At 40.8% G+C, this 60,948-nt stretch overlaps 1 protein-coding gene and 1 long non-coding RNA gene across 25 annotated transcripts; both read left to right on the forward strand.

Moving 5' to 3' along the window:
* Positions 1-11,133: 11,133 nt before the first annotated feature.
* On the forward strand, positions 11,134-12,677 carry LOC308388319. Its single transcript, XR_013970081.1, has 3 exons — positions 11,134-11,244; positions 12,118-12,214; positions 12,422-12,677. It is a non-coding gene; the product is annotated as an uncharacterized lncRNA (long non-coding RNA).
* A 15,332-nt stretch (positions 12,678-28,009) lies between these two features.
* pax2a (paired box 2a) lies at positions 28,010-60,274 on the forward strand. Of its 24 annotated transcripts, none has more exons than XM_080868519.1 (13): positions 28,010-28,140; positions 32,059-32,161; positions 33,606-33,786; positions 34,950-35,147; positions 38,619-38,704; positions 38,879-38,998; positions 39,955-39,999; positions 46,704-46,879; positions 48,795-48,915; positions 55,104-55,319; positions 56,483-56,584; positions 57,887-57,973; positions 58,175-60,274. In XM_080868519.1, exons 2-13 carry the CDS (start codon positions 32,119-32,121, stop codon positions 58,294-58,296), a joined length of 1,497 nt encoding a protein of 498 aa, XP_080724645.1. In that variant the 5' UTR covers positions 28,010-28,140; positions 32,059-32,118; the 3' UTR covers positions 58,297-60,274. The 24 variants fall into 24 exon arrangements, with proteins under 24 accessions (XP_080724645.1, XP_080724646.1, XP_080724624.1 ...); XM_080868520.1 differs by having other exon boundaries at positions 33,609-33,786; XM_080868498.1 differs by having other exon boundaries at positions 33,621-33,786.
* The last annotated feature ends 674 nt before the right edge of the window (positions 60,275-60,948 follow it).

Raw genomic sequence — 60,948 nt, forward strand, 5'->3', positions numbered from 1 at the left:
ATCATGACTGACTTTAGAACTGAAGTGAAAGCTTCTTTTATTAATCACAAAGAGCTCAAGTCAAGGCTTTGCACTCCGTCGCTTGCATCCAATTTACAGCAGCGATAATTCATGCTATGCTAAACATTTCTTGTAAAATGTCACTTTGTGTTTGTAATTAATTTCTAAATTAATAAGCAAAATTCTGAGTTATGGCATCAAACCCTTTAAAAACCTTGGTCACTAAATAATGCATCAAGGCGCCACCTGGATTGATCGAGACGATAACAAGAATGTGACTTTGGGAAGATGTGAACCCTTCAAGGACTTGGCAGGTTGTTTTGAGTAATGCAACAAAGCTGTGGGCAAATTAAAGATGATCTTTTATTCTTTGAAGAAATCTTTGACAGTAACAAATAGAAAAAAGTGTCTTCACTCCCCTCTCTTGATTATTAGTACTGTCATTCACTCCTTCTGTTCCTAATCTCATCCCTGACCAGGGTGGCCTGTACCATAGGACTGCAATCCATGCTTCCATGGAGGGAGCAATGTTTTAGGTTACCTCCTATATGGAGTATCAAGTGTCCCTCATCTAAAGCAAGCTATGGGCTCTTGATCAAAAGGAGACTAAAGAGTGGGGAGGACACATGGAGTTTTCCTGCAGCACCGAGCTTCAGCCATGAGGGCACATACACCTGTCACATACCAAACAAGTGCATGAATCTCAGCTGATAAATCACATCCGCTCCGTTACCTTAAAACTTTACTAGAAAAGTTGTGCTAGTTCTGCTTTAGGTGGGAAGCATGAGGGATGATAATTAAAGTAACTATTACAATGTAAACTTTAAAAACGTTTCATTAGGAATTTTTCCTTCGGTGCAAGTGACCCATCTCCGTTTCTTTAGTGCCACTGATGGCAACATCCATAACCTGTCCTCTGATATTTCATTCCCATACGGGAGCCATGAACCTAAGATGTAATCGATACACAGACATACAGGCCTCCTGTGTTATTACAAGGGGGACAATGTCTGCTCAGCTTCCCGTGCCGTTACACAGTTCAGGCTTCCAATTAACCTGAGCTGATCCCCATGCCAATCATACAGGGCTTCTATCGACAAGCTGCATGAAAAGAATAATGTTGTTAGGATGATGTAGCTCACGGTAGGAGGGCTGCTTCTCCCCCCTCCCGCTACTGACAGGGATAAGTGTTGTAGTCATTTATCACCTCCTCTGTGGTCACTGAGGGGCCAAACAGGGCTGCATGTCCCTTACACTCTTTTTTCGGTGGACCGCGGTACAAATGTGCCTGATTACAATCGTAAAGCATGGAAATGGGACTGAATTTCAGTGTCAGTACCAAAGGCTTTGCACATTCAGCATTCACATGAATCACTTCATACCGAATAACAGATGAAATAGTCTGATTTTGTAAGCTAGTGAATTTGGCAGATTAAGTAGGATTTTACTGAATCAGTAGCAAAAACTGAGCAAATAAGAAGTTGATTTAAGGGATAATTTTTCAGCTTTTTTAGCCTCCATTTTCTCTTCATGTTTGAACCCTTCGCCAGTCTTTTACCTGACATGTTGATGTAATATATACATTTGTATAAAATGTGCATGTATTGTTTTAAAAAAAAAAGTTCGGATATTATCCAGAACATCTGGAGTTTGGCAGTTTGTTCCAAAGAGAGAACAGCATCCAAACTGTATTACACTATCAAAACCATATAGTCCATAAGTAGTGAACATACCTGCTTATTTGTCAGCAGGAACAATTTTTATAAATCTTGTCTGAAAACAGATGTGCCGTAACTGTTGAAGTGGGACGAGAGATCAATCCATTTATTTTTTCCCCCCGTCTACTGAGAGACAACATACAAATTGAGACTGTATCTAAGTTACAACAGCAGCCAAGTGTGGCCTACTAGGATTTCAGGAGTGATTGAGAGTGTGTTTCGATGCTCAGGGCCAAACTCTAAAAGCATTGTTACATTGACAAGGCCGACGCAAAGGAAGAATGTCTCTCTACATTTACTCCCCTTTTCTTGGACCACGCTGCCACTGGCGACTCTGATATTGATTATTGTGAAACTAAAATCAGCTCAAGGAGCACAATCATTAAGACAAATGCAGTTCCACTCAATGCCAAATGCACAAGGACCTGAAACTCTTACTACAGGACTTCAGAAGGTACACAAAAATCCTCTGTGCACACAAGTACACACAGTGTATTGTGGCATCTAAAAGGACCGGAAAACCCAATTTCCATGGATTTTTTTCTATTAGTTTAAGTTAAACACTAAAAATTAAAAACACACAAGCAAATGAACTGATGTGAATACAAGTATCACAGTGAAGTGAAAATATATAAGAATTAATTTTTATTGTCCTTGTTATAAAATGGATTAAATTTATTTTTCACCTCAAGATTCTACACACAATACCCCATAATGACAAAGTGAAATAAAGTGTGCTTGAAATCTTGAAAATGTATTATGAAAATCTACTAAAACACCTTCACCACAATCAATAAGGGAGCAGCTGAAAGTAACTTTATTGGTGCCATAATACTCTTATTTCATGCAAGTATGACTTGGATCAGAAATAAAGATAATGATATGATCTGCAGGAATTTATCAAGTGGTTCCAGTAATCAGCTACCTTTTCTTTCTTTCTTTTTTTTTCTAAAGTTGACATAAAACACAAACTGGAATTTTTTTAAGCAGTCTAACACAGTTGACCTCAATCTGAAGATGACTAGAACACAGAAATCTGCATCATCCAGTGTGCTCCCATGTAGTTCCACATTATTGTGTGCCACGGTTTCATCACAGCTCCAGAAAATGTAAAAAGATGCACTATGTAGGATGTACAGTATATTATGCACATTAGTGTGAACAATGATATTCCAAAAGTTTCCTCATAACCACGATCAATTTTTCTTGCTTAGCGCAGACACAGCTCTGAGTTGAGGATGTCAGCGCAGACTTAATGTGGCCCCCGTACCTTTAAAACTTTCCATTTGTTATGTTTGGTCATCCCATTAGTTGCCATTTATTATCATTAGTGTGATAGAAGCCTCTTCCTTGCAGAAGCAGGAAAAAAACTACATTTTCACATTAGACAGAGCTCCACTGGTGCATCAGATTAATGTTCCTTTTCACAAAAACAGAAAAAGCAGGTGTAACATGAACTAGCCATATGACTATTTCATTATGCTGTCTGTTTATTTGCTTCTTCCCTTGATTGTCAGTTAGTTAGTTCCTCTTTGGTGGAAGTGCATTTTAACAATATGTAACTGATGCTTTGATGTTCAAAAGTAGCCTCTATGTTGACTAGTGGGCCAACAACAGGTTAAATTACTTAATGCCTCATATTTGATCTGAACTTATCACTGTGCATGCAACAAAATGATTATTTAAAAGACACCTGACTGATTTGATCAGTACAATAATATGCAATTTGCATAAGAAAACATTGTTCTAAAACTTAGAGAAGTTAAAAAAGCTGGAACATCTGCGAAAGAGAAATAAATGAATGATTGTCCCCATAGATTTTAACTACATTTTAAAACAGTGAAGACTATACTGAATCCATCTTGCTGGAGTGGGCAGGTCTGGATGTGTCGGCCTTAGGTTCATGTCCCTGTCCTGCCCAGTGTGAGTGATCAGCAGCGTGGCCCCTAGCAAGCAGGACAGGTGTGTCGCTGATTCACTCTGTATTACATGGAACGTGATTAATGGTTTTCTTAATGTCTTCACGGCAGTAATAGAAGTCCCTCACGACTAACCTTGCATAAAAATGCAAATGAATAGAGACAAACTGCCGAAAAAACACAACGGGCAGGGCTAAGCCCGGAAGCCTTGGGAAGTGGGTGTGCATATTTCTTTATTTCATGGAGAACAACTTAAAATTGTAGATTAACCCTTGTCATGTTGGCATAATTAAAGATCCCAAGGAGCCATAAGAAAAATCCAGGAACAGGCTATTGAAAATACTTTTTATTTTGTTTAACTAACTTAAGGACTTAAGTTAACTTTAATTAACTTAAGGACTTAAGGACTTTGTTATTGTGAGACAGTACAGGATCCTTAATGTGCTTGTTATCTATATATTTGTAAAATGATATGATTACTAATCGTAAAAAGCATCTGTAACAAAAGAATTGTTGTAATCACTTCAGGTGTATAACATGAGTTATGTGCTCTGTTTGTATCCATAGTATGTTTAGTCTTTATGACAATAAGCCACCAAAAAAGGCCATAAAGCATGTCTAATAACTCAACTTAAGTTGATTTCTTGGTAAAGATGAACTTCACAGACTTCAAAAAGTTTATAACTAAGTTCCTTCCTGTCTTTAACTATATCAATATGTATTTAAATATGATCGGAGAAACTTGTATTAATATTCATGATTTCTTAACGCCAACTGCAGGTGCTAACGAGTTAGAAGTGAATGAAAACACGTATAAAATGTCCATACAGTTAACATAGACAAAAACAGGGATGTTGTTAAAGCATTACTCATTATGGAAGGCTTAAATGCTAAAAGTTTTGCACATTAGACATATTTTAGTCTCATAGGGAAAATAAATAAATAAATAAATTAGTCATGTGATCATGAATCCACAGGAGTCCAGTGACAATAACAGTCTTAGTCTGATGGCAACAGCTACACTGGAACGCTAACATTGAATAATAAATATTTCTGAAGTTTTCTTGACAGAGTACATCATGATTGCTGAGGCAGTCTGTTCATCAGTAAGTCCCCCCCCCCCCCCCCCCCCTCTTTTATCATCATAAATAATGTTGATTAATTAGCAAGTCAAAATCACTGAGGATAATCCATGTAGAATACATCACTGTCAGGAGAACTGTTGAATATTGCATTTAGACCAGGAGCATTTTAATTACAGAAGTCTTAACATATTAATTAGGACTCGGAAGGAGCATAACATTTAGAAAACCTGAAAAATTACTTTTGTACTGAGAGTTTGAAGTATGCCTGTTTTAGTTTGTTTTTTTGTTTTTTTTTCCAATTGTCAGTTCGCTTCTTTGCTATCTCAGTAACGTCTCGAGGGAATTTCCTTAAAATAGGCACCAAGATTCACTTCTGCTTAAAGATAAACTGATTAGATTGGTTGTAAGAGATCATGGTTACTGTAACTCCCAAAACTCTTTTCCCCGTAACTGAAGAATTTAAATGAACACAAATGATGTTAATAAAAAAATATAAGTATCTCAAGTATTTCCAAAAGCCACATTCACTGTGACATCTTAATGTTCTTGTGACAAAACAACACAGTTTACAACACCGTAAAGCCTATTTTATAGTCACTGCAGTGGTTGTGATTGTGATTGTGATGTTTGGGGAAATGCCTGACTTGTATTTCCTGAATGATAGATGTCGCCGGTCAGAAAAAAACATCAGTGTCAACACAGAAGTCGAAGAGTATAAATAGCAGGCAAAGAACTTTTTTTCAGGTTTTCTCCAGAAAGTCTAATCTTTCCAGCTGTGTAGTCCGGGAATTTTTGAGCTCCTGTGCTGACAACATTATTGAAATGTGGCACCATTATAAAAAAGGATTAAAAAAATGAAGAGGTACACAACAAACTGAAGCAAACACAGCAGCATTTGTGACGTCGATTTTGGTGCACAATTTTGGATGACATTGGCAAACAAAAACTAGGCGGAGATTCTAATCATTTTTATCCTTTGTTTTTTTTTCCCGGCTGCCCACCTTAAAACTGATGTCATTGTCCTGATATGTGTTTGAATCATCTGTAGCTTTACAGTTTATAGCTTCTTTAAAGAAATCATCCATATGTGGAGAAGTTTCTACGTCCATGTATAAACTCTGCAGTATTTTTGTTGTTTTTTTCATGCCCAGCTCATGAGCCATGACCAGCAATGGGAGAGATGCAGATTTAACCAGAACTTTCAAAAAACAAGCTATTAATGAACAGCTGGATGAGTGTTTGTATATCCAAAGTCAAGCAAACTGATAAAATGGTGATCGGTGGACAGACAGAGAGGAATGGCTGAGGCAGCCATTTCTTAAATGCTCCAGGGAGACCAGGTGCTCTCAGTCATTAACTCCTCCTACTAGTAACCTGCAAGACAACACGGAGGGTCAAACACAGGAAACCCTTACAGCAGGTCCTGGGCAAGACAGAGAGCAGTCACAACACGCTGATACAGGAGACATGTAACAGGACAAGAACAGCAAAGCTCAATAAAGCCACGTTCAATTAAAGAGAACATGAATGATGAGGTAATACAGTAAAGTATTGTCTTATGTTTCCATTTCTGCCAATTACTGCTTAAAAGAAAACAATGTGCGTAAAATTATATCTTATTTAAGCTAAAATATTGACAGTGTTATTGTTTCAATTACAAATTTGGTTTTGCAAAGTGCATTCATGCCCCATGCTTAGCAAAATATATTGTACTGTAGTTAAGCACTTTTAGCCCCTCGCTGCCTGAGTAATTTTCAATTATGCTCTGCATTTTCTGTCAGTATTTAAATATTTCATTTATCTGTATTCTGATGAAGCCCTGTTAACGGCACATTTTTTGGCCAGCTCCAACCTTCTGCTACTTCTACAAACAGTACATGTCTTACAGGCACTTATCTACAGCCAGTGAATTGAATAAATCATTTGAATTCGCCTTTATATGCAGCAGGCTTTCTGCTTGAATGAAAAAAAATAGTTGCGCCCTTCCCAGTCTGTTTCACTCACAATGTTTGAAGGCTGACACATGTCTACACAGAAGGCCAACATGAGAAGTACTTTAACAAATCAACAGCAAAAGGTCATTTGCATTTATTTAAATACTCCAAGCTAAATTAACAATCACTGTAGCGTTGTGCAAAATGCTGGAAATTGTAGGCTGGAAAAGGCTTTTCTTTGTTTTACAGGCACACGAGCCTGAGTGAGACATAAGATGATGCACTGCCTGTGGAGGTAGCTGGATTGATTTAGGTAGGAGCATATCTCCTTTGTCAGATTCACGCGAGGCAGATGACTTTAAACCACAGCTGAAACACCCTCTCTGTAGGCACAGCCTTAAAAAGTAGGAATCGCTTTGTAATAGGTCTGAATTTATTAATCTTTCCAAGCATGTCTCACTGTTTTACGACGCCATGACACATTCATATCAGCATTCATGAATCCAGGAGCCAGCATTTTAACAGTGGAGCCCATCAGAACCAATCTCATCAGATGATGTGGGGCTGAGATGAATATGGCATCATATGGTACTCTGTGTTCCGTAACGTGTTAATGCAGAACAGTACCTCTCTCGTTGGCTGCTAATGTGGAATATACTGGAGGTCCAACAGAAGGGCTGTGACAGCAATAATTGTGATATACATTGAAGAGAAGAGAAGTTTCAGGTGTGATGCCATTGAGAAACATCCTAAAGTTGAAAATAAAGATTGATGTCTTCCACTGCTATTATTAATATATTGATGGTCCTGTCAAAACATTACAAATCAAATTTTTTCCTCCTTATTGATACATTAGCTCAGCTAATTGATGAAAATCCTGCAAAACCCCTTCATTTTCCCCCTACATGCTATTTGTCTACCATCTGCTCCACATCCCTTGGGGATGGTCATGATAGGTTAAAATCACTGCTGACGAGAATCTCGAATGCTCACAAGTTAAGTTTAGTACCACTAAACTTTTGTACCACCAATATCAGTATCTGGTGCAAAGCAATAACGCAACTTCAAAATAAAAGAAATAGAATAGAACTTTTTGCTGTAAGTACATTTCAAAACATGTAATAGACACTTTATTAGGTACACCTTGCTAGTACTGGATGGAGAACTATCTCAGTTCTTTCTGGCATAGAGTCAACTAGGTGCTCTAAACCCTGCTCAGAGAATTCCGTCCAAGCTGACACAATAGTATCACATTTGTCAGCTACACATTCACCACATTCCAAAGGCGCTCCATCAGATTGAGATCTGAGATCATTTGAGTATAGTGAACTAGATTTCATGTTGAAGGAACCAGTTTGAAGTGATCTGAAATGACATTAAGCATCATCCTGCTGGAAGCGTCCATTAGATGATGGGTACAATGTGGTCAAAATGGTCTAGAACAACACTCAGGTAGGCTGTGGTATTTGAAAGATGCTCAGGTGGTACTAAGGGGATGTAAAAGAAATACCAAAGATGGATCCATGCATTTATATTATGTACATCAAATTTTCACCCTACTGTCTGAATGTTGCAGCAGAAGTGACAGCAGAAAGGCAACATTTTTCCAGCCTTCTTTTGTCCCATTTTGGTGAACCTGTGTGAATTTTAGCATCAGTTTCCTGTTCTTAGCCAGTAGAAGTGGGCCTCAGTGTGGTGTTCAGCTGCTGCAGCCCATCTGCTTCACAGTTTGATGTGTTCTGCATTTGACTTTGGATGTAACGAGTGGTGATTTGAGTTTCTGCTGCCTTCCTATCAGCTCAAAGCACTCTGACCTATTTTACTTTTTTTTTTTTATCATTCTCTGTAAATTCTAGGGATGGTTGTGTGGGAAAATCTCAGCAGATCAACAGTTTCAGAAATATTCAGCCCAGTCTGTCTGGCACCAACAACCATGACACATTCAAAGACACGTAAATCACCTTACTTCCTCATTCTGATGCCGGTTTGAACTTCAGCAGGTCGTCTTGATCATGTCTACACGCTTCATTGCACTGAATTTCAACCATGCGACTGGCTGATTAAATATTTCTGTTAACGAGAAGTTGAACAGGTATACCTATTAAGTGTATTTGTTGCCACATGCTGACATTCAAATTCTGCAATGGCTTTTAATTTGAGTAAATTAACATTGTCAGAAAAAGTCTTTACATAATTGATTGAAGTATTTGTGTAACACTTGGTAAAAAGAGTTGACTTTCTGATAAAATTAATTTTAGGAAATTATGACTCGAAGGTCAACAAGAGACAATATCATATGACTGAAGATATATTATTAATGCCCACATTTAATCTCTCTGTAATCATGACAGGAGCCGATGTGAAATGAACTGTAGCCATTCTCCTTGACCACTTCGTAGTGGTCAGCGGTCCACATCCAGGAGACTAGATTGGATTTATTGCTAGTGGGCCAAAGGTAACAAATACATGCAATATAAAGGTGTAGATGGATGCCATTATCACTGAATGGATTTTGTGCCCATCATGAGGTTCAATCACATGGAATAGATTGATACTGCAAGCAATACTTTCATATTAGGCTTATGTACTCTATTTTAACTGGACAGCTCAGTGACTAGAAGGCAAAACAGGAAGTGTTTGAGCCAATCATCATGTTAGCTAAAGGGAGATTTTAGGCCAAAAAAACCCTCTTCAATTAATAATTTCTCTCAATGTTTACATTAAAGCAAAGAATTAAACAGGCCAAACTCAAAGTGTTTTGATTACTCAAAAACCATTATAACCACCAGAGGTTTCACTTGGCTGGGGAGGAAATATCTTCATCTCATCAGCAGGGTCGGCTGGAGGTTCTGGGAGTCCTCGGAGAGATGGGATGAGGTTATGAGAGGTCATGTAGAACAGCTCAGTGTGACAACAAATCAGAGGCCACCCCTCTGGTCTTGGTCACATGAAACAAAAAATGAAACAAGAAGATGAAACTCACACACAAACCTCAATGGGAAAACTCCATTACCACGGATGTTTCTGCTGCATAAGTGACTTGTGGCCTCATTCTGACATCATAAAAAGAGAAAGAATCTGACACAATTGCTCATTTTGTTTCAGCTCTATAATGTCTTACTTGCTCGATTGTTTTTAAAAATTCTCCTGCAGAAGCTCATTTTACTCTAATCTTTTATTGGGAAAGTAAAGAAAACCTACATATATATTTTAAAGTGTTTGGTAATAGATTTTTAATGTTCATTTGTCTACGCCCTGAAGGCCTGGATCTTTGACATTTGAAATAATTGTTGTTCGAAGGATCATCACCAGGGGAGGGTTGTGAATAGTGTAGGGACGATTTGAGTAAATGACTGTGTCAGACTGTTTATTTGTAACATGATTGCCTCGGGTGCTGCCGGAGGACAGCTATTAGAGGGTCTGGCCATAAAGAGATAGAAAGAAAAGCCCAGCGATCACCCAAAAGTTAGCACTTAATGTGACAACTTATCAGACAAAAGCTCCCCACAGAGAACGGGGAAATGAGAGAGAGAGGGAAGGCGGGAGGAAGACATCATTGCCCACGGACAGAACAATATAATATGATGATGAAGAGGAAACTGTATCATAATCATAATTATCTGAAGCGGCTGCAGTGTCAAATATCACATGAGACCCAAGCGTTCCCCATATGTTTTAACATATTGCACAAAGCTGCCCAATGCATGTTGGCCTGAGGGGAGGCAGAGAGCAGGGGACGTCCAGCCCTGTATTTAATTAAATGACTTCAATACCCCGTGCCTGCGGCAGGGCCTCAAGTGTAAGTATAAGGGTCTGTAAGAGCTGCTAAATAAACACTGCCTTTCCCAGTGGGCCTGAGATCATGAGAGGATGCATGTCATTCTCAAGATGTAAACACATCAGGAGGATACTGAATGCAATAGGAGCCAAAATAAGAGGGGGCAGACAAAGAAAGGGTGGCTGTGTGGGTGTGTGTTCCTATTGTTTTCAATATCAAGTTGCTATAATAATTGAAATACAATGATCAAACGAAGCAATATAGACAAAGAAAGCGATAAAATTGATGCCTTTTTTTGTTGTTGCAGGGAATAAACAGCTAACCTTGGGTGACAAATATTAAAAAATTCAAGACTTACTTCAATATTTTCTTCTTTTTTTCATTCTATGGCAATCTACCAGTTTTTCAGTCTCTTCTAGCCAAGTGCTTAGTGTTCATATATTATTGTAATGTGCTACAGCGAGATTTGACGGCATGACACATGATTTACTACATGATCAAAACCAGAGGGAAATACTAAAAAGCACAAACATGTTGGAAAAGGCATCCTCGGGAATCTTCCGACATCTCAAGTCTCCTTGACAACTTTGGCATGGCGAAAGAATGCTTGTAATCTCCTCTGGCGGGGACGGATCCTGGGGCTCAGGCCGGCTGTGGAGTGGACAGTCCTATTGTTGCTTAAAACCTCAAAGGGGAGAAGGAAGATAGGACAGCAAGCAGGAGGCCAAAAGAAAAGACTTGAAAGGAGAGGACCGTGGAAGCAGTTAAATATAGAGCAGGGATCGATGGATTAATGGTGGGGCACTGACGGTAAGGAGCATGTAGCAAATTCCTTTAATCCTCATCATAAAACCTGGTATCTGTCAACTTGTACCTGCGGTAGCGTTTCTGTAATATTATAATAGTTTTAGTTTGATTAGGTTTCAATGGCTTTCTGACAATGAAATTAGCAGAGATTTTTATTTGTAAAAAAAATCTCCTTCTTGCTGGATGTTAATGGGGTTTTTAGGCATGACGTTTACTTTCTACTATTTCATAGGAGATGAAATGAAAGTAGTGTGTGTAAGCACAGAGTTAACAAACAGAACTAAAAAGTAAAGAGCAAAAAAAGCATTTTAGTTATCTATAATTAAGAAATAAAAATGGAAAAGATATTGTATGCTTGCAAAACTAACAAAAATAAATAGACCAGATGTGTTTGGTGGATATCTTTAAGGCAACAGCAGTGTCTACATTACTATAAGTCTTTTTATTTTACTTATTCAGAAAGCCTTACATTTTACCACAAACAAACACATCCATGCAATAATATAAAACCAAAAATTAAACTGAAAGGACACAGCCTGAACTGGAAAATTAATTAATTAAGTAGATGTAATTAAAAAAAAAACAATTGTAATCAAAAATATGAAAAATACATGCAATATAAAACAGTAAAAAACTGGTTTGAACAGAGCTGAGTGGGAGGGACCGAGTATTTTGGAGATTATGTTAAATCAAGGCCAGTTAGGAGAGGGGGTGGAGCCCAAGGCCAGACAAAGACTGAAAAGGATGTGCCAGTGGCATTTAAATGGGCAAAAGAGTGAGGAATAAAACAAAACGTTTAAAAAAAAAAAGGCAGGCGAGAGGAAAAAACAGAGTTTCTCCTCCATGGCTGACACTTTTTTCTGGGTCCTCAAGCAGATGCTGAGGCAGATGGTGGTGAATTAACAGAAGATGGGAGAAGAAGAAATGGAAAAGCCTAAAATGGGCCCACGGAGGGCACACATTAAAATATTGTGTGAGTTTGTGCATTTGTGTGTACACGCATTAGTGTATGCATTTGTGTGTTTGTGTGCAGAGTACGCTGGTCCAGAGGAGAGGCTGTTAAACAGTATCTCAGCTGGGAGGACTAAAGAGGATGGGTGGAGGATTCCCAGTCAGAGATAGAGCTCGCGATAATAATCACAGGCGTGAAATTACAATGCTGATATTTGTTGCACCCCAGGGTGCGGTACGGTGAGGCTATCGGAGCTTGGAGAGCCCACATATCACCAGAGGCCTGGGCTGGCTGACGGTCATCAATGATCAGAAGAGCGGTCCCTCGCCCACACCTCTGCCCGCACGAAGAATAATTTCAGCAGAGTCACAATGCAAAACAGCCTCATCTGTGGTGTTTATGTTAAAATGCCTGTGCTTTCATTTTTTCTGAATTTGTGTTCACAGCAGTAGTCATGAAATCAGGCTTTCAGTGAAGAAATTAATAAAATAGGCTATACAAAATCAGATGCTGTGATTTTACTGGGCTGTAAAGCTGTGATTATCACGGCTAATCCGAGCACTTTCCAGCACTCTCTTTTAAAATTATTGCAGTAAAATTAAACTAATGCAGAAATAATACCGTGTTTAAAAGCCTAAATGGTTACTTTATCAGGTGCGCCGGATTACATCTGTTACTGCCTTGCAGATGTTTACTGTTCTTTTGACTTGAATCAGCCCCCTGCAGGAGATAGGACTGATTCTATGGCACACAGTCGAGTCTGATTTGTACATCTGTGGCTGAAAAAGGCAATTTGACAGTTTAACAGAATCACATTTTTAAATAAATCAGTGGGTTCTAAGTAGATCCAGACTCATTTAAAAAACATTCACTTTTAACTATGACTGCTCTTAGATTAGACTGACTTTTTAGGAACCTAAAACAGAGAGCCTGTATGCAGAAATCTCCAAGATTTTCTTTCACTGATCCTTTTAGAAAACTATGATACAGCCACCCATGTTTGCTTCTTGGCTTATCAGTCTTACTAGTCATAATAGGTCAGAAAATTACACCTAAGGTAAAGTAATCGCTGTGATTTTTTTCTTCTTGGCTTTGTACAGTAAATGCCACATTGCTATAGTTGCTTCTACTTTATTCTTCCCATCGTATCTCTGCCATATACCAACATTTCTGCTTTGCAACAACTCCTAAAGTAGATGCATGATGCACATGATGATTTCCCCTCTATGGTGTAAAGGAATAATATTTCAAAATATGTATGTTAAACTCTTTACCCTTATAGGAAAGTAGACACAGCGCTCTGCCTATTTGACAGATCTTTCAAAAATGCATACATTTATTTCAGGGTAAAAATGAATATAAATAAAATATAAAATATTTTTTCAGGGTTTGACGAATGAAAACTGAGTGTCATCGTTGCAGTTTTCAGCATATGTTACCATGGAGACATCTGCATCTGTGTAAGTTTTTGCTGACTTCTGATAGTTGCTGCAACTTTCGGCATGTTGCCGTGTAGGGTAACGCTCCCTGCCTGTTCAACTCGTTCAGCTCTCAAATCAGAAGCAGAAAAGTGGGTGGACGTATTTCAGCCAGAATATTCTCCTGGCCAAGAGCCAAGCTCTGACAAGATATGACACCACATTTTCTCCCATTCACTCAGTGAAGGGGGGAAAGAAGCTCATTTTCATGTCCATCATCTCCTGCTCTTGCCACTGCCTCTGTGAAAAGCCCAGCCTGCCTCCCCCATTTCTGGGGTGAAAGTGAAAAGTAGATGTGTTGTCAGGGCAAAACTGATAATGGTTGTGGGACACAGACTGATCCCAATTGCCCTGCTTTCAGCCCCTGCCACCCCCATGGTCCTTGCCACTAAAGGGTTCACTGACAGATGGGACGGGGCACTGTGGGACAGAGTGCTGATCTGGCATAAAAACACAGCAGAACAGGCTTTTTTCTTGGCACCACAGGCCTGCGCAAATAGTTTACCATTTAGACCATTACAGGCTGTGTTCGGCCTTGCCGTGTAGATACTTTGAACTTAATCAAAAGTTCACATTTTTAGAAAGACAAGATGTTTCATTTACAACATTATGTAATTGAACTTTAAAAGATCACTCCAAACTGATTACACAATTTGATAAAGGTGCTGGAAAACCACTCACTGTTGAATTAAGTTCAACGTTTGCCTATTCCCTAATTAATTTATGTTGAACTGGGGAGTCATGCCCTTTGAAGTGACTCCTTTAGTTTAAGGAGTCATTCAATGTGACATTCAATACTATATTCCAAACTTAAGGACCAAAGCCTGCTGAGCACAGTACGTTTACCCCACTGCGTTTAATTTCACCCATTTGTAAAGTAGCCGAGTGGCTACAATGCATGGTGGTTATTACTTCGCAGGCACTATTCATTCAGATAAGTATCACCTCTCAGCAGAGGGAGAGATAACTCGAGGGGTCTCTCACCAGAAGGAGCAAAAAGTGAAGGTCATTATAATGTCATCACAAGTTATCCTGCTGACCCCGAAGTCACAGAGACTGAATAATGTCCTCTGGAGCACAAGAATAGGACATGAGGGCAAGAGGAACAAAGAAAGGGACAGTTACAGAGAGGAAAAGAGACATGTTGACAGACAGGAATTGAGCAGAGGGAAAAAAATGGAAATAATAACATATTACAATAACATATTATTCTGTTTATAATGAACGATCCTGCTTTGGATCAGGTAATATATAAGCTGCCTGTTAGATTTATACCAGAGAGAATAGGTTGGTAAAGATGCACTTTATCTTCAGACATGAAAACAACCCTACCGCTCTGGCACAATCCCAGCAGGAGCTGGGGGGGAAATTGCCGTTTTTACATTTCTGTATCATTTTCCCATAAGGAATACGGATAACAAATGAAATATTCAACCCGATTGTCTGGTTTATTCCTTTTATTATCCACAAATATCAGGCTGGCAGTCAAAGAATGGCTCGCCTCGTCTAGGGGTCCCTTCCCACTTGGGGCCTGACAGCCTATCAAGTCTCCACGCATAAATAGGTCAGGATTGTGTGAGCACTTCAGTACGTTATATTTTAAGGTTTTCACCTTGCAGAATCACTAAACAGAAATTGAAAATTACAGAGAAGATGAATTGCTGTGAACAAGAAACCAAATAAGCAAGATCAAATCCACACAAGAGCCTGTAGATCCATAAATAACAGGATGTTGCTCCTCATCGCTAACATATCTCTCCAGCATGCGTTTTCTAAGCAGAAGTGTGCGATCCTGCTGTGGCAGAAGCCCGCGTGTCATCTGGTCGCAAACCAGGAGAGACAGATGCCCACTTACAGCACCGTCGTAACACAATGAGTCTCATCAGATATTAGTAATTGACCATTAATGAACTCCTCGTGATAGCCCACTGAGGAATACACACAAAGGCCCTGGGGACCATGTGGCAGCGGGAGAAAGGGCCTCATGGTATTAACATACTCCCAAGGCTACAAGAGGCTTTTAAATGGCCAATCAATACAGAGCATTCGTTCATCATGCCCTCTGAGGGACCCTAGAGGTGTTTGCCGTGTGTTGAGAGAAGAAAAGGGAGAAGTGTGCTGTCAAAAGCCCTATTCTTTGTGAGTGATGAATGTGAGAAACCAAACATGAGCTTAATTTGTCGTTTGCGGGGGTAATTTCTTATAATCTATCAAAGAACAAGCTCACACCGGTACTCAAGCTCTTCTCATGTCTAAGAAGCCTGTCTTTTCAAAGGGAACATCAACATTTTAACCGATACTGTAAAACCAGGACAAGGACATCACAAATATCATGTGACATTTACTGTACATATCCCATTAGATAGCTATGAATAAAGCCAGACTTCCTCTGCGCCACATAGTTTTACTCTTAATTTTCTCATTTGTGTTATATGGCACAATGAAATGGATATCATTATATAGAATAGCACTATCATACAAATACCATGCTGTGTCCTTGAAGGCAGCATAATAAATGGTTCATCACTGGCAACCAAATGGCAAGACAAATTTATGGCTACTGATCTCTTCTCATCATCAGAGCAAAGTACTCAGTAAAATTTCATTGTAACTTCCAGGGAAATAAATAAATTTGGCCCTTGACCTTGAAGAAAAATCACCTCCCACACATCCAGCTTGACTTGATGGACCCCTCTGCCTCTTTCACACCCCCCTTCTCTCTCTTTCAGTCGCCTCCATACATCTTACCTTCTTTGTCACTGTGTCCATAGGCTAAAGATGGGTATCGCACCTTCACTAGCTCTATACTTCGACCCCCTGAGATTTGTGCAAGCGAGTGTTTCTGTCTCCTCTGTCTCTGCTGAGACCCCAACCCACCCCCGCAAGGAGCAATGATAGAAAGATAGGGGGAGTGCGAATACAGAAGATCTTCAGGGAGGGACTGACAGAAGAGGGAGAATATGTGGAGTGGGGTTGGAGGAAGAAGATGGCGAGAAATGACAGGAGATTAATATGCAGAGGGTCTCAGTTTAAGTCAAGAAAAAAGGACAAAAGTAGAAAACAATAAAGGGAGCAAAGCCCTGGATGCTGGGCATCTCTGAATTAAACACATAGCTGTGGGCTAAGGTGCTGTCAGCCTGGGTGCAGTGACATTCCTGCCTGATAATCTGCCCTGCCATAAAATTAGAATAGCAAATACCCCACTGACAGAGATGCATGTCCTCCCTCTCTTGCGCCACCATAAAAAACTCCTGCCAGTGTCTTGGAATGCCACAAACTTCAATTTAAATTTACTGCGCCGCAAAAGGAGAAGTGATATGCATTCGAAAATTTTAATAACCTATTAAGTTATGACTTCAATTTCATTTTATGAATATTTTCCTTGGGGAGCGCTGCCGTCGCAAGAGAAAGACAGAAATTTAAAAAAGATAAATAGTGCCATTAATCTATAACATTGCGCTCCCATTATTCTTGAAAATGAGAAGTTATTTTTGCTCAGATCGTCACATAATTATCTCCTTATACTTGACTTACAAGCCAGAAAATGACCATGTTTGAAAAATTTGAGGACTGTCTTTTGTTTCAGGGGGAAAAAAAATCATAATTTGTCTTAATATATTGTCTATCTGACAAGGAATATTTGAAGTTGATTAGGCTTCAATGGCTTTATTATTAACAACTACTGGTTCAGTAGGAGATAAGTACTCCACGTCTGACATGCTGTGAGATACAATTGCTCCAAAGGTCAGTAAGCCTGCTCTATTTTGAAAGATCACTAAACTATAAATTCTCCAACATCATTTATAGTCCAACATCGTGCTTTACCATTTAAACTGCTTTTAAGCTGCAAAACTATTAAACAACTCATCTCAACTCCACTTTGTGGAGGGTGAATGTGGGAGTGCAGCAGGGTATAATAGCTTTAATCTGTCTGTTGTTTGTCTCATGGGCATTAAACACCATCTTGATATGAGTGAGACTACAGTGCACACAGGAGGGGGTCCTCATAATATTTAATAGGTCATCAAAGGGAATGGGGGGTAGACTGCTGACATTTGCCTGGATAGTTAGGAGAAACCCCAGGAGTTGTCATATGACTCATTACCAGAGCACAGTCGACTTGGTTGCATCATCGTTCAAAGAGGCTGTCTGGCAGAAAAATCATAATCCAACACATATAACTATTCAAGTCACAATGGCTCCATTAAGTAGCATGAGATTTTGATTCTTGTTTCCACCCTGAAAATAGAGACTAATCAGTTAATAAAATTCTATTACTGCCACCATGAATGAGATAGTTGCTGTCATTAGTGTGGAAAAACCCTGTGAGTAAAGCGGCCTGAGCTGGTGCCATGCTGCAGCTCAAACGAGGGCTTTCCACAGACAGATGCGGGCAGGCTGTCTCGCGGCTGTGTCTCTGTTGGCGTACCACTTCCCCTGCCAGCTACCTCTGGTCAAAGTTTAAAAACTGAAGCCTACCAAGATGATGAAAGGACATCATTTGGAGCTTCAAGATTTTCCACAAGAGGGAAAAAATGAAATGTGGTGAGCGGGACAGCTGCTGACCTCCTCGGGCCTCCTGGACAGCAGGTGTCAGAGAAGCATGGTGAGAGTCAAACTTAATGAGTACCCCGCAGTCTATTTTATACTTAAATAGCCTTTGGATGTATTTAGATTGACACAAGAGAGGCCCATTTGTCAAATAATGAATCTAAACATTGCTGTTGTGAGATGAAGCTCTTGATTTTAAAAATTTTGGGAAAAATCTGCCTTTTTTTCCTCTTTACATTCAAACACTGCATAAGCACAACAGGTCATACTTAAGAAAATTGTTGTTTTTCTTGGGCTGTCATTCAATTAAGCTTAAGCTTAACAACCTATATTTTAAAAATAAAACTTTTTTATGTTAGCTTCCAGCAAATTTGAAGTCGTATCAAGCTTATCCTACCTTTGGATTGAGCTAAAATATTTAGATTAGGGGATGGCAAAATGGGGGAATTTGCAAGTCCAGAAATACATATAGAGAGAAACACAAAACATGTCATTTTAATTCCCAGAGTTCTAAATACTTTCAACAGGATGGAGTTTACTATTGATGAAAACAAGAGCCCAGTGTTGGAGGATGGTTCAGCATCCACCAGCTTTTTAGACCCAAGTGTAGACTGAGCTCTGACCCCGGTTCACAAAATCCTCGCCATACAGAAGCAAACAGAACACGGACATTTCAAAAGAAAATTTAGCTGTCACTTCCAAGACCCCTCAAACTTTAGACAACCCCCACAGCCCTGCAAAAAAACAGCAGCAGGGCACTTAAATGCCCCTCACACATTGATTCCTTTTCCCAAGGGCCCAAACCAATTTCTCTTGTTTTCAGACACTCTCCCTCCCTGAACCTGCAGTGGCCATCAAAGACATTCATCCATCCACCCAGGATGACTATGACTGATCTTGCCACCAAACGATCAATTTGTATTTGCTCTGTCTTTCTCCATTTTTTTCTTTTCTACGTGTGCGTTGCGTTGTTCTTTCCCTCCTTCTCATCTCTTTCCTTCTGTTTCCCTCACTTCATCCTCTTGCTATTTTGTTGATGTGCAGAATATGATGAAAAAGTGAGAGTGCAGATGGCTCTGACACCGTGGCACGTGAAAGCAACAAACCAATCACTATTTGACCTTGGAGAACAACTAATTCATATGTTCATCCATCCATTTGACACACCTAACTTTCCTTTTCATTTCAGCAAAATTCACGTGAACATTAATGTAAAATATCCAGTAATAGGTCTTAGTGCAGTTTGAATTTGCGAATTGCACACTAAGTTATTTCAAACAAGCTTCAGCATGCCTGATTTGTTCAGTAGTATATGTCTCTCCTTCATTCATTAAGTTGTAATTGGACATGATTCTCATCCAGGAATGCGGCATCCTCGGATTCCTCCAAGGCACGCAAGGTGATGATGACAGTGCTAGAAAGAGCTGTTAATCCATCTTGTAATTGCGCCGAGCAGATTGCAGGGTTGGACGTGTCTGTGAAAAGGCTGCAGAGAAGCATTTGTCACCAGACGTGAACAATAGGAGGCATTGTGTATTTGAGTGTATCTGCATGTGCAGTGAAAGCTTTTGTATGTATTTGGGAGGGTGTGGTGTGTGTGTGTGTGTGTGTGTGTGTGTGTGTGTGTGTGTGTGTGTGTGTGTGTGTGTGTGTGTGTGTGTGTGTGTGTGTGTGTGTGTGTGTGTGTGTGTCTGGAGGTGGTAAATGAAGGTAAATGTGTTGTTTATACGTGTGATTCTGGTATATGTTATAGTAAATGGCCTTATGTGTGTGTGTGTCCTGCATCTTGATGTGCATAGTGGTGTGTGTGTGTGTGTGTGCGTGTGTGTGTGTGTGTGTGTCGGGGGTCCCTTTTCCTTACTATTCACAGACAATTTGTAAGGCCGGCTGTTGAAGTCAGGCTGAAGCTCGTGGAACAGCTGGAGCCTCTCAATGATTGATAAACGTGGCGGCAAGAACTTCATCTCCCCCTGAATGAAGACAAAGGCCCCACAATGCTCAGCCAGTGTGTTACGCCTGCCTATCGTTAAGTGCGGGCTGCGGACCTGCCCCGGTCCTCAGCTGGGGGAGTCGAGGTGCCAAGAGAGAGGTCAGGACCCAAACTAATTACCATTTTATGACAAAATGGTTCTTTCTTTGTGGTTATATAATTGATTTACCTTTCAGGGGGAGATCATTATTAAGTGGCCTTGGGAGGGTGGGATTAAAAGGAGGCAAAAGGAGATTAGCTTCACTTTTACATGTCCTCAGTGTCATAAAAGTGCAAACCAAATATGTCTACAAATATGAATAAAGTAATTACACAGCCTGAAATAAAGCTATATCATATACCATTTGCATGTGATTGAATATCCTTTACAAAGAACTACCATGAAAGCAACAAATGGACTATTTAATATTGAATTGTAGAAATCACTGACCCCATGAGTGGGTATGTGTCATGAATTACGTACTTCCACCATGAAAACAGTAAGCAAATAATCAGTTATGAATGATTAAAAGTGTTTTTCAGAGTTGTATCGATTCTGGCAAATACCGCCACATTTTCCAGGGAGAGATTTTAACAGAGACGTGTTCAGAGGTCCGCTGCCTCGGTGTCGTAAACTTTTGCCTGTTTGTGACCCATGCAGGAGCAGGTCAGTGACTCAGAGCAGGGCCAGCTCTGTCAAAGTCACCATGGGGGCTGATAATTGTTACATTTGGCTGTGATGATTCCCACCCAAGAATCTGCTTCATGTGACTACACAGTGAACAGCCAATATGTGTGCCGGCATCTGGATTTTGCATTTTTGTCATCTTATGTCATCTTTCCAGTCAAAGATTTGAAAATTTGAAAATTTGAAAAATCTGCTGCTATTGCACAATGTTTGTTTTTGAAAGGTCTGACTTATGTCTTCAATACATCGTTTGCTTATGCGCATTACCTCTTATAGTTGCAAGCATTTCCTTCTGTGAAACAAATGATGTTTTGTACTCCCAACTTTCTCTCTTGGACTCAGAGAGCATTGTAGCCTGCGTACATCCATCCTTGACCTATTTAATGGCTGGGTTCTGTCGAAGACCCGCTGCACAAATTGAAAAGTTTTCAGTCACTAAGTGAAATGCATGGCTCTGCCTCCGCTCCAGAAAAATTGGGGATTGTTCTATTTTAATTCCAGACTCAATTTCAGACGTCCTCCACGCTGCAACAAAAGTGGATTTCAGACCCACGGTTGTTGACATTTCAGCTGCCAGGACACACGATGAATGAGTGAATATTGATGAACACAAAAGATGTACCCAGGCCATTTTTCCTCCGCTCTCTGTTATTGTTGGTGTGGAGGTGGGGAGAAGAGGAGAGATGAAGCGCCCTTTGGCTCCCCTGGGAGCGAGGAACCCCTCTCCATATTCAGAATATTCCCTGTGAAGTTCAGAAAGAGATATCAATCTCACTTTGAGGCTCTGGGCCTTCATTTGTTTGTGAGAGATGCGGAGCGCTGCTCAGATGACTGTGCCAATTCTTCAAATCCCACTTACAGTAGGAGTTCGCACAAACACGCACACCGTACACTGCAGAGCATCTGCCACTTCCCTCAGCCTCTTAGTCTCAGGCATCAGGGTCTGTGGCAGTGGAGAGTGCACGGTGGCACTCTTAGGTCTTGATTGAGGAAGCAGTTGCAGCTTTGTCAGCATACTCTGGTTGTTTGGGCAGAAGCAACACAAGTTGTTGTTTTTTGTTGTTGAAGAAAAATGAGAGAGAACAAAAAAGACCTGACATATTGCAGGTGAATTTAAAGTTATTTTGTTGGTTTGCTGATTGATCAGCGAAGCCACTAAACTTTTAGCACTTTGATTTTTATTGCAGGCATCAGGAAAGTGGAGGATGGGGTAAATATGGAGAAGACACTCGTCTATGTCACGTACTTCCTAATTAATGGACACCTGAGCTCCCAGCTTCACTATATTTGAATGCTGCAATTTATTTATTGATTATAAAATGCAACTTCTCCCATCACTAACTGGTTCAAGATCATTTTGCACATCGCCTCTCGTTCTGCCTTAATTTTTTGTCAGCTCCTTAATGCTTGCTCTCCAACTAAATAAATCTAAGAGAAACTGATTAAGAAGAAATATCCCAAGCTGAATATGATGGATAAATACAGAATGAAGCATGGTGTAAAATCATTAGGTGTAAATAAACACACCTAATATTTCACATGGAGAATTATTTTCTGTTGCTATATAATTTATCTCACAGCTTTTTGTTTGTATGTTTGTTTTTGAGCACATGCTGTCTCGTGACAGGCAAATCTCTTTAAAATATTATAGAAGACATTTACTCCTATTCCCTCTCTCCCTCTAGCTCTGTCTCTCTTCACACCACCTTTGCACATCTCTCCTAAAGACACCATTGTGTCAGGTGCACAGCCTGGCTATGGTTTGGTTTTAGGAAGGCAATGGGCCATGCAGGCCTTTTTTCCACAGTGGAATTCTGAGTGGAGTCTTTGCCCTCACATGCATTCAGTTAGGCCTGCTTTACCAACACTATTGATTGCAGGTGATGTTCTGGACTCAGTCCAGCTGACCTCGAGGGGGCATTAGATACATCATTGTCCGTAGAGGAGCCTCTAGAGACCAGAGAGAAGCAGCACGTGTGTTAAGGATTCTGACTGACCAGAAACTGCATCTGTCGGTTTTTAGGACATAAAGCATCTGGGCTGAGTGGTGTATGTTTGAAGAGTGAAGTTCGATGATCTCAGTAGTGAAGCAGGAAATAGATACTCCACAGACAAAAACGTTTTCAGCTGACCATTCATGCACCACATAGAGTATTCCTCAACTTCTTCACCTTTTCCTTTTGCCCGCTAATTAGAAATCTTAATATGCAATCATGTTAACATTGGGTCTAATTTGTGCACCGTGCCTCTTTGTTTCTTACACACCTCACAGCAATTGATGGATATCCAATGAGACGCAGAGTCCCTGCCAAAGGGAGTAGCTCTGCAGCATGTGACACATCGCTGAGGCTGTGGGGAAGTACGCCTTAAATTAATTAACATCGGACCTCTTGTAGCTGTTCACTTCTGTAAACAAACATTTTAATATGCAGTGATTAATTAAATCTGCCAAGCTCCTCTGCCCCTCCCATAGATCTTCCTTCACTCTTACTTTCCCCATCTTGTTAAAGAGTTTATTATGTGCTGTGCAAGATTCCCAACTTTCACAACAACTCCAGGAACGCTCCTTCAAGGCATAGATTCTCTAAACGTTCAACCTGATAGGTGATATTTTATTTCTGCTGTCCTGTTTGCTTCTAGAATTTCCATTTCAGATGAAAACTGGGACCGATTCTTACATGAAACTTTTAAGGAAAGGATTAACAACATTCAGTGCAAATCTGCAAGAGCCCTCATCTCTTTAGAAGCTTCTGGGTTCTCCCTGCTTTGGCTGACTTCAATGAATAATCTTTTTTCTGGCATCTATTATACTGTAGCAGTTTACTATGTGCAAGTGTCTTATTATATCCAATAAGAAAAAAAATGAATATTAATGTGCAGGCTTTATTTAGTCAACCATGTTCAAAGTGTCTTACTTTCAAATCATTTAAATCACGCAAGCCTGCACTATATGTATGTATACTTGCTTCCAAATAGATAAATAAAACCCTGTTAATTCTATAATGAGCAAACAAACATTAGGGGAAATCTGCATGGCAGCTACATTAGAATAGAGCCGTGCCAAATATCTATGGATTAAGGTTCATTTGGCAAGATTTAGCCATGATAAACAAATTCAAACACTTCAATAAATCCCTCAAATTATCTACAGTGGATAGTTTTGCATTTATCAAATATGAAATAATAAATCAAAATAAAAAAGATTGCACTAGTTTATGGAAATCCACATCAGCGGGGAATGGATGCCTACTCAAGGGGCATCACTGCACAGGTAAGCTGCTTTTGGAGGGTTCATGTAAATTCTAAAGTCCAAAAGTCAATTACTGGGGCATCTCAAGCGTGTGTTACTGAAAGACTCTGATGTTTTATTGAAGAGAGGCTTTAATTCATCGGGCTTCTCAGCTCCCTTTCATGCAGCTTGGAGAGGGAGAGCATGGTACCTCCTTCAGATGGCCAGTGTCATATATCACACACACACACAGGAAGAAAGAAAGAAAGAAAGAGAGAGAGCGAGAGACAGAGAACACACACTAATGCCCAAAAACAACTCTCAGGTGGTCTGCTTCACTCCACTGACCAGACCATTACCCCCCTACACACACACACACACATGCACAGCCCTCTTAGTGCAGACCACACAGACTAAACAAGAAACTCTAACTCACCCATTCAGTATTTTCAGCTTTTTCTGTACAATTATAAACATTTCTAACTACTTAATGTAAAATTTCAGTTAAAATTTCAAGAAAAGTCTAATTATACCCACATAGACACTTCACTGGCCATTTTGCTGGGCTTTTGAGATTTGACTTAAGTGCTGTATCTTAATAAAATCTACAGCACCTTGATAGATCATTGCATCACAGCTGGTTTGATAGCATTGGAAGGTGGGATGTACTGTGTTATTCTGCCGTTCCTACCTGCTGATCGCAGTGCGCCTCTGTGCTTTGTTCCCGCTGGAATATTAATAAACAAATACTGCTCATCGGCTGACACAGTGCCATCATAACAGAACGAGCACTCTGTCTGTCTCTAATGTCTCCACAGCTGGAATTAAGGCTCATGGTGGCATTGCCCACAGAAAGGCACGCAGACAGCTTATTTTTCTACTGTGATTAGCCAAACTGTGCAGCTCATATACAAATGGAAATGGGATGTGCATGAGTGTCCCCCTCTTCTTACCCTCTCTCTCCCATCTGTCAAGACAATAGATTTTAATCTTTAATCCATGAGCAGCCATTGAATACTGGGGAATTACAAATTACAGATGTTTCACTGTGCTTCTTTTTTTCTCCCACTCTCTCGCACAGACACACACAAGATCTCCTGCCCACTGTGTTTTTATCCGTTCAGGCCCTTCAGCTACCTGCTACCACACAAAGGTGTTCACACTCCCGCACTCGCCACAAACAAATGAGTGCAGCGGGGAGAGGGAGAGACACACAAGTACGCACGTTTCACACACTCGTTCTGTGCCATCATGGTACCATATGACACTGTCATCATTTGGTAATTAAACCCTTGCTGGCTTTAAATATGAAAAGCTGGCAAGAGTTGATGATGATGATACTGGCTGTCGCTCAGCCCAGATTTCCGACAAACCATCCAGACACCAGGCAGGAAACATATTGTCACGATGTTGTCTTAGTTTGGCCGTCCATTCCCCCCGCCCCGGTGAAAAGAAACAAGATACACGTGGTGTATTTGATCCTTTTTACTGTTTAGGTATGTAACAATAGTTAGATGAAACTGTAAGATTACAGTTTTTTTTAGTTTCCAAAAAACTAAAAAAAAACAAAAAAACAAACAAAAAAACAAGAAAGAAATATATGTGACTGTAACGACAGAGTGTGGTGTGATAAATGATGGGCGCAGCCTGGTGCATGGAGTTACAATGGCCTCCGAGTGAGGAGAGGGAGTTGGTGCCAAGGAGAGATGGGGGATGGGGGGCATGAAGGGTGAAGGGGGCGAGGTTTATTTAATGTTCAGCCCATGAGCAAGTGGGACGCTATTTTTTAAAAACGGGAAAGGAGAGGTGGCGGGGGCAGTGGCAGTGTGGTGGTGGGGGCTTTAGGATGAAGGGTGGAAGTGGAAGTGAAAACTTTGGCTGTCCGTGGAGAGGAGACAGGAGGAGAACCTTTACATATACATGTATGCACCTACACGCATGCGCTCCTCACCACCAAACACACACACTTCTTCGCTTTCAGCATCTTGGCAGTCTTGGACAGAGTAGATACTGTTGACTAGTCTAATGGACTCTGCCATAAGATCTCTCTCCCCCTCACACCTCCGTCTAACCAAAATTCACTCCTCTCCCTCAATTTTCAATCTGCCTCTCCTGCAGACGCCGGTCATAACCCGTAAATGCGGTGTGTGGCTCTGAGAAGAGCTTAGGTTCCATTACTGACAGCCCACACAGCTTTACGGCCATTTAAGATCCTCGATTTGGGTTCCTCCCATTTGGATGTTCCTGCAGACCCTTAGTGTGTCGCCTGAACAGACAGAGAGGGGAAAAAACACTTAGTGAGATCGTTAATGTCAAGCTTACCAAGGCAGACTCAGCTCTTGCTGCTTGAAATGTATTTTTAATACTCAGCAATAAACAATAGCACTGTGAAAACAAGACAATAGCGTGTGTGTGTGTGTGTGTGTGTGTGTGTGTGTGTGTGTGTGTGTGTGTGTGTGTGTGTGTGTGTGTGTGTGTGTGTGTGTGTGTGTGTGTGTGTGCGTGCGTCAGTCTGCAGACTGTTAGGGATGATGAAATCATTATAATAACAGAAAGCTTAATACATAAACACATTTTCTAGATATTTTATTAAAAATGAGGTTCCTAAATTTGGATAGTTTTATTATTTCCTATTGAAAAACAATTAAAAAAATCTGATTATTTGATTAATTTGCCAATAGTTTCTGCTTCTAAATCAATGCTTTCACTTAATTATTACACCTTATCTGGTGCAATTGTTTTTTGGAAACAATATATTTTCTTTATGTGAGACATTTAAATGATGTGTCATGAAGATCTAATGTTTTCAAAAGGAGACAGCACCCAGCTGCAAAGTGTGTTCCTGTTTAAATGACATTTTAAGCGAGGAAGAGCTGCGTATAAAGGCTTCCATAATATCCATTACTGGTCCTTGGTCCAGTGGCAGTCTTATTGCCATTTCTGAACTTCAAGCACTGTAAAGACTCTTATAATACAAAATGTTTGTTAAATAGCCGATAGAGACGCCATAATCTTTTAATGTTGGATTTTATAGCTTTACCACGCTCTGTCGTTCTTGTGGATATTGTAATATTGCATTTTTACTGGTTATTCATCTGTTAATGTTCCAGTTACTAAGTTTTATACTCTCCCTTATACATTTTTTTTTTTTGTATTTCTTTCCACTGTTAAACACACAGAGAAAGTTTCCTGGGCAAAGTTTATCTGCGTGACACCTGACTGCATTAAGTATCTCACTTTAGGTTAGGTCTGACAGGCAGGTGGAAACAACTACTGAAAATGTAGAGTTTACAATTAGAGCTGCACTATCATATTTCCTGTTTGTCCCCCACTCTGAGACACAGAGAGAGAGGGAGAGGGAGAGAGGCCTGTACCATAAACAGCCTACATTCTGACATTTAACCATTATTTTTAGATAATGGCCTTTTCCCTCTAATAATTTTAAGTATTTTTCTTCTATAGGATTAATACATAAATTCAACATTTTATTAATTCAACTTAGTGTTTAAGAGGTAGGACTGACAAGTCACTTCTTACATTTTTGAATAAACTGTAGTCTCCAGAGAAAATCATATGTAGTCCACAGTGTGTCGAGTTATAACAAAGTCTGCAACATGATGTTAATAAATCTACATCAGTGCTGCCGAATAAAACAGGCACAGCTGTTTGCAATTTGAAATCGATTTTTATTTATTTATTTTTATTTTTGGTGATACACATTAATGGGCAATTTTTACAGTTTCTTTTAATTCAGCACCTGCAACGCTGTTTTGTTCTTTGATTTCTTTGCTTTTTTCTTCCTCGTTCCTTTATCAATTCGTAGCTCATTGGAGCAGGGTTGCTTCCTCTTTTTGTTGTCGCCTAAACCGTTTAGTTTTGGATGATCGGTCAAAGATTCTGACAACCAGCGGGGAGAAGCAGGACGCCCAGCCGGGGAGACAGCGCAGGAGGCCGGACAGATCTACTGGGCTGCATCGGAGAGACGCACCATTAGACAAGGGAGAGCCATGCCTCACAGCGCGGGTCGATCAGGTAAGGATTTCTCCCTCTGCCTCATACTAATGTCAGCGTTTGTTTGCAGGTGTGTTGGTTGCGCTGTGCGGGACAATCTCTGGCGGATGCAGCTTTCTTCCTAATACTCATCTGGATTTGTATTCTTTATTATTTAACCAATCTGCGCTTTTCTTTCGTTATTGTGAACTGCTTTTACGCATTTATATTTCGTTTTTGTTTTCGTAAAATATCAGAAATTAAGGTAAGAACTTTGTATTTTAATGAAATTCATTATTATTATGATTATTATTTTTTTTATTTTTATTATTATTATTGCACCATTTTGCTAAATAGCCTATCAACATCACCTACATGCTCGAGGCTCTAATTGAAAACATAGATCACAATCTAATTCACCTCTCAATTTTGAGTTTAGATGGGAAGATCAATGGAAAACAGTTGTAATGATCTAATTAATTATGGAAAAATTAAAAGCAAGTACAAAATCAATCTGTGGTGGTGTCGAGAATGGAGTCAAATTGATATCCATCTGCTCCTGTTATAAAGCACATGAATAAGCAATCTAAGGACGCAGCTGATATCCTGCAGTTTGGCATAGCCTACCCATATGGCTTTGGGTGTCAGGAGACTCCAGATCATGGTGGGATGCTGCACGTGGCTCTCGATATGATGCTGATGTGTTAACAAATAAAGAGGAAATGAATTCATGGGGAAAGATTAAATTACAATTGTGAAAAAAAAGAAAGATAAAAGATGGAAGTAAAAGTTTTAAGTGCACCGTGCGTACTGCACTTGAGCACTTGAGGTTGTTGTTGTTGTTGTTTTTTTCAGCGTTTACTTCACTGACTCCTGGGTTTTTTCATTGAGTTGAGAAAAAAAAGTGAAGTTGGACATTTACGCTGTGCAAACAGGGATTTGTAAGATTTTTATTGATTTATTTTCGATAAAATCTAATAAATCTCAATAAACTAGAGTTAGAGCTTGCGCAGAAGTGGAAGTGAACAAGCTTTACGCTTAAAGAGAAGCTTGCAGGGAGTTGCTGTGCAGTGGTGTCATGGGGCACATTAGGACTCCTCGAGTATATTTCAAATGCCTAATTAATGAAGATGAAAATTGTCACATTTCTATCAATCTCTGTGTTATTTCATTCTCAACTGGTAATAGATGCAAATTTACAATCAGATATTTTTGCATTGAAATTAGACTATATAGAAACATACAACGTGGGCGATCGACGCTTACTTATTTTATTTTATTTTTTTATTTGTGTGTGTGTGTGTGTGTGTGTGTGTGTGTGTGTGTGTGTGTGTGTGTGTGTGTGTGTGTGTGTGTGTGTGTGTGTGTGTGTGTGTTTACATTGTCCCATACAGCAGCAATCTGAAAATAGTGGTGCTCATGTGCTATTAAAAGAAAGAAAGAAAGAAAGAAAGAAAGAAAGAAAGAAAGAAAGAAAGAAAGAAAGAAAGAAGAAGAAGAAGAAGAAGAAGAGGGGTTTGTCTTGTCCTTTTTGAAACCATCAGACCCTCCCTCTGTCTCTCTCTTCTGTGTCTTTACATTTCCACACAGTGAACGTATTAAATATAGTTATCAAGATTAGCCTGTAATTTCCGTTGTATAACACAAGCTTGATATTTACATTCCCAATAGCGTGTATTTGTTGATAACGAACCTAAAGGATGTGTAAACAGTTTAACCTCTACCAGCATCATTCAAAAACACTGACAAAAATTATCTGAAATATATTCAAATCAAATGTTCTTATGTTGTTTTCCACGAGCTCAGAGATTCTTTACTGTGTAAATCAGGCAAGGGGAAAAAAGGAAAATCGAAAACAATAATCGTATTAGGTCTTTGGTGGCTGTGGCTTTAAAGGGGGTGAAGTCAGGACTAACAGTTTCTTAATTATCACGCCGTTTGTTTTGCTGTAGTGCTGTGACACGGGGACGTCATCGTGGCACTACAGAGAAGTATGGGGGCAAATAGGGGTGTTGTGGGCGAAATAGCAGCAGCTTTAGGGCAAAAGTGCATCGATGTGTGAAATTACAGCCCATGGTGCTACATATTGTACCAGAAGCTCTCTTCCCAAAAAATGCAGAAACAAAAAAAAAAACGTGGAGGGAAAAAGGTGGAAAAAAGAGGAATAGTTCTCAAACGTGTCCAGAGGGCAGCTGGACTCGCAACTCAAACTGCCGCCATGAAGTCCACAAAACTTCTAAATAACAGCCAAAGATTGCGGTTGTTGTGCTTGCTGTGCCAGTCAAAAACAAACGTACAAAAATTCAGCTGAATGCAAGGTGACTGCTCAGGCACACCATTCACTGGAAAACACAGCTTACAGTTCACTATCATCCAGCCTATTTATAGAAAACAAAGTGACACCATTCTGATGGATAACCTGAAAAATGCATTAACACGTAGAAGTTAATGTTAACCTCACGCTTTCATGTTTTTTCTTCTCCTTTTCTGACGGATTGAGTTCCTCCAAAGAAAAGATTACGAGTGCGTAATTGGCAGTACTCTTACCACACCAACCTTTGACCCGACCAGCCTCAGCAGCGTCAGCCCTCCTTCCTATACCTGTCTGCCTCCATGAGCGTGGTGGGCTGTGTAACCTACTGTATGAGCGCCATCTACAGAGCGGTGCTGCACACAGGCCCAGGAGTAGATGATGATGATGGTGATGATGATGGTGGCCTGCTGACTGACGCTCCCCTGCACACCTCACACACCACTTCTCTGACCACACACACGCACACACACATATATGGGTAAATAAGGTTTGGCAGTTTCTGAATGTGAAAACTTTATTTGTATTTAACCAGCGCCAACATATTTTCAACGTGTATTTAGGAGCAGAAAAAATTAAAGCAAGGAAATGCTTTCATATAGATTTTGGTGCAAAAGTTCACGAAATTCCTTTTTAGCCATTCTCCCAAGCTTACAAAGTTGGTTAAATAAAACGCGGAGGGTTTCGTCTTATCTTTGTTTAATTTACAAGAAAATTGTACCATCTGTAATTATGTAATAATGATTCTTTGAGGTGTCTGCGTGTTTTTTAGGCTCTGCTATAACAAAAATCTTCACTGTGTTTGTGTTGGTAGTCCTCTCACTGAAAGCGTCCGAGCAGCATGGCTTTAAAGTAGCCTGACAGTGCTTTACCTCTTTTCTACCTCCTGCCTTTAATTTCCTTGATTCTTTACCCCAAAGTCTCATCATTTCCCATTTCGTCTCCCTCCCCTTCCTGGCTGTCGGATGCAGGGACCTCCTCATTTGAGCTGCAGGTTTTTACGTGGGCGAATCACAAAGTGTTGGAATCTATTGCCTTTGTCTGACAAGTCATCCATCTCTATGCAAGGGGATCTGTGGGATGGAGGTAGGAGGGGGGGGGGGGGGGGGGGGTGAACTGTGGGACTGCAGCTTTTAGAAACAGACACACAAGGAGAGGGGTTTCATTTTCTGCCCAAAGCTTCGTTCAGGCACAGCCCATTCTGGAGGAGAGGGGGACTCGCTGCTCTGTACTCTGTCCATGTTGTTGTCATCTCCGCCCCTATCTGATTAAACCACAGAGCCTGCCGGTCCATCACGCCGTCAGAGGAGAGGGATTTTTTTTTCCGGTCGCAGATTCCTGAGCGGAGCAGTGGAGACTCGGTTTTACGCTTCTGTTTTCCTCATGATGTCCCTTAAAAACAAACAGTGACCCGCTTCGAGCCAATGTTTCCGCGACTGGTGCGCTCTGCACACGCGTGGGTCATGCACTGCACCTGACAGCCCCTTCTGCAGACTTTTGAGTTTAGACTTTTTTTTTTTATTCCAGGAGGAACTTAGCATCGCGCCCAAGAAGTTGTTCACTGCTTGTTCACCGCGGACTCTTCCCACACGGACTGTGTTACACCAACATCTAAATCCTTGATTGTTTTTTTCTTTTTGTCATTTAAGCTGCATCACCGAGGCGAAACGGCGACCTCAGTCGATTACCTTTCTTTCCTTTGCTATCCCATGGATATTCACTGCAAAGCAGACCCCTTCTCAGCGATGCACCGTGAGTATGCTGAATTAGTTTAGAAACCAAAAACATGTCTGTCATCCTACTTTACTTTTTAGCGCACAAAAAAAAACAAACAAAAAACGATCCTGTGCACTTGCAATGATTGCGCTCTAATTTAAATAGAAATGAAACAGTTACGATAGCGAAATGTAAGGTGATTGATATTTTTTATTGGGCCTCGCTGTTTTCCCCCCTATTGTCCAATGAAATGTACACGATTCTCACATCTAAAATCTTGCTACCTTTACTTTTTTTTTTTTTCCAAATTGATTTTTTTCCCCCACTGGTTGACTTAAAAGGCTAATTGTAAAAATATAGTTTTAGCAGTTTTTGACGTTAATTTTATGATAATATAATGCAGAGTAAATAATAACAGATGGCTGATGAATTAAAATAAAATAATAAAAAACGGAAGATTTCTGACTTATTTTTAAACCCACGTGGGTGAAATCCGCTTTTATTTGTGTGTTTTTAGTTTATTATCTTTAAACTTTATTAACCCTGAGGTTGGTTGTGGGAAATATGTAGGTCTGTATTTAAGACACAAGTGGAGAGGGGGGGAGGATTTAAAAAGAAAAGAGTTAATTTAAATACAAAGCTTTTATTACCTGGGAAATCACCTGCCACATTCAGGCTACTTTTAGGGAGGCAGGGAGCACGCTGTGTGCAAATGGATGTAGCCTTAACGTTTCACTTTATTAACAATCTCTCACTTTGATTCGGATGGTAAAGAATTAAAGTGACGACAGAATTTAGAAAGCGTCTGCTTTTTTCTGCTTGTTTTTTCCTCGCGTATTCCCTCCATATGATATGCGTAAAAGAAGACCCGGACTCTGTGTGAATTATTTATCCCCACCTCTTTCGCACAATCCGCGTTTGTAATATGAGTTATCAAAGCTTGTTTTAATTATTTACAATAATTGTGCAAGGAAAATTAAACAGGTTGAAACGTAATATCTGCGACATGTGTTAGGCTGCAGGAGGGGGGGAGATCCTTTTGGAAAATATTGCCTAACCAAGCCAGTGAGCAGGGACAGATGAGATCCTGGAAATGAAAAAGAAAAAGCAGATAGATTTTATTTTTAAATTGTGATATTTTTTTTCTTTTATATTTCACTGTTACATTTGCTGGGCAAAAATCCTCTAAAAATTGAATGTTTTAAAATTAGTTTAAAATTGTGGCAGCTTTAATTCATTTATTATTATTATTATTATTATTATTATTATTATTATTATTATTATTATTATTATTATTATTATTATTGAACAGCATCAGAGTTCGCTAATATTCAGATTTGCGTCACATTGTGTGTGTTTGTGCTACTTTGATTTCATTTACTCTGAAAATTCAACACACACACACAGTAGAGGGCTGATGAGCACACACAGCAGTGTGTTCTGCAGGTATGTAATGTTATGTCCCCTCCTCGTGTTGCTGTTGTATCCCACGCAGGGCACGGCGGTGTGAACCAGCTCGGCGGGGTGTTTGTGAACGGCAGACCCCTTCCCGACGTGGTGAGGCAGCGGATCGTGGAGCTGGCCCACCAGGGCGTCCGGCCCTGCGACATCTCCAGACAGCTACGGGTCAGTCACGGCTGTGTCAGCAAAATCCTCGGCAGGTAAAAGGGGGGATACACTACCAAACAGAGCCCTGTGTGTGTCAAACATCAATCTTCTATAGCTGCTATATGCGCACCCAGCTCTATTTCAGCCTCAGTCATCGGTTATATAGGCAGGTCATTTTTTTCTCTCCCTTTCTTTCTTTCTTTCTTTCTCTCCCTCTCTCTTTTTTCTTGAACGCAGCAGTTCTGTGTCCCAGATTTTCAATCCATCACCTGCAGCCCCACAAGAGAAAAGCATCATAATCATGAAATAAATGTTAAGAGGGGAGTTTACAGCTAAATATTAATGAGAAAAAATATCCCAGAGAAATATGAGGCTGGCTGTCGGTGACGAAGAAATGGTGCTATCACTTCTCTACAAAAAAAAAGAAAGAAAGAAAGAAAGAAAGAAAGAAAGAAAGAAAGAAAGAAAGAAAGAAAGAAAGAAAGAAAGAAAGAAAGAAAGAAAGAAAGAAAGAAACTCGAGTTGGAATAAAAGCGGCAAAATCCAGAAAACTACCACAATCTACCCAAACTTGCCTTTGAGCATCAGATGTTACTGTGAGAAATAAACGCCAAATATATACTTTCCGTTCCTATATTTGTCCATCGGTGTAAATAAATAAATAAATATGAGCAATTAGGTAATTTTACTTGAGAGCAGAAATGCTGTGAGATAATATTCTGACATATATTTTTTTCAGCTATCAGAAGGCATTTCAGAGGTATTTCATTTCACACACACTGTATGTTTGTCACCAACATTTACCAGTAGGTCATGGTGGCATGTAGTGCATGCTACTGTAAGCTTATGCAGACTGGAAATGAGGTCCAGACTGCGCTCTTACAGCTAAACTATCCTTTGTTCTGTCCTTCTCACTGCTCATATTGTTTAATTTTAATTATACTGCTTTTTTTCGTTGAAAATCCGCTTTGTGCGCCTTCCAGCTGACACTTAATTAGGCCCATATAACAGCACACTTGCAGGCCAATTAATAGATTAATGCCGCCATAATGTTCGTAGGTATTTTTTTTTCTTTAGCCTATATGTAACTGCAGAAGATCGATGGAGATTGTTTCCACACAAACGATTTTGTTAAAGCCACCTTTCTCACTGATCACACGACTGATTTAAATAAAGGAGGGATCCATTCAGGAACACTCGCTCTGTCCCCATGCAGGTACTATGAAACCGGCAGTATTAAACCCGGGGTTATTGGTGGCTCCAAACCAAAGGTTGCAACTCCAAAAGTGGTGGACAAAATTGCAGAATATAAACGGCAGAATCCAACCATGTTCGCTTGGGAAATAAGGGACCGACTACTGGCTGAGGGCGTCTGCGACAATGACACGGTTCCCAGCGTTTCATCCATCAACAGGTAGGTGCCACGGCTTTATTTTATTTCTTAGAAGGCGCGCTAAACTGCGCCAAAGCGCGCAAACTCTTCCAGGAACAAAGCTGTGAACTTATTTCTTTTTAAACGTCTGCGTGCAAGTGATGGAAAAAAACAGGGGGGAACAGATAAAAAAAACAAAAAAAAACAAGAAAGGAACTTTTTGTCGTTTACCAAACTTAAAAAAAATAAAAGTGTAGCTTTTTTATCCCCACATACAAGGCTAAAACGAGCCTGTTAGGGGTGGTCTCATAAGTGCAATTCAATCCCCTGTGCGGCCCTGCGCAACACAGCCAGCACTGCCGCTGAGGCTGGAGCCGCGAAGAATCACATCTGTCTCGATAAAAACCGATCAATACAGCGTAACCAGATCCAGAGGCAGAAGGAAATACCCAACAAAGTCGTTCAATACGCGGACCACAGAGGCGGCAGCACCATCTTTATTGCCAGCCAAATGGAGGAAGAGAGTGACAACAGACCACATAGGCTTTTACAGGACAGTTTGTAAAATTATTATTATTATTATTATTATTATTATTGTTATTATTATTATTAGTAGTAGTAGTATTCGTATTCGTATTATTCGTATTATTCGTATTATTCGTATTATTCGTATTATTATGTTGTGGCTGTAGGAGCTGATTTAACTACAGAATTAAATCAACTAATGTAGAAACTGCAAGAAAAAAAAACATTCGTCCAGAAACAGAGGTGATCTGCGGGTATTTGTGGGATAAGGGAGTTTCTGTTCCACGAAAACAGCGAAAGCAGTAGACACCCTACACCTTCACCTTTCCACATGAAGCAGGACAGCAGCAGACAAAGTGTCTTTAGACAGAGGACTCTGGTGAAAAAAACCCCTCGGCATGTGTGCAAAGTGAAAAAGCCCGCAGTGCCTGCCAGTGATGAACTTTGGTTAGGAGGCACTGTTCCAGAGAGCTGGTCATCAGCATTACATTTTAATGAGCTGAAGAGAGTCTCATAACACAAGCAGCTAAATGCAGGAGATGGATGAATCTTTGCTAAATTTAAATTTAAAAAAACAACAACAACAACAGAAAGATAGGGAGAGGGAAATAGCAGAAAATCACATGGCTTTGGAAATTATATCTTCAATAGGTTCTTAGCACTATTGTGTGTTTGCACCTGTTGTTTCTAAAACCACAGCAGTTTGTAATCCATTTTATGTCTAGTTTTTTTTTTTTTTACAAAAATAAAAAAACAATTTTTGATAATCTGCTCAGTTTGAACTTTGTGGAACAGCAGGACAGGGAGGAACATGTCCTTTGAAACCGCATTAATAATTAACTCTTAGACTTTGTTGCACTGCACAAATCTGCATTTTTTTTTTCATTCCTTAAACATGGCATCACAAATCAAAACATAGCAATCAGTGAGCCTTACTCCACTTTTATTCCCTAAAGTCTTTCTTGGCATTGAAAAGAAGTTAACTGGCACTTTTAGCAAAATCTTCTCTTTGCTCTGTATAATTGTGAAAGTACTGGCTTTTTAAAATATTAGCTTAATTTCTTGCTTGCTGATGTTAAAGGGAGGAATGGGAATGGTGTGGAGGAGGAAGAAAAGAACGAATAGAAGTATTAGAGCCAGTCAAGAGGACTGAAAGGGAGAGCGGACCCCTGGTGGTCTTTGTGGTTAAGGATCTGACCTCTGCTCTGTTGACTAAAGAGGATGTCCTGGCTTTAAACACATTTTTCCTGCATTAATTATTAAAGATTACACAGAGACTGGGTTGCACTTTGTTTTGTTGTCGCAGAGAGAGGAGTTTCCATCCGCTGCACCATGCCCAGTGAACAAAGGCATAGCCGTGAGCGAATTTCAATCATATTGATCCACATTTTAATACTTCTTTGGGGATTACATTTTTTTTTACAACTGTGAAACACCAAAGTCGTTAATTCATCCATCCAAATTGCTTATTCAATATCAACAACATAGACTTGAAACAAAGTCCTTGAATTTATGAGACTCCCTCGAGTCATGAGGTCAGATAACTGTTGTGGTGAGATGTTAGAAATTCAAATATGATATTGATGTGTGTTTTCTGGAGGAGACTACCTGCCTTTGTTGCCCCGCCTGAAGGAGAGAGCACGGAGGACACATGAGATAGTGAGGGGAATGAAAAGAGTCTGATGTACATTTTTGCCCCTGAGGACGTTAACCCCATAGATGCCTGATTCAGAACTGATAGCTTATTGCCGGATGCCACATGTGAGCGCCATTCGCCTCATTTGCAGTCTGTAGAAGTCCGTTTCTGTCACATACCTCTAAAGTGAGAGGGCACACAATACTGCCTGTTATTCAATGATCTCAAGTTGAGCTGTCAATCAGAACATTACCATAGTCACAGTTTAATGTAATGCGATCATGCCCCATAAGAGCTGAGCTTGTGCAAATCCCATTGTGCTCGTCTTCCTAAAAGAAATACAGCAATCATCAGATTTACTGTAAAATAAAATTTGCCTTCATTTGTTTTAATTACAGCCTGCTTTAGTTTTTTATTTATTTATTTACTTATTAAGTGTACAACAGATTAATCGGCACCGGAGGTGACAGCAGTCTCAGCTTCAGCAAATAAGATGCTATTGGTTTCCTTTCACAAATAATGTATGGTTCACAATTTGCATTTGCTGTTCCTCTCTGCCATTCGTTGTCAGTTTTTCTATCTGGGAGTTCCAATCAATAGGGTCTGATCCTCGGTCAGCCCGGGGGATTCCTGCGTGCTACACTCGTCGAGTGAAAAAGGGCAAAAAAAAGTGAGAAATACAGAAATAAATCGGCTACCAGTAAAGAAAGAAAGAAAGAAAAGTAAGAGATGGAGGTTTGAAAGGCAGCTATTGCAAAGTACAGTAAAGCTGATAGGACACTGGACAGTAAAGAGAGTTGAAATGAGAAAAGAGGATGAGAGTGGGAGTGAAAGATCAGCTTTGAGAGATGGAGAGAGAGAGAGAGGAGAGCAAGGAGAAAAGAGGGAGTGGGGAGCAGGAGAGGCAGATTATTAGAGTTGGCCAGGTAGAGCCAGTGAAGCTGATCATTGAGGTGAATTGATGTGATTTCATGCTTTGTTTGCAAGATCATTCAGACCAAAGTGCAATGAAGACTTTCCCGCCACATCACATCTTACTGCTATAGGGACTTTATCATATTTCTAACCTCAGAATCCAGCTAGATTGAATCCAGAGTCTCAGGGGGCAGCCCCCATTCAGTCTTGCACAGGAGACGAGAGATTGCTCCTAAAGCCCCGAGATTGGCTATTGGTGACAGGGGCCTGAATATGAGGATACAAGTGCCCCAAACGATGGAGCACTTGTACATGCACAGATGTAAGTGGACGTGATGTGTCATGTTTAAGTGTCCTGTGGCGGACCGGTACGGTGTAAAATCTCAATTCTCTGAAAGCACTATTGATTGATCCGTGTGTGTTGTTCCCCTTACCAGGATTATCCGCACCAAAGTCCAGCAGCAATTCCACCCATCCCCTGACGGATCTGTTACACCACTCTCCACGCCCGGCCATACCATAGGTGAGCATCAATACGGCTACACAGGCCAATCAAACGAACAAATCGGGGCTGCAGAAAGAATAAGAAACGGAAAAAAAAACTACACATGAACACATATTAACCCACGTTAACCTGAAGAGACACACAAACACACACAGTACTGCATGCGCACTCTAACTCTGCTTTCTCCGTCAGTGCCCAGCACAGCCTCCCCTCCTGTGACCAGTGCCTCCAACAATCCCGTAGGATCCTACTCCATCAACGGCATTCTGGGTATCCCCCGCTCCAATGGTGAGAAGAGGAAACGAGACGATGGTAAGGGAGACATAAGATCCCTTTGTTTGCCATCCTTTTAATTCTTTTCATCACTCATCTCCTACTTTTTTCCTGTGTGTGAAGAAGATGGCATTTATGACAGCGCTGCAGCCAAGTGTGTTTTTGTGTGCTGTCTCCAGTGACTTGTTATGCTGTATATAAGGCGGGATGAGAGTTGCGAGAGTGCTGTGATTCAATCAGCTTTTCGATGCCCTACGTTCTACCATACGCCTACAGAGCTGTATCTCAATTTTATACCACGCTCAGATGTATTGTAGATATCCCATACAGCTGTCATACAACTCTAAAGCCCTTCGGAAAAGGCATCAACGCTGCTGCTCCGTGCTTTTATTCCAGTAAAGTAACAAACAGCAGAAAAAGTAGCTCTTTTGAAATTTCCTGCTTTGATCCTGTCAGATAAGTCATGATTTATCATTATGGACTATATTTTTTTTTAAAGATAAGGATTGATTGATTTGATTATGATTTTAATTATATTTTTCCACGATGATTCAAATAATTTTAAGTATATTAAAACATCCCAAAATATTTTTTTACTAGCAGGGGGCAGGCAGCGAATAGATCTATATACACCCAAAGATTAAGTGAAAGCCTATCCAGTCCAAGCCAGAATTTCTCATTCCGAGGTAAAGCTAGAGAGTGGACACACACACACTGCCTGAGGGCTAATAGATTATCGGTTGTGCAAACAATTGGCTTTTTTAATGCCTATGAATTAACATGTCCCTGGTGGAGGCTTGAACAGGTGTAGGAACAGACCGGTGGAGGCAGGGAAGGGGCTGTGTGTGTTTGTGAGTGTGTGTGTGTTTGTGCATGTGTGTATGTGTACAAGTGTGATTCTGTGCTTTGAGGTGGCTGATGGGATGTTGAAAATGATCTCAAAGAGCACTTATCAAAACAGGCCACTTCCTTCTTTTATGTTTCTGTCTCTTTAGTTCTCTGGAGTGGCAACCACTTGGATGGGAGGAAAATAGGACATTGTAAGTTTAAGTTAGACAACCTTCTCTTTTGCTTTGGTCAAACAGATCACAATACTGTCACGCACTCTATTTGCTCTTCCAGGGTAATGAGCTTATGAGGTGTGGTGTGGCGGGGAAGACTTTTTCACACAGATTATCTCCCTAGTAATGAAAACGAATAAAGCTAAATAGACTAGAAAATCACGTTTTCCATAGATTGTCATAAACACAATGCAGTTTATTGCAAAAAACAAATGCATATTTACTAACGACTCTATTTTTCTCATTTCTATTCAAACTGACTTGTGATATAAAAGTTCCAGTGCAGGTTTTTTTTTTGTATTTGGATATTTAATTAAGTAATTTCATTTAATTATTAACCCCTCATATTTTAGAATTATAGCGTCTTTTTTTATTACCAAAAATAAATAGGCACACCTATACAGCAGAAAATATCCATTTTTTAAAGCTAAAATGTTAACATGCTTCTTTGTCTGTTGTAAAAATATAATTAATTTGGGGGAAAAGTTAAGCAAGATTAGAAACAAAAGGAGATCAGTGCAGGAAAGTGTTTGATTTTTAAATCTACAAATAACTGACTGGACTTTGCACGTCTGTATACTAGTAATTCCTTTAATGCTTGTGCCTGCGTTGTGATAATCTGACCGTGCTAAATGAAAAACCATTTCACACTTTTTGTGCTGATGGTGGTTGCTGGTGATCCTGCTGTGGTTGAAGTCAGTGGTTGCCCTTTTAGGAAGAAAAAGGTCCCCATTACTGCAGGGCTGTAGAGATAATGTAGTGTGACACGCGTTATGTACACCAGGTCCCCGTAAGACGAGCTTCAGGGACATAGGTGCCATAAGAGCTATTAATCTGTCCTTGTCATGTGTTATTGCAAATTAAAAGTAGCATGTTACACTGGACGGCTTTGAGTGAAGATGGGAGGAGGAGCGACAAGAGGAGCAGGGGAATTTGTCGAAAAAAAGTGGGTTTATGAGGGAAGGAGGGAACAAGGAGGTCCAGGCAGCCTCAATGAGAATTGAGCAAGGATTAATTTTAGGATCTGTGCATGCCTGCGAACACACCTATGCACGGAAATGTGTCTTTTATGTGTTTGTGCGTAACTTCGTGGCTTCCGATGCTCTTCACATAGTGAACATAGTGACATTTAAAAAGAATTTGCAATTCTGCAGAGAAAAGCTATTAATTCACAAATTAACATCTCTCCCTCCCTCCCTTCCTCCCTCCCTCTATCTTGGATGTGCATGCTATCGAAAAGACAAAAGAAATAGCCTTAAGGGGGGAAAAGAGAGAGTCTCAGTCCTATCTGTGGAGAGATTGGTTTGCATGTCTGCAAGCAGCGATACCAATTATGCCAGTGCTGGGAGAATGCGTCTCAATGCGCCCCTCTCCTTTGCCCCACCGCTCCCCCCACTCCCTCCTCCCACCACCACTACTACCACCACCCCACCCCGAATCTATCCATAGCCAGATTTATTTGTGTATCTCATTACAGGAAATGGAATGTTGTTCCTGCCAAATGCATTAATAGTGAAGTGGGGAAATTAGCTTGTTGTACAGCCTGCTCTCACCAAGTCATTTAAACCTATGGTGGAGTTGGAAGCCAAGAAAAGACAGAGAGGATTGGGTGACAACTTCTGTGTGATTGTAAAATGTGTATTACAGCGCTATAAGTCCATGCAGTCGTTTGCAAGGTTTGAGGCCTGCGGTAATTTCTCGCAGACTATTTTGAGCTAATTAATATGTCACATACTTGCATGCTATAACTTGTTCTCTTTGTACATCGAAACATGTTTTTATTAGAGCTGCAGCTTAGTGTTTTCTTAGTCTTAGTATATACTGACAGGTTACTGCTGACCTTGTTGCTTGTTTGCAGTCAGGTTGATGTGACCTAACTATATGTTTTTCTCATCGCTGGCTCTCCAAGTCCTGTGCAGAGCCCGGTGGAGCTCTGGGGAGGACAGGCAGTAGGGAGCCACGGTGATAAATTAGATAGAGAAAGCAAAGGTCATAACTTGTGATTGTAGCGTGGGTGTGGGATAAGTGTAGAAGGAGCTGATGAGTGTGTGAGTGGGGAGGGAAAAAAATACGGCCTAGCAGGTTGCTCATTCATGACATAAAACCATGATCATCGGCAGCAGCCGGAATCATATCAACCTTGCTCAATAGCTTGAGCGAAAAAAAATGAATACAGTCACTGTTTTGATTTGTTCACATTTGATATTTGGCCCTTTTGGAGATTGTCCACAATGTATCTTTAAACACACGTGACCCATTTGTGGAGTTTATATCAGTTACTGTATGGATTTAAACCTGGGCCTACACTGGTTGACTAGTCAAGCCACTCCATGACAATGAGTCAATAGAGGATCACTTTAGAAAATAAATGCATCCAGAGCAAGACAGAAAAATGGAATCATGAGCACCATGATGGCCCTGATGGGGTGTGTGTGCGAGAGAGAAAAGCCCAGGTTTGAGAGGGGCCACAGAGCGTAACATAGAGACAAGAGGCTGTTAGGGCCCTGACAGTAGAAGAGGCACAAAAGGGTCCACACTGCATTCCTCCCCCTCCTCCTTCTGTGATCTATCGCTGTCTTTCTCTTCAAGATTTCTTTCCTTCTCTCGTCGTCCCCTTGTTCTTCTTCTTCCTGAGTCTTGTGGTTTAGTAACGTGGCTGTGCGAGCTCCAGCTTACAGTTGTAAACAACATACAATGAGAGCCGTCACAAAAAAAAATTTAAAGAGAGGAAATTTACTCAGTGGAGAGGAATCATGTCAGAGAAAAGTCAATTATGGGCAGCAATGCAGAGAATTAATGGAGCGATGCATTACTCAGCTTGAGGAGGGAGAAACGGCACGAGAAAAGTAGGGATACGTTAATTGCATTTCTACAAATACTCACCACACAGGGCGGCTGTGTTAAACGGCAGACTGAAAGCAGAGGAGGACAAAGAAAAATACAAGATGGGCATAAAACAGTGAGAGAGACTCTGTGGCAAATAGCAAAAAGAATTTCACATATTTAGACGTATGAATATTCCTTTGAATTTCTTTTGCAGTTTTTGACAGATTTGTCCAAGTCAAATATTTTCCCCTCAAATCTGACCGATACAGTGTCTTGCTCAAAGAACCACTAACCCTGCATTCAAAGGCTAAATAACTGCCACCAGATCTTATTAATATTCCAGAATATACATTTAAGTGGTTTTATTTATTTATTATAAACTTTCTGTCAAATATAGTAAATAAAACAAATAAAATAAAGTGGAGATCTGCGAAATCCTGTCAATGCAGCCGCGGTGGAAGCAGTGAGAGCAAATATCAAACAAGCATCACTGTGCCTGCTGACAGTCAGTACACTGGTTGGGGTGCTAAATCGAATTAATAAAGCTCTTAAACATGCCACAACATAACAGGATCTTAACAGCCATGGCAGTGTTGCTGCTTCTCTCCCTCTTTCTCCCCCACCCCACCCACCTCTCTCCTTTCCGCTTCAGAGCTTTCATAAATATAGCTAGCTTACAGGGAAGGAGTGTTCACCCTCTGGGTATACCAGTTTGTTTGCACTCTCTCTCTCTCTCACTCTCTCTCTCTCTCTCTCTCTCTCTCTCTCTCTCTCTCTCTCTCTTCCCAAGCTCAACAGCATTTTTTTTCTCAAAAAAAACCCCCATCAATAAATGATCCACAATTTGCGATAGCATCATTCCACCTATCAACAGAGGCCGAGTAAGTAAAGCAGCCTCTGATCTGAGGGACTGCATGTCATTGATTTACGGAGAGAGCCAGCCAGTGTGTAGGGATTCATTTGCCTTTCAAACAAGCCTCCACCTCTACTTTTCTCTGAGTTATCTTATCATATAAACAGGAGAGATGAAAGAGGGACATTAGTGCCACCACACCATCACAGGACCTTAACATCCCCCAAAACACGACAGATACAGCTGAGGTCTTTTTCACAATAGCTACTGTTACTGGGAAAGTGTGTGTGTGTGTGTGTGTGTGTGTGTGTGTGTGTGTGTGTGTGTGTGTGTGTGTGTGTGTGTGTGTGTGTGTGTGTGTGTGTGTGGTACAAAAGGCTGAAAGTGCAAACATATGAGTGGTCTGATGAAAGCCTACAATAACTTTTAGGTTTAAAATCTCTGAATACATAATGATAAAAAAAAGCACATTTTTCAACACAACAAGGTCGAACAGCACCTGTTTAAGCTGATCAAAACAAAACAAAAATTTAATGTGGGAATGTCACCTTAGCAGATTCTTGTTTTTATCTCTGTTTGTCTCCTCACACTTTTGTGTTAAAACAAAGAGACGCAGTCAGACGCTGCTGTGGGAGTGATAAGAGAATACCTGCTGAGACACCCAAAGGGGTTGAAGAAACACTAAGAAAAAGAAACAAACCAGTCAATGAGACAAACACACACACACACACACATGCGTGCAGTCTGACAGTCGTGCTTCACACTCCACTTGACACACTGACTGTCAAAAGGATGAATCTGATTTAATGCAGCTATCTTATGATATATAGCAGACGTGAATCTCTAATGCCGAATACTGAAAATAAATGATTTGCTGCTTTTAAAAGGCCAAATCAGTCAATTTTTTAACACATAAATTTGAAAGATACTCGCATATTTTCACAATTACAAAACTGACAAAGTCTCTATCATTAGAAATTTTACAAGGTTACTTGTATAAGAAAAGCTTTAACTCTTTCCCCCATAAAGATGACCTCACCTGTACCCTTAATGATGAGTTTCGACAGCTCAGTATTAGAATAGGTACATGCAGATATCACCCTCACTGACCTTAAAAATGACAGAAACTGCTCTGTTCAGAAAAGAGGAATAATCGTTACTCATAGCAAGCATCCATGGAGGAAAGTGTTGACATCCTGCATTTTAGTTGCAAATTATCAGTCTTGTGTTAAGTAAGTTTCCAGAGAACACAAAAAAGTATCTTATGAGGGGAATTTATGTCCTTTCGCTGCCCGTTCAGAGGGCCTGATTAAGTGTATAAGGTGATGCTGAGTATAAACAGGCTCCACATAGTGAATGACAAGCACTTGCTATTGATCAAGCCTCTTTTCTCAGACCAGCTGATGTGAGGTAATTAATGACTCCATTTTCTTCTGTACCACACACAGCAATTGGGTTTCATACAGCAAAACTACTGTTCCTCCAACGCAACACCCAAGGGAGCTGTTTGAAAAAAAAGAAAAGAAAGAAAAAGCCAGGGCTAAAATATTCTGTTAACTCATGGTAAGAAAACACATGTGGCAGGAGAAAAATCAGATTCCTTCATAAATGTTACACAAAGCAAAAGTCAATATATTTTAGCAGTGAAACACACACACACACACACGCTCTCTCCCATCTACACATAACACACACTCATACCCAATTGCAGTCCTCTATTCCATTCTCTCCATGGATCTATTTCTTGGTGCGAATCGGGTTCATCCTCTGGCCTCAGCCATTGAGAAAAGGTCAAGCAGCCGAGCAGAATGGCAATAACGCCCCTGAAATGGTACCATCAGTGGAACATGATTGATCAATTGAATTCCATAGCACAGAAAAATGTGGGATTAAGTAGAGTATTATACGCACAATGAGTTGAGGCATGATGTTCATTCCAAGTTCATTTCGCCTCCCTCCTCTGCTAGCGGATCAGGCAATCAATAGCGGCCTTGCATATCATATATCACCGCTGGCTCGCCCAGGAGAGAACATAATCTGCTGCAAATTTAGAATGACAGATTTGTACGGGAGCTAAAGCCCTCATCCGCTGTTGGTGGCGCAGTATAGGGAGGAAGGGGAGGGTGGTGGGAGGCAGCCAGGAGAGTGGAGGGGAATGCTGGCTGGAGGTTTTAGCTTTAGATCTTTTTTTTTTTTTCATTCAGTGCTCAGGACATGATGAGTGAGCAGAGGGAGAGCTGCAGCCGCGGCAGTGGACTCCCTGGCCGAGTTGATAGGGTCAGAGATCAGAAGAACGAGGGAAGCACAGGCTCATTTGTTTATATAGAGTGTGACCAAGTGAGGAAATGCATATGATTGCCCCCAGACACCCCGTCCTCATTCGGCCCTGAGTCCCATCCCCACTCCATTCTGTTTTCCACAGGACAGGTAATATGTGGGGGATGGAAAGAGAAGGAAGAGAGACAGAGAGAGGGAAGGGTAATATGTTCAGGAAGAAATAGTACAGTTAAATAATGGCTCTCCATTTCCCGCCGGCAGAATGAGAGGCTCTGGATGTAATCGCCAGCCCTACTTTCTCTTCCTGAAGCACACGGTCTGCCTTACAAGTATATATTTGCACTGACGGTAATCCATCAATTACCATGGACCTATCACATGATGACCATGCTGATGGTGGCTGCAAGGAGTGGCAGGGGGGAGGTAGAGGATTGTTTGAGTGAGTGTATGTGTGAGAGAAGGAAAGAGCGAGAGAGTAAGAGAGAGACAGGAAAAAACAGGGGGAGATAAAAGCCAAGCATGATGGTGGGTTTCCCTGAATTTACTATCGCGCCTCATGCCATCACTATCACACCCGCTGAGCTCTAATATTTTTTTGTTTGTTTTTTTCCTCGTAATGCTAGCCTGCTAGAAGTAAAGTATGAAGTAAAAAGACTGGATCCACATCCTCATACCAGTGTTGCCCCCCTCGTCCCTTCCCTTTTTTTTCACCTCTTCCTTTCTTTAGATGGCTCTGATGGTTCGGGCCCCGGCAGCGACTCTCAGGGCAGTGTGGAAAGTTTAAGAAAGCACCTGCGGGCGGATGCCTTCACCCAGCAGCAGCTGGAGGCCCTCGACCGTGTGTTTGAAAGGCCTTCTTATCCTGATGTCTTCCCCACCTCAGAACACATTAAACCCGAGCAGGTTCGACATACACACACACATTTCTCCCTACACAATAAGATTTACAGCATTTACACTGATTTCTAACAAGCTGTAGTGAACCCGCGAACGCTCTGACACAGGTGACAAAAAGCTCAGTGCAAATTCTTGCTTGAAGCAACCTGCAAACCCACAGCATATAACAGCGGATAACCTTTATTTACATTCATTAGACTGTTAAACAACAAGAGACTATTAATTTTTCCATTGGAGCTCTATGTGGGTGCCCATGCAGCCTTAGCAGTGCCCTAATTGAGTTCATTTTCATCTCTCCGCGATCGTGGGGAATTACAGCAGCGATAAATCAGAGGGACAGCCCCTCAGCTGGCTATACAGCCCCTAATGCAGCTAATTACCAAAGTGATTTCTACGGCAAGATCAATACCAAAACGAATTGGAAATGACTTGCAATCACAAAGAGTGGAGGAGAAGGTATTAAAAAGGCGAGAGGGGGGTAGCGGAGGGGGGAGAAAAACGGCGTCAGAATGGTCCAGAAAAATCAGTTTTAATTTAATGTAATATTAATCAGATGGCTTTCCACTCTTTCTTTTTTCTTCCTGTTTCCAGAACCCCCTCCTTTTCTTAAACTGGTGAAAAGGTGGGATATTAGGCTATTAGGGGCTTGTCTGGTGTCTGCGTCAGGGCATTAAAAAGCCATTTTGAAGAGGCCAGGCTGAATAGGCCTCATCCCTCCCACACTTCTGGCAGCCATGTGGTCAGGTCATTCAGGCCCCTCTGCGCTTGCCACTCGCCCTCCGCCCAGCCCTACCCGGCCCTACCCGCATCCCATCTGCATGACAAAATGACTCTTGTGCTGCTGAGGCCCAGTGGAATAGAGAGGAACATCCAGCCTAGTGCCAGGGAACAGTTGTAAGCACACAATTAGAGTTTATCTGGGATAGAGGCAGACAAGACTGGGGTCACCAGCTTGCCCCTGTGGGACCCCAACCCATTGAGAGAAACAGATGCACGCACACACACACACTCTTTCAAATAAACACTCACAGACACTCTCACACACACACTTATCCTTTCAAAGAAAAGTTGTGTCAGGAAGTGTCATCTCATTAACAAACAGGATTCATCACAACTGCTAGCAGAGTCTTAACACGAGATTAAGGTGAATAAATATTTAAGACACTGGATGGTGGTTGAAGTTTTCTTCTGCAGTAAACTGTGAATGTGAATCTGTTAAAATAAAATAAATAAATAAAAAAGAAAGACGGCCAGAGTGGCACAGAGTATTTTATAAGAGTGGAACAGGAATGCAACGAAAGCCTCCAATGTGACGTTTTAAAAAATACAAGTAAAAGTAGAAAAACTCATAAAGTGAAAATTCACAATTTTAACATTTTATTAACCCAGTTTTATGTGTTCATCCTGGAGGCAAAGCACAAAGGGCTGTTTTTGAGGTTGTACTCGCCTTTAAAAAAACACACCACATGTCTCTCCTGTAACAAAGCCCTGAATGTCTCCTCCCTTGACTGGTCACAGGGATGACTGCAGTGGAGCACAAAGAGCCAGCTGACACCCCGTCCTTTCACTCCTCTCCCAATCCCTCTCTCATCCCTCTCTCCCTTTCTGCCTTGCCCTCAGACAAGCTCTAATGCATGCATACATCATCATAGGTCTTGGTAAAGCACAAGGAGCAGGGGCAGGGGTGATGTTCGCAGAATTCACAGGAAATGTACAGCAGCAAACACGAGAGGGGCGTTCATCGTGACATTGTTTTTTATATGTCGTCACCTAAACTAGGAAATCTGATCTAAATCCAAGAGCGATTTTAACCAGATCATGACCTGATCTGGTGGAATGTAAAATTTAATTAAAGCAGTGTGAATTGCTGTCTTCGATTCCCACCTGCTCACACATGGGGTTTTTTTTTTTTCGTCTACAGGCGAATGAGTACACTCTCCCGTCCCTGAACACTGGCCTGGAAGATGTGAAGCCGAGCCTCTCCACCAGTGCCAGCTCTGACCTCGCCTCTAGCGTCTCCCAGAGCTACTCTGTTGTGACAGGTACAATCTGACTCGTGCTACACTGACGCCTAACAGAATACACACAGTGCTGCAACAAAATACACCGGCACCAAGATGGTCGAACTGTGCGTTCTTTATGATGCCAAACTCTTGAAAAAGTTTCCCAGGTTAACCAGTTCTAATTGTTTTTTTTAAATACCACCAAACTGTCATTTTACCATCAGTTTACTGATCACTTTTTTAGGGTTCCTACTTTAAAAAGACATCTCGCTCTTATCTAAACTTCTACATTATCACTGAATCATTAAGATTTTGATTGCCGTTCCCTGATGGCGTGCACATTTTTCCAGCCATATAAAGTTATCACCAATGTCTTTTTTTTTTTACATAAAGCTCTTTCAAGGCACTTTTTGGGGTGCTCTGTGTATTTCTAAGGGACGGGCTGAGGTAACATATCATCTGAGTCCATTAAATCCCACAGGTCTTTCACGCAACGCTCCTAACTGGCCATTGTGTTAGCCTGGATTGGCCCGCTAACAGATTGACTGGGAGCACTTCTCATAAGAGACAGCTGCTGTTCTCGCCACGACATGACGTTGTCATCAAACGCTATCATAGCCTGTTGATTGACAGCGGCTGGAATAGCACTGTGACTGGCTGGCTGCCTTATGCTGTGGAGAGAGAGAAAGAGAGAGAGAAATATAGAGAGAGAAAGGGGCATTTTTTTGCCAAATCGTTTGCACTGAGAGTCAACAGGTAATTGGAGGTGCAATGTGTTAACTATCTTGCAGTGTCTGTATCAAACATCCCCTGTGTTGGACCGAGTCTGTGGTTGCTTTGCTGTCCAGGTTGATGGACATCTGGTTAATTGAAATATTGTGTCATTGTTGCTGTTGAGGGTGTTTCCCAAGGGAGGTTAGGTTTACTGATGGCCACACTGGCTCGAAAATAATTATGAGCCTTTTAATAAAAGGCTCATAATTATGCAGTGGGAATCAGAGTCAAGGAGTGTACTTTGTGTGTCTGTGCATGTGTGCGTGAGTGTGTGTGTGTGTGAGAGAGAGAGAGAGAGAGAGAGAGAGAGAGAGAGAGAGTCTAAGTAAAGAAGAGGAAGTTTGAAAACTACAGCGGCCTTTTCATATGATCCCAATAGTTCAGCCACACACTCAGGCACAGAGCTATGGGAAAAGAAAGAACCCCTTTTTATTCCTGAACATGTGGGAGGTAGCTTTGCCCCAGAAAGTCGGGCCTCAGGAGAAGAAAGGTGTGTTTTTCCCTTTTATGGCGGGCTCCTCCTATGAAAGTGGTCTCGCTCTGGTGAGCACACTCATAGCAGGTGGCCTCCAAGCCACCTGGGGGCCTGGGGGGCCTCCTAAAGCGATACATGCAAGGGTTTCGCCCAGAGTAAAGAGGGAATGAACTAGCAAAACTTTTCTGAAAGTAATATATGACAACATGTTTTGGTACAGCCATTTTAAAGATGTGTTTTGAATATATTGAGCACCAAATTAAACTCAGAAGTAATATCCTGTAAACTTTTATTACCCAATTTTCACAACTATGCAAAGTAATGCATGAGGCATTTGATTGTGTGTAGGTTGTTAGTGCATAATATTATTTTTCCTTCCATTAGCAAACCCTGTAAATAGGAATGTATGCCAAGGCTGAAAAAATGCTAAATTACCTTCCTCACTTAGGCTGGGATCCAATTATCAATAAATTATGCTCTCATACTGGATGGAGCTATGAGATTATATTCATTCTTTAAATGTTTTCTGCTCCCAATTAAAATTCATACAGTTATTGATCTTGTTGATTTTTATGTCCTGAAATTTGCATAATCTATTAAAGATGAATGATTAATGAAGTGCTCAGCTTTGCATTACAGGAGCGCTATAACGAAAGCACGGTCGGCCATCTTTTGTGTCCCGAATGTGTGAAAGAGAAGGTTACCTTGGAGGCAACAAAAATAGGGAGAGATTGATCGCACTTTTTTGCACCACTTACTAAGATGCAACAAATATTACTTAAAAAAAAAATTATTTTACATATATCTATATATCATTTTATATATGTAGATAAAAAATCATAAGAAATTATTCTTAAAAGTCTTTTGGATTGCTTTAAAAATGCATTGAATGTAGCTACTGCTAAAATTACAAAAGATATCACATTTAAATGAATGATTTTATACACACTATATAGAAAAAAGTACTGAGCCACCTAGACGTTGCATCTGTAGGAGCTGCTTGGCCATGAAACTCCTGGAGCACAGTTTTTGTACTGATGTTAATGCCACAGGAGGCTCGGAGATCTGCAGTCACTGAGTCAGCAGATCTTTGGCAAACTTTCACACACTAGTCAGCTCATAACTCATGGACCCCGACCTGTAAGTTCACGTGGTCTATTCTAGCAGTTTGTAGCTAAGTTTCTGTGTTTCTCAATGCTTCCAATTTGCAATAATACCACTTACAGCTAATAATCGGATCCCATTACAGTACCATGCTCAAATTGAGCGAGCTATTTAGGACCCAGTCAACTCTGCATAGCTAGGTGCTTAGTTTTATACAGCTGTAGCTACACTGCATATTCACTATTTTTGAACATGTACTGTATTTCCTTATCACCTTATCCTTATCATGATTCAGCTCTAGTGTTTGGCTCCAATTGTGTACCTGCAGTTTTCTATTGATGCTCAAAGAAAGTCAGAAACTTACATTCAGACACGTGCAGCGGTCTCTGTGCAGGCTGGGCCAACAGAGCCTGTGGGATTGGCAGGTGTAAAGTGGCTCCACTCTGGCTACAACAAATCTAGCAGGTGTGAAACGCTGTTGCTTTTTCAATTTCGTTTTTACTTATTTATCTATATATTTCTCACTTTATGCACAAAAACATATAAAGTGCCGAGTGCCTTCTTTCAGATTAATTTCTGCTGAAATACAAATCAGAATCTGAAGCTGTTTTTATGAGTTGGCAGTACGAGCTTTTCTCTGCTGGGTGGCAAACAACAAGCAGCCACCTAACTTGCAATGCCTGCTGTGTGGCCTGGTGACAAATGACTCTTCTCAGCTCAGTTAACGCCTGCAGCCCCAAGACTGGAAATTAATGTTTATATCACCCCGTCGCTAGCACGCTAACCTTTGAGCACACATTTGATAATGAATCACTTTAAACCTCTAAATGGGGAATTGAAGCTATTTTTGCCTGCATTTGTTTTTCCACAGTTTCCACCTTTTACAAATGTTCTTCTGTTTTGGTTTTTTTTTTTGGGGGGGGGGGGGGGGGGGGGGGGGGGTTGGTGTAAGTAGTTGTAAATTACCAAAGCTTGAATGGAAGAAAGCAAATCCAGAGGCTGAAATGCTGCGATACAAACATGAATGTGTCCCTGTCTGGGTAAAATTTGAATTTTATTGTCTGTCAGCACAGAAAGGAAGTTTTGCGTGCATGAAAAGTTCTCTGTAGATTGAATGTCAGCCTTTCTAAACAAGAGTTCTCCCAGTAAATGGTTTGTGCAGCAAAGTTCCTCGGTGCACGTTTAAAAATGAAATGCTCACTTGAGAGAAGCCTTTTGTAGCTATATCTGGAAGCATCACTCGGAGGATTGCTGTAGGTTCTTAACAGTCCATTTCTATGGTTGATGGGGTCTCGATGTAGTATCAGTGGTGGAGCAGAGACAGCTATTGGAGAACTCTATACCATCTCCGCTCATTCAAAGATGTGTTTGCTGAGGAGAAAAGTCCCCAAGGACCCTGAGTTTATCTTCCATCTCCATCATCAGGGCCTTCGATTTGACAGGCTCCCTTTACCAGGCGCTGCCTTGTCTCCAGGACAATAAGCAACACCATGTCTGATTAGTTTCAGAGTTCAGTGGTCTTGAACGCAGCATTTGTATCGGTTGTTGTTGCGTTGTAACCCCTGTCTGTTTGACAACGGTTGCTCGGGCGCTGAGAACACGGAAGCCTACAGTAGTGTGGAGGAAGTCTCAGATTCAGTGTAAACAGGCTTGACCTTGACTTCATGTTAGACATCCTCATTCGCAAAATTAAAGTCCCAGCATGCATAGAGTAAGAGCGCAAACCATACTTAACTAATGTTAGTCCCTTGATGATTTCACGCTTGAATTAATACAGGATATATCATGAATTCACAGTTAGACTTTTCAGAAATATTGTTTGGCACAACATCACTTTCAGATTCCAAAAGCTGGCAGACAGGACAGGGTTTAGTCTCGGTTTTTGATGCCTTGTGGCACTTAAGTCCTAAATGAAGGTAAATAAAGCCAAATGTACCTGAAATCGATACAGTTTGGTGGATAATTTTGAGTAACCACCCCTTGATTGGTGATCTATTAAAAATTAACTGAAGCCGTAGTCGGTGAGTAGCAGAAATTTACGGTACATCCAGATGTATTAACTCGTCATTAGTGTTTCTTTAGCGTAACGTACTTTGTACCCCAATTATAAACTGTTACCAGTGAAGAAAATAACCTGGCAACGGGGTGTTTCTAATAATAGCGCGCATGAGCAAGGTGCACATAAAAAAGCCCTCTGAATCCACTGCTGCACAGTTGGTTCATTTTTTTAAACCGCAACACACAATAAAGACAAAGAGAATCAAATTATTTTCTTTTTTAAAAATCTGACTGTCATAAAGCTGTTTTACACTGCGGGCTCTCTCTAGTAGAGATTTGCGTTTGGTTCATGGGTTTACACTTGATGTCATCGTGATTTCATGGCTCAGGTGCAGGTGGAATATGATGCTTTGCTGTGTTTCTGAAACAAGCTAGCTGCTAGCATTGTCCTCTGCAGTATTTTTTTCTTGTAACTGGACTTTTGAGAGCTGTTTGAACTTCAAAGGCTTTAACAGACTACATGTTGGCTATAATTAACTGAAGAGCAGAACTAAGCACAAGGGATTTGCCGTCATTCCTAAATGTAGACCCAGTTTTCCAATATAACTTATGACATACTTGGGCAGTACATGTGACAACATTTTGGTCCATCCAATTAAATGGAAAGCCTACTCATTAGAATACTTCTGTTCATGCCAAAGATTCTGGGCAAACGTTCCTTTTAATGATCTGATCATATGTTAGAAAAGATTGTACATTGTTCACACTGTGTCTTTTCCCCATTGTGTTGTCATTTTTCTAAGAAAAGATTCACTCTAATTGCAGTACTTCTGTCTAAATCCACATTTTTAGCTATCACCAAGACAAAGAAGGAGAATAACGTTAGGAGAGCCTACAATTTTATTTTTCTGCTCCTAGGGAAAAGTAGTGAGCAACATTGCCTGTTTCTCTGGAATTAGGTTCTTATGGTTGACATTGTTGCACTCCCCTTCCATTGAGCAGCCCTTATCTTAATGAGGAATCGCAACACACAGTCCTGTTGTAAAACAACAATGATGGGAGAAGCAGCTAATGAGGCTATCATGGTGTCGGGAAAGAGCCATCTCTCCCTGCAGGCCCCCGAAAAAACACAACAGGCTTGCAGTGGGTACGGAGAGGCCAGAAACAGAGCTCACATTGATTGCACAGGTTCGAGAGGCAGAGACGCTGAAATGAAAGATGCCAAGACTCATCAGCCAAATTAGATCAAAGTGCAGAGTTTTGAACTGTCTACAAGCCGGCTGCTTGGTTATTTGTGGGAGTGATTTTGTTGTGAGAAAGCAGCCGTGAGATTATGTTGTTTGTTTTCCCAAAACCTTGGGGAAATTTTTTACGCATTTGAGCTTGATTGATCAGGCGCGATGTGTTGTTGCAACATTTCACTGGTGTACGTTTCCACTTAGTTGAATGAATTACCGCTAGGTGCATATGAGATTATTATTATAAGCCATGTAAATGAACAAATCAAGTGGTAAAGACTGCTTATCTATTCAGTATTCATATAAAATGTCTGCTTGTGAGTTCTTAAAAGATAGCAAGTTAATGTATTGCTCCTAATTCTTTGGGCTCCCTTTAATTAATACGTTAAATCGGAGAGGGATTTGTAGTCCGCTCTTTCTTTAATTACGAGCGTCTATGTCAGCGACAGATCTAATTTTTTGGCTTTTTGCTGTTACCCGTCTACGCTTGAGTTTGGACATCTACACAGCTATAAATCCATCTCACCATACTTGTGAGTGACTGACATAAACGTATGTACAGATTGTGTGGAGTTGTATGTCTGCATTGTATCAATTTTTTTTCTTTTTCTTTTTCTTTTTTTCCCCCCACCTGCCAGACTCTCACCCGTCATATCCACCTTCCATGTGTGTAAAGCGAGAGCCCCATGAGGCATCCTTTGCCCCCTTCACCCCCTCCTCTGTTGGGGATTCTGCTCTAGCTGACATCTTGCCCCACCAGTCCAGCCTCTCAGTAGATGCATCTACTCCCAGCTACCTTGCCCATGCTCACAGCTCCTGCTACAGCCAGTATGCCAGCCAGCCCTTTATAGCAGGTACAACTTTTCCCACAAGGCCCCGTAGCCGGATAATAATTAAAATGATTTCTTTATTCACTCTGTGCTCACTTTTAGTCTCAGTTCTCAGTTATGTACAAATTAAAGTGGATGCCTCCCCTGTTGCTCTTTTTGGGCCTTGCAGTTGTGTACACAGGAGCAAAGTTGAACGTTTGGCTCTCATTAAAAGCAGACGATCTCTACCCTTTCCCTCCGTGCTTTGCTCTGCATTTGACCCCCTGCTCGTCTCTCACTGTCACAGTAGACTTTCTGGTCCTTACAGACTCATGACAGGGCCAAAGTGTAGGGGGCCACAGGAGGCCAAAACAGGGGGTTTCAAAGGCGCAGATATAGGCTGATACTGGGGCCCGCCTTAAACCCATAGCTGCCAGTCATGTGTGCCCCTTCATCTAGCTGGGTTGCTGTCAGGGTTAATTAAAGGGCTGAATATAAAGCAGAGGCCAGCGTGATGCTGTCATTGGCCTGATGCTCCTAACACTGCTTTTGACACTAGTATGCTATGTTTTGTTGTAGTGTCATGATATTGATATGTGACCCCAGGAGAGATATACATACCGGTATATATAATTGGACAGCAGACATTTTACATATTATTTCTGAACATTTTTGGAAAATCTCTAGTTTTGCTTTTACAAAGTGAGCGTGCCTAAGAAACAGGATGAGTCGATGCATTGTGACAGATAGGGGCATTGCTTGTTATTCTCAGTGGCTATATGCATCACTTCACTTTGGTGATTTTTGTGTTTATGTACAAGACGTTTCCAAAAGCAATATGCTTCGAAGGAAGGTTTTCGTTTCCATCTTTTATCATCAATTTAATGACAAAACTCTTTCATGTTGCTCAATGCAGAAACTTATCTGTAATGTTTACTGGTAGCACTTTTTTTTTCTTCTTCCAGAACAATTTTAGTTTGCATCAGCTCGGTTATGACATAGCACATGCCTTTTTTTTTGTGGCTTTTTATTCTTGTGATTAGGCACTCACTACAGGAAAAAACCTCAAATCCAGGAAAGAGCAAGCTGAGTGCTACACACCCTGGACTGGTTTCAGCTTAAACCCACTCTCTCAAGTAGAATATACTTTTAACTCTTCTCCTCGTGACCATCCTTGTGATACAGATCCTCCTTCTGTGTGTCTGCAGGTCGAGATATGGCTAGTACCACCTTACCTGGCTACCCACCTCATGTCCCCCCCACAGGACAAGGCAGCTACCCCACATCCACACTTGCTGGAATGGTTCCCGGTAGGTGATATAGTTAATTCTAACATATTTGCAACACATAGTACCTGTCAGGTTGATACTGTAAAATTTACGGTCACTTAACCCTACAAAAAAAACCCCCAAAAACATCAAACATAAATTCACTGTTGAGACAGCAAGGACACTTTAAATCATTGCTTTTGACTCAAAGGATTGAAGCAAGCTTGTTATAGCTTTGTTAGACTGCGGTTAGCGTGTGGTTAGCGTCTGTGGATGAGGACATTAGATGAACTCGATAGGCGATCACCACAATCAGTGGCCGTGAGATAGGACAGTTCCTCTCAGTTACACTCCAGCTCCCAGCGCTCATTACCCTCGCCGTGTCCACACAGCGCACTCTCACCAGCCCCATCGATAAACACTGCTTTTGCTCCTCTCCTCGCCTCCCCGGACACCCAGGGCTGCAGAGCGTATCTCTTTCCCCTCTACTTAACCTGCAGTTCAGGTTCACAGCAAACAGTTAAGGGTCAAAACACAGAGGCGTGGAGGGCCTGTAAATATTTAAATCACTATCTCTCTCAGGGATGAGCTTAAGTTACACAACCAGCGGTGAAGATGCTGCCAGCATGTGTAGATCTGTGCTCCAAACAACTCAAAACACAATTCCCTTTATTGCGGCGTGACATGTGCCTAACACTGACAAACAATCAAAGCAGCCGTGTAGGATTAGCACGTGATTTTAGCCTATAGATAGAGGTCAAAACACATATCTCAAATCAAATAAAAAAATATGTGTGTTTTATACAACTGGAAAGTGTGTATGGACACAAAAAGTAGAAAAACACAGCAAAACCTTCTTAATCCAGGGGTTGTGGGTTTTTTGTGTTTTTTTTCACCCAGTGGCGAATAACTAAGATTTAGTGACCGGCCCCAAACACCGTTAAAGCAAAGGCCATTCTTCAGCAGCTTCATATAAAACCCAGCCTTTATAGTGCCATAAAAGAAAGAAACCTGTGGGCCTGCAGCATCGCTCTGTGATATCCCCTCACCCTCCCATGCTTCTCACTACAACCTGCAGGGAGAGGACAATGAGAGAGGGTCTGAAGCAAAGTGTGACTGCCTACAAGCAGGACAAAAGTCCAAACTTACATACAGAACAGAGCAGGCAATAAAACAATTAACTCACCTGAAGGGACTCTGGAGAAGCTGTACAGACGTCCAGAGAACTGATGTGTCAGTAATATTGTTGTGGGAAAAAATCTAATGTAACTGTAGTGTAGGCTTTTGAATTTTTCTATTTATTAGCTTCTTATAAATATGTATTTTTACCATTTTGTTCCCTAGGAGGGGATTTTTCTGGAAACCCCTACTCTCATCCACAATACACAACTTACAATGAAGCCTGGCGGTTCAGCAATCCAGCGTTATTAAGTAAGTGTCTGACATCATTAAAAAAACTGTCATGCTGAACATGCTCTAAAATTTAAATCCTATTTAAAACCTAAAAAGTCAGTCTCTGAATATTCAGCGCATCCTCAGAACTTTTACACACGTGTCTTACATCATGTTTGACCTCGTGGTTTCCAACGGTTCGTTCTTCTGTTAACTTTCAGGTTCCCCTTATTATTATAGTGCCGCATCCCGTGGCTCCGCACCTCCCACTGCTGCCACTGCCTACGACCGCCACTAGTTACACCAGAGACCAGCTCAAACTGCAGGGCCAGAGCTTCGGCCTCCATATTGTCCCTGTCTGAGAAACACTGAGGTCAAAGGGAAGCGAGGTGGAATCCTAAATGAAACCCCCGTCAGCAAGTGCGTTGTGAAGGAAGGATGGCCGAGGTCGACGCAGATGCACCCAGCTTCAGCGTCTCACACACACTTTGGGTCAAAAGGGCCCGGGGGCATTCAGAACTCACCTGTCATGCCCTTATTCTCTCACAGGCCTGAGCGTTTCCAGAATGACTTTAAGAGATTATATAAATATATATATTATAACATATAAATTGAAGAAAAACAGTGTGAAGAAAACCATGTGGAAAAAATGTCGTGGGTTTTAAATTTTTGTTTCTTTGCTGTTGTTGTTGTTGTTGTTGTTATTTTATTCATGGATCGTCACATTCCTTTATGTAATGAACTGCAGTATTTTTCTGCTCTGAAGACAGACGTCCAGGGGGAGATGACAGTGGTCCTATAGCGTAACAATGTAGCGAATTAAACCAGTGTTGTGGGCCCCTCTGACCATTAACAAGATCCTGGCTCCATAATGTAGAGCGGGCTTTACTCTGGTGCTTTGATGAACTTTTCTGCTCCCATTTCTCTGATAACACTTAAATTATAAGACGAACACAGCATGCCCTGCAGCGTTTACTGACCCTGGCGACATCGCGCTCCCCGTGGCAAACAATCAGATGTAAAAATGTAAATCATTTTGCAAAGTATTAAAAATGTGGTGACCGTGAACTTAAAATGGTCTTGCCAGAATTTGAAATACTTTAAATTATATTTTCTGTTACATTTTTTTTAATATAAACAACGATTTTTCAGAACGGCTGTCACATTTCCCTCATGTCCATGTACGTGCGCAGTGTCATCCTTTGCTCTCTTTTTTTTGCACTATAACCTCAGCTTTTTTCTCTTTTTTTTGTGGTACATTCACCTACAATTAACCATTTTATAAGCATAAGTTGAAAATATATATGTTGCATTCTTAGAAAACCACAAAGCTAACAAGCTAACAGACCCGTTTGCGTATGAACATCTTTTTTCCAAGTAAAAATGAAGCCATAACTCTTTGGCTACATGAGCAAATCCTTTCAGTTCAACTGTATCTCATTCAGCTACTTAGTCATGCCAATAGATGCCTACACAGTTTAGAAAGCTGCGTGCAGTTGTGCAAACCGACTGCAAATTAGCTTCAACAATTGCCTTACAGACCAGTTTTTTTAAAACATAAATTCATGCCTGTTAATTGAAATTAATTGCCTTTAAAAACACAGACTCACCACCCTCCACGAAGTTAGGTTCCACTCTCCGTAGGGGCTGAAAGGAAATACTGACTCATTTTAAGTTTTGGAAAATATTTTGTGAATGTACTCTTAACTACATTTGCCAAAGACTTAGTTTGATATTTAATATTTTATTTACAGTATATGTATGCATAAATAAAGCAGTATTATCTTTTAAATAAGTCAACACTGAACATGTATGTCATGGCATTTCAGCTGGTGAACATCATGCTGCATTTGTAGTGCGAAAGGAGAACTTCAGTGATCTAATATTCCACTAACTGCAATGAAATGCTGCTTTATAGAAGGATTTGTGAATAATGTGAAGACAATTCTCTGTAAATATATTGTCACTCACACACACACGCGCACACACACACACACACACACACACACACAAACACACCATCGCAGTATCATACTAATGTACTGGTTCCCTTTGTAGATATACAGACTGAAAAAAAACATGCATTACATTTGTGTCTAAATGTAATGTTGTGCTCTGAGGAATGGCACAACAGCTGTTTAACCTATGGCTACATCAATAGCAGGTTCCAGATGCTAACATCACATAGGTTGTCTTTGTCATTTTATTTTATTTTCATGATATTGTCATGATGATGTTTTATGTCACTATGCAATGAGTTCAATGGCTTTCTGTATCATCTTTTGTTGTATAGAATAAGTTATCCCCATTGAGAACAGCATAAAAGCTGCAAAAGTACAACAGACCTCCAGTGTGACATAATTATTCTCTAGTTTTTACGTTTGCTCCGCAAATTCCCTGAAATTAAGATACGATCAAACTGATGTCCTTGGCAACAATCAAAGATATTGTCCTGTTTGCTATTTGTAGATGTCGTGCTCATTATGTTACTCCAAATTACAGTGATCTGTGCCTCGATGTAAAGAAACACGCCCATACTTCTTCCCCTCCACTCTCTCAACTCTGCTGCTGACAGTTTAGCAGAAGGCATCAAAAAAATAACTTTTATTTTATTTAATTCCATACAAGCTAATGCATCTTCTGGTACCAGGGTTAAGTGTCATTGCTGAGGGCACCAGATAACAGAGAAATAGACTGCAGTTCTGCTCTTCAAGAGAAGCTATCCTCTACAAATTGCACTTGGGATTTTAACTATTTCTGTCTACTTGCATCTGAGAGTGAAACACTGGTGCAGAGTGCATGCCACCATCATTCAAGCAAAATCTTTGCTTTATGAAGTGGAGCACCATTGCAGGAATGGGCCCTGTGCCGTTGTAAAGATGATACAGGAGATGTGGCATGGACATAAAAAGGATTTCTGATGAAAATCTATATGGAAAGCCTTGTGGCCTCAATCATTGTTTCAGTTCTGTTCCAATTCTTTTTGTGCACATGAGAAATAAATTCTTTTATAT

This window comes from Rhamphochromis sp. 'chilingali', assembly GCF_963969265.1.
Source record: "Rhamphochromis sp. 'chilingali' genome assembly, chromosome: 20".
NCBI classification, from domain to species: domain Eukaryota; kingdom Metazoa; phylum Chordata; class Actinopteri; order Cichliformes; family Cichlidae; genus Rhamphochromis; species Rhamphochromis sp. 'chilingali'.

Coding starts and splice junctions, on each gene's coding strand:
- pax2a (XM_080868497.1), top strand. Junction 40,000..46,703: donor TGGGAGGAAAATAGGACATT/GTAAGTTTAAGT, acceptor TCCTTTCTTTAG/ATGGCTCTGATGGTTCGGGC. Junction 56,585..57,886: donor ACTTGCTGGAATGGTTCCCG/GTAGGTGATATA, acceptor TTTGTTCCCTAG/GAGGGGATTTTTCTGGAAAC.